The sequence below is a fragment of the Adiantum capillus-veneris genome, chromosome 22, assembly GCF_014529385.1.
Source record: "Adiantum capillus-veneris isolate H3 chromosome 22, ASM1452938v2, whole genome shotgun sequence".
NCBI classification, from domain to species: domain Eukaryota; kingdom Viridiplantae; phylum Streptophyta; class Polypodiopsida; order Polypodiales; family Pteridaceae; genus Adiantum; species Adiantum capillus-veneris.
Window position 1 is genome coordinate 12,736,279 of NC_140952.1, and position 72,089 is coordinate 12,808,367.

General features: G+C 42.3%; 2 protein-coding genes and 1 pseudogene across 3 annotated transcripts; 1 reads left to right on the top strand and 2 right to left on the bottom strand.

Annotated features, from left to right (window-relative positions):
* Nucleotides 1-13,813: 13,813 nt before the first annotated feature.
* Nucleotides 13,814-30,974, top strand: LOC147428924 (uncharacterized). Its single transcript, XM_086494952.1, has 4 exons — nucleotides 13,814-14,177; nucleotides 14,355-14,422; nucleotides 14,535-14,710; nucleotides 30,321-30,974. The coding sequence occupies exons 1-4, from the start codon at nucleotides 13,817-13,819 to the stop codon at nucleotides 30,529-30,531; spliced, it is 816 nt and encodes a 271-aa protein (XP_086351078.1). The 5' UTR covers nucleotides 13,814-13,816; the 3' UTR covers nucleotides 30,532-30,974.
* On the bottom strand, nucleotides 16,288-17,788 carry LOC147428925 (uncharacterized). The gene is made up of 3 exons (XM_086494953.1): nucleotides 17,731-17,788; nucleotides 17,532-17,550; nucleotides 16,288-16,945 (listed from the first exon to the last, which is right to left on the bottom strand). Exons 1-3 carry the CDS (start codon nucleotides 17,786-17,788, stop codon nucleotides 16,774-16,776), a joined length of 249 nt encoding a protein of 82 aa, XP_086351079.1. The 3' UTR covers nucleotides 16,288-16,773.
* Nucleotides 18,063-19,780, bottom strand: LOC147428926 (uncharacterized; annotated as a pseudogene). The gene is made up of 2 exons (XR_015185794.1): nucleotides 18,899-19,780; nucleotides 18,063-18,804 (listed from the first exon to the last, which is right to left on the bottom strand). The product of XR_015185794.1 is annotated as an uncharacterized LOC147428926 (transcript).
* Nucleotides 30,975-72,089: the final 41,115 nt, after the last annotated feature.

Consider the following 72,089-nt stretch of genomic DNA (forward strand, 5'->3'; position numbering starts at 1 on the left):
ACCAATATCAACTTGTCAAATGAACCAAGAAAGCTTCAGATTCTGCATAAATTTCGGCAGAGTCTCCTTTGTAAAATGGCTCTGGTGTACTAAAAACAAACCAAAAAACAGCTCAAAAAACACTGTCTCTCTCACACTGTAAGCTGCGGGTAAACCTGTCCTGCACCTGTACTGTCTCTCACTGTCCTGTCACGGTCCTATAAGCATAGACTGTGACAATGCCTCAACGGCAGTAAAGCAAAGATGCAATCCCAACTGTCTAACTCACAGTCAATACATCCTAGCTACCTATCTAAGGGTGCTCGAGGGATCGCTCCAAGACTTGTATCACCGAAAGGATCTCAACATTCGAGAATCCCCTAGCTCAATAAAACCTCACTCGACCCTCAACAAAGGCTGCAGTAAATCTGACAGTACATAGACTTCCCACAAAGTCATACATCCACAAATTTCCCACTGTATGCTGTAACCGCTGCGGCGGTTGTTTGCTGCGTGACTCACAGCCAGTAAACCCTCAACAAACATACATCATCTCTGACAATACATCCCATGTGGAAGTACCTGCAATGTCAGGATGAAATCTGGAATATCAAGCAGCAAACACAAGCTACCTGATGAACTAGTGGATGTCGCCTACAGTCTGTGTGTAGATGCGCCCGTGTCGTATGTTACACGCCTCCAAGAACTGTGAGCCGTCCTTCGATGTGTAGACAGCCACAAATCAACACTCTGGGAGTGTCGATATCCTCAGCACCTGCAGTCGTAGGCCGAAAACCCCAAATTTGCAGAGTCGGATCTGCACCCGTCGAGACCACGTAGTCGAAAATGGCGTGCGCAGACCTTTGTCGAAGCCGAACGGTGGCCGAGATGACCTCAGAATGAAATTCTGAGAACACCAAGCCCTTCGAGCTCTCCCACAGGATTTGGGGCCGTGTCTTCGCCCGTCGAATTTCACTCCAATCTGAGCTGGTGACTCTAGCCTCCTGCAGTGCTGTTCCGAGCCTCGATCTGAGCTCTGATACCAGTTGAAGGAGTACGAGCGGAAGTGCGACGCGAGAGAGAGTGCGAGAAGAAGAGCACGACGATATGGTGAACTCGCTCTACTATAATGTGTAGAGCATAGTGAGTTCTTATTAGGTTTTTACAAAAGAACATGTGTACATACCTGGCGGCCCGCCCACTTACCTGGGCGACCACATTGGGCTTTATACCCCAACACATCCGAGAGGACTCAGACTAGGAGGGGGGGAGGTATATAGGTATACAGGAACTACAAGCAATAAGGACAAAAAGAAAAAGAAAATGATATTACAAGGGCAGTGTCTTACATGATTTCAAATTTTTATGTTTGATTGCGGATATTGATAATATTTATGCCCTTATATACTTTGTTTTGTAATAATAAGAGATCAAATGATGAATTTGAGTCTCTAAGTTTGTAAATAAGTAATATACATATACACAGGGTTACCACAAATACACTTATATACATATACACAGGGTTACCAGCTAATTATTATGGTATATAAGGGTTACCAGCTAAGTCAAACACAGTGTATATACATATACACAGGGTTACCACAAATGCCGAGAAACCACAAATAAGTGTATATACATATACAAGAGTTACCAACAGCTAATTATTATGTATTTTTGAAATTTTTTGGCTTCAATTTGCTATTTTCATTTATTTTTAAGGATTTTCTTAATAAAAGTAAAAGAAAAATAAAAAAGCAGGTGAAACGAGATCAAAAAAAAGAAAAGAATAGATGGTGATGATCCTAATGACAAGGGCAACCCATGGTAAAAATTGGGTACAATTCGGGAAAAGTTACGGAAAGCCCGAAATGGCATAATTTTGGCAAAGTGGACAGATTTCTCAGAAACGGGTCAAACGGAGTCCAAATTGAGAAATTTCAAATCCTAAAGTGCATTTCACGACAAGATAGGAGCACATGTCAAATTTGGTAACAAGTGAGCCGGGAAGTCCAAAGTTAAGTATTTTTGACTTCACTTACAAGCTCATTTGCACTATTACCCACTTGGAGAGAGCAAAGAGCACACAGGAGCATCCGACCTTCTACAGCCTTCTACGACTGCTACGAGAGCTCAGAGGACTCCAGATATGAGAGGTAGACTCGTTGCCATAAGCTTTTGATGCTTACCACTAACTTTTGTCGCGAAAACTAACCAAAACAAAGAAACAAGAGCAGACGGGGAAATGGGTAGAATGCTAGGTAGAGGCACAACCGCCTAACCAAACCATGCAAGAACCAATAGGTGGCTTACCCTAGTGTAGAAGATGAGTTCCTAACTCTCAAAGTACGAGAAAGACCAACTGAAAAAACCCTAGGTCAATAGAGCCTGCAAGCGGCAAACAGGAAAAAGTTGTCGAAACGACACAAAACTTCACAAGAAGCTTAACAACATCGAGGACAATGCAACCATGGAGTATCTCCAGGTTTGGAACACCAAAAGTGGGTCGAAACAACCGATTCGACGGCAGACACACAAAGCGTCATTTTGGCGTAACGGCCAAAATGGACGACCGATTGCCAGGAAACTTCACAAGTAGCTTCAAATAGCCATCAATGACACATGTGTACAAGCAAAACCCAAGAGAAAGCCGTTTCACTTACCAATGGTGAAAGAGACGCTTTCGGGCAACCAAAGGGCTAAAGGTGGAAAAGAAGGAACCAAAGTCAAGTCCAACCACATAGACGACTTCCCAACACCTCAAATGAGCTCGGGATGCAACTCTCGAGGGGAAAGATCGAGGAAAATCAACTTCAACACCAAAAGACGACTTCGGAGACTGAAATGCCTACAAAGGGGGGCTTTTAACTAAACTGATGATTTTTAAGGTTGAAAACTAGTTAGCAGGGCTTAGGGCACTAGCACAAACCATGATTTGCACAAAAAAAACACTTTTTATCAAGAATAGACATCATTCGCGTATGATGTCTCATAGCATGATTTTCACATCATCTTGAACACGTGAATGCAGAGCCTCTTTCTATCTTCTAACAACATCAAATGTACAAAGTATCATGAGATTTGGAGTTGAAAAACCAATTGGAAACTAAAAAGACGCAAAGTAGGGCATAAAATCGACTTATGGCCCTAAATTTGCCAAAATAGCTCTAAACTCAATGAAAATTTGTAGGATTGTTGTTCAACACATGCACAAGCTATCTGGAACCAAAAAGTACCATTTTGGCCAAAAACGCGTATGATGTCACTTTGCACATACAGAGCCAAAATTGATCATTTCTCATCATATATCCATTATATATATCAAATACATGCCACATATGAAGTTTGGTACCATTTGGTCAAGGGGATCACTCCATTAGCCCAATTAGCAGAAAATCCTCTATTTAAAGCCTAATCTTGCCAAAATTCATCATACTCAACTTCAAGTCAAGATTTGAATACACACAGTCCTTTGCTATCATATGAGGAGCCCACAGAATCAATCTCATGCAAAAATGACACAAAAGACATCATACACGTATGATGTCTCCAGAGCCAATTTTGGTCCAAACTATACCCAAATTTCATAAAATCATTGTCTAAGCCTATACAAAGCCAAATCCAAGCTTACAATGCAAAATGGTTCAATTTTACCCAAAAAGACATCATACTCGTATGATGTCTCCCTACTTGATTTTTGCATTTCAGAGTTGCAACTACCACACAGAAGTGATCTACATGCCATTTGAGAGCAAACCATCAAGTTTCATCCAATTTGGATCACAAAATCCAATTCCCTCTCAATATCTTGCAAAGAGCCTGACCAGGACTAAAATGGCCATAGCTTGACCAAATGGGACCCAAATTCAAATCCAGGCATATAGAATGGATGTATGCACTATCAGCTACAAGCACAACCAATATCAAGCCATTTTGACACATGGGATCAAGGTTACTAGCTCCTTAGTCGATCTTTGTTTGCAGATGTCTGTAGATGATATTAATGCACTATGTAATGTAGACCAAGACTCTGTAGATTCTTGTCTAGAATGATTGAACTTATTATGTGTACCAAGTGGCTTTCAGATAAACCATCACAAAACTGGCTTCAAAGCCTCTAATGGTGTTACGCCAGCAAGTATTGTTGCAGCTGGATGCAGGGTGATCTCTGATGGGTAGGTGTTTAGACTGATTGGTATTCCTATGGGATTTAAAGTGTCTTTTACTCAAAGATGGGAATGGGTTATAGAAAAATTCAAGAGGAAAGTCTACATGTGGCAGTCATTTCAACCCTCTCTCACTAGAAGAACTTTTGTCTTGAATCATTACTTGTTGTCTGCACTAATTTACTTCATCCCTTGCTAGAAACCTTCTAATGTACAATTAAAGCATGTCATCACTTTGGCAAGGAAATTCCTTTGGGGAGGAGATCAGGATGTTCAAAAAATTCTTAAAGTAGCATGGAATATTTGCTATGTGCATAAAGCCAAAGGTGGATTGAGCATCCTTAACATACAAAATATGGAAAAAGACTTGGAAAGATGTGCAGATCAATGGCCAGTGGATGTCCCCATCTCAAATTAAACTCTACTTTAATCTAAATGTTGGTTGTTTGAATGAGATTGTGTGTAGGTTGGAGGCTCTAGATTAAATGCAGGCGGCTTCTAGGATTATTCACTGCAAGCAGTGGACTCTTCAAGACTCATCTTGAAAGGTCTAACTTGGGAAACCAATAAGCTTGCAAATTTTGACAATGCCCTTAGTCAAGATCAACACTAAGTGAAATTGCTGTTAAAACTCCAAATAGTGGGAGTATAGACTCTTCAAATGCATATGGAGTTTTGTTATCCCAATCAAACACAGCTTTCTTGCCTGGCGAATCCTTCACAAAAAGGCATTTGGACTGCACAGAGAGCTCTCAAAAACAATTTGGGAGATGGCAAATGTAAAAGGTGTTCAAGTTCTAAAGATGTTAACCATATTTTTGTGGATTACCCTGCTAACAAAAGAAAGTTGTTGCTTCTTCACCATTGTTGTACTCTGTTACACCCCCAACAATTCACCATTAAGGAACTTCTTATTGGAGAGTGCTACAAGCTGGATATCCCCTTGTGGAATGCCTAGAGACTTGCATTTCTATGGGCATGTTGGTTACAAAGAAATGAAGTTGTATTCTATAACAATTGGTCTAGAAACTGTATCCCGTTTCTTTTCTAGCTCAGGAAATTGGCTTCTCTTTGTATTAGCCAAACTTTTTATGTTTCAACCATTTCCCCTAGTGATATTCAGAAATCTACTAGTCGGCAAGTGTGGAGGAATCTAATGCTCAAGCAATATTCCCAAGCCCGTTTCACCATGGCTTTTGCCTGTTTTGAGATTTATCCTTTTATTTTAAAATGTATGATCCCTCTTTTTCTTGGGGTGCCTCTCCCCCCACCTGTGAGACATAGTTGTAATTCTTCTCCTTTTTAATACAATTTCATGTTTCTTCCACACAAAAAAAATGAAGTACAATCTGAATTAAAAGGAGGAGGAAAAACATACGCACCCCTGAAGAAGGATATGGGTAATCCTGTCTGCCAAAGTACATAATAAAGTAAGGGATATTCATCAAAATGAGAATGAAGAGAAATATCTTAAGATCAAATACATTCTTGATGGGTCATAGAAGGAGAGGATGATTGCTCTCCATCTTTGCCATCTAAGGGTTCTTTGTAGATCTTTAACTTCCATCGCTATAGCTTCAACGATCCAACCATAGATTTTATTCATAGCTCCAATAAAATTGATAGACAATGGGACTTTAAAGGGCTTGGTTCCTTTCCAACCAGATATGACACAAGCTGAGGCAAGTCCAAAGGGTTACATCAATAAAACTGCCTTCTCCCATCAGAAGGGATCTCCAACTGAGCATAGGCTTCAACACTAAAAAAAATTGAAGCTATGATTTGAACAAGATGTTGAATTTGAAGTGAACAAATAGATGGACCAATGATAAGTTCATGGCACTTGCACATTTGGAAAATATCATATGCAATCCCCAACTTCTTTACTTTTGCACCAATCCAGACACCTTGATGTAGGATAAGCCACATGAGATAGTTATGCTTTATGGCAAGAGGGTAAGCCCATTTCTTGGCATTACAAGATAACCCCCATTTGTGGTTGAGCTTGCTAACAAGGGTTGGCTCCATAATGTCCTCAAAGGTTTTAGACAAATATATGTGAGTATAGATCTGGGAGAGAGAGGTTGAATGGCCTTTGGCACATCTTGCACAAGCAAAAGTTACCAAGGAGATTGTGTTTTCCAAACTTCCGCACATTTGGAAAGATTTAAAAAGTGATCATGCATGCCCCAGTAAGAGTTTGCCAAAAATCGAGGTTTATTATATTCCTAACCTGCTAAAATTGTGAAATTCCAGCTAGATTTCAAGCTTGCCTTGAAGAAAACCGACAAAATCTAACAAGTTTTAGTGCAACTGCTAGCAAATGCTTCAATTTTGTCATAAACACCGAAAGATTTTTAAGTGTGCCATTATTTTCTTCATTTAGAAAAAATATTTTTGGCAACCCCTACCCAGTAATCACTATTATGGTATTGATTCAACTATGCCAAGCGGCATACTTACAAAAAAGGCTTGCGTAGTTGCATATAAGACAAATAAATTTGGCGCACATGTGACCATGCATGAGGCACAATTAATGCAAAAAGTAACTCATAGCTAGGTATCGTGTGACCACTATCTTATTAGAATATTTGGCACTGTCTCGTAATGGAAGGGCATTTCCTCATTTAGAAAAAGTGAACTCAACTTTCTTTACCTAAAATAGTAACTTTAGGGTGAGGAAGCAACACCGATACTATGCATTGAGTTTGCCTAAGATCCTACTAGCAAGCAATGATATCATTCTTTATGACATTGATATAGTGGCTTCTACCAGCATTTAAGAGTGCATAGGATAGACATCACAACAAAATTTGCACTTAGAAATCCTCTCTCCCCCCCTCTCTCTTATATCCTACCTTCTTCTTCAAAAACAAAAACAAAAATGATATACAAGAAAAGATTAGGATAAAAAATTATATTACAGATTTTGATGCAAATTAACAAGATGCAATTGTTGAAGAAGGGCTAAAAATGAGCATGCTAAATGAGTGATTTCGGACATGATTTTTTGGCAAGCATTTCATGACAAGTTCAACAAACAAATTCTCAAAGATTTCAAAGATTCCCTTTCCTTGGGAGGGATCACCATCCACTTTGCAACACACATCGTAAATGATACTTCATGCTAAGATAAGTTATAATCATGTGTTAATTTAAGAAGAAAAATTTTATGACCTTCAAAACATGGTAGAATATGTAAACAACATCAGCTTAACTTAACTTGAGTGAAACAAACCCATAAAGTAATGTCAAAAGGATTTAGGGTTTACATTTTTATTTAAGCAACATTAGTACAAGATGAGTTTTGAGTCAAAAGGCTTTAGGGTTTACATTTTTATTTAAGCAACATTAGTACAAAGATGAGTTTTGAGTGAAGCCATCTTTTTGAGTGAAGCCAACCAGTACAATAATGCCAAAAGGCTTTAAGTTTTACATCCTTATTTAAACAACATTAGCATAAGGTGGTGAAATTTGGTTCATCGCTAGTGTAGTTGTCATTGTCATTTCCATTGTTGGCTCCACCAACCTATCACTATGAAGAAAAGTAGTAAGAGCTCCACACTTGTGTCCAAACCTCCACATGCCTCTATAAGGTTGCACTCTCTTGCACTATGATATCCAAGCTCTCCCCAATTCATTACTACATTGTGAGAAAGAGAGGCACAATGCTCGACATCCTCTGCGATTGGATTCCTAGCATGATCTAGCTCATAGAATGTCTTAAACAAGGATGTCATGGTTTTGTAGATTTCAAGGAAAGCTTCTGTCAGTGCGTGCACTTTTTGCTCTCCAAAAGTCAAGTATTATATACAATGCACTCATTGGGAAAAATCGATTTCACATACACACAAGATTCCCTTTAGGAAAAAGTCAAATAGAAAATTTTGCAAATAACCAACATTTTTGCAATTTAGCTCTATTTTCTTACATTTTTCAAGCGGATTTTCTCCTTCTCCCCCTCTCTTCAACCGGCTAATTTGGTTTTTCAATTGGCTCAAGGCTAGGCTAGGGCACTCTTTTCTCGAACACTGATATAGTGTATCAAGAATATACTCAACATGAGGATTGTTGATAGGGTCGATGCATAGGGTAGATCGACCATTCACGATCAAAAGCTTGTCCACTTTGGCAGCTGGCTATGCTCATCATTGCTTTGTCCACGGTTTTTTCTTGGCATAGTGTATGTATAGAAGAAAGGAGAATAGAAAAAAACTCAAGAGGAGTAGCTCGTAAAGTACATAGAGAAACTATCAATGAATGAAATGTGTAGTTGGATTTTCATTTTGAAGAAAACCAAAGTCACTTCATTATTAAAGGCCATTCGCACCATCACTTTGGGTTGTGGTATAATTTTATATACTGCATTTTGAGAAAAAATCACATTATCCAAAATTTTGCTTTCCAAATTAAACATTATCAATTAAACCATCACAAACGAAGTGACTACTAGACACTTATATGCACTAAATAGACATATTGTGAAATTGACAACAATCGTTTACATGCACTAAACAAACATATCGTGGAATTGACAACAATCATTTATAAAATTAAAGTCTATCAAAAAAATAATTAGATTACCTAATTCCACTTGCCAAATAAAACGATCTCATAAGAAGTACATAATAAAAAGTATACATCATGATTCAGGTGGAGGCCATGATATCTGTGTAGGGGCAGATGGAGGTCCCATGGGTAGCGAGGAAAAGAGTGGCATGTGGAGTGATGATTGTCGAGACTGCAAAGTCATGATCAGTAGTGGGGGGCTCATAAAGAAGGAAAAGACTATTGAGATGGGCCATACTAGTCAACCTGGCTCTATAGATAGAAATGTGCCTCGGAGTGGATAAAATGGCAGCATAGGGAGATAGAGGTGTGGTGACTCCAATGTGGATGCTTTGTCTTCATGGATTATGACACATCATTGAAAAGAAAAGTTGACCAAAGCTCTCTTGGAAGATATTGTTGTGGAAACACAGATGCTCAAAACACATTGTTCTCTCCCTTGATGTTGATGCAATGACGTAGTAGACTTTCACACTCCATTGCTAAGCCATCGCAATCAGCAAGACAATCAAGGACTACATTGCCAATCCTTGTAAATGTTACTAAAAGCCACCTAAAATATGATGCTTACATCATTGTTCACTTCACCAAAAACTATAATTTGTAGCTTAAATCACTTAATAACTTACCAAGCAAAGAACTTGCTCTTCTCCACACCGAGCAAAAAGGGTGATCCACAATGGTCAACAGTCCATGGTGCTTTTTTAGTTGTGCTTGTGTATAGAGGTAGAAACTGGCTAGGCGGTCTCCTAAGCTAAGACCCCTCTATTAGAACCATGGGGAAATTTGGCAATTCCACTTCAAGGGGAGGGAAAATCGACAACATGCTAGCATCTACATCAACAGTTCTTTTACATCAGTATTTTTGCATTGCACTTTTTTTTCAATAAAGCTCAAGACAAAGCTATGGCGACATCGAATCATTGGCACCAATAAGGTGCAGCTAGAAAATTCCAAGAATGGAATGAAGAAAAGGGTGGAGGACAGACGTGTTTCAAGAATCAAGGATGAAGATTGTAGCCTCTCAACTTTAAGGGGAGTATTTTTTGTCATCCTTTGTGGATATGTCATCCTTAGTGGATATGTATTGACATCATGTGTGGATATTGTGTCATCCTTAGTGGATAAAGAATTTTCAATGTATTGTCCTAGTCTAAACCTGAAGGGGAGGATAGTAAGGTGTGAGCTTTGGCCTAGAATCACTATAGTATGAGTCAAAGAGAGAAAAGGTGGAGTTATCCCACATGTAGTGGTGCAAGGCTCTAGAGCTACTTAAAGCTCATTTCATAAATAAACAAATCCAATCAAGCTTGCATCACATCTCTCTTGTTTATGGTGAGCTTGTGATGGGTTAGCAACTACTCAAGATCGTGTTTATGAGTCCAAGTTAATTGATCTTGGAACCTAATTCGCTTGAGTGATAATCTACCCTACACACACTCACTTTTGTGCACGATGTTCGTCTTTCATCCACCCTAGCTAGCATGATCTCATTCTCATCAGGAGGAAGCCGTGTTGATAACTCAAGGAAAATTCAAATTTCTTATAAAGGTGTAAAAGCACTTGCTGCTTCAGATTCCAGAAAGAAGACCAAGAACCGTTGTTACAATTGTGGAAAGCGTGGTCATTTGGCTAAAGATTGCAAATATAAAGGCAAAGACAGAGATTCTACAAAGGACAAAGGTAAAAGCAAGCATCAAGAGGAAAATAGTGATAGTGAGTGTCATGGAAGGACATCAAAGAGGCTACTGATTTGGTGGTGATTACACTGGCAAGGACTCTAGCCTACTAGTAACATGGAGATCGGTGCCGCCACCAACTTCAGCCAAAAAGTGAGAGGGGCAAGAAGTGCTTCGTATAATTAATTTAGACACTTGTGTGGAGTTCAAGTTATCGATGTTTGAACGCGTGGGTCGGAGTTCAAGGCACATGCATCTGTTCCCGAACCAATTAGACATATCTAAAACACTATGGACGAGTTCACCAATCCATTGTTGTTGGTCGAATCATGGACATGATGTGTTCCACAATCATTGTCTTGGAAGTATTTTATGGACGTTATGTGTTCACAGGTCACAAATGGAGATCCTTAGATGTCGTGTGGCTACTCGGCTTGGAGAGTGAGGAAGAAAGGGAAGGATGGGACAGGCAGCTCCAAAGAAAGAGTGCTCATTACACTTTCCTACTTGAGAGGCTAGGAAGGAGTTTTTGAAGAAAAGACCAACACGCAAGAAGACCGGGATTTTCTTGGGGGGTGATCTCACTCTAGCACAAATAGCACACATGCAAGAGAAGATGCTAGAGTTCAAGGCAGCCAGAGAGAAGGGAAAAATCACTTTTTCTAGAGGAGGGAGAGTAGTGATTCTAGAAAAAAAGCACCGTATGATGGTGCGAGACCTATGGGACAAGCCTAAAACTAGCAGCATGGAATTGTAATGGGTCATTGAAGCTAGATGTGGGCGCCTTTGTGGCTAGCTTCAGAGGAAGAAACATTATTTTTTACTCAGAGACGCACCAGACTCCCGGTGGCACATTACCTAGAGTGTCGGCGTATCGTTGGGAGACTACTTGTAGACGAGAGGCGAGATTAGAGTATAGACGACGTGGGTCAAGAGGATTGAGAATATGGCATGCAACGGAAATGTGTGCACTCTATGCACTGAAAGCACATAGACACGGCTTGTGACATTTATCATAAGCATCAAATCTTGTTAAAAACATTGTTTGCAAAGGCCAAAGGTTGGTTTGATGACCACATTCAAGCACGGCTTGAGTACGAAACATTCTGGATCAAAATCATGGCTTCTCCTCAATACATCGATAGGACATGCTCATCACGGAGTTTAAGTTTTGATGCAAAGGCAAGGCCAAACAACAATGCTTTAAATTCTCAAGGAGATCGGCATGGCCTGCTGCTGCTAGAATTCATGAAGGGTGCAAAGTTACTCGGCATGGCCCACTATTTGACACCGCTCCTAGAAGCTGTTGATGAATCAACATCAATTACAAATACTTTTATAATTCTCAATATGATGTGCTATTCGACATGGTCATTTAGCTGGAAATGTTTGACAAGTCGATTCTCTTTCGCTATGATAAATGTATATTGTTGACAACAACATTTGTTGGTTATAAACACAAAACAAAAATACTTATGTGAAGCAAGGCTTCAATTTTAGGCATCTTGCATCGAGGCTTCCAAGAGGGGAGACTTCGCAACGGGCCTGAGTGAGAGTGTTAATACAACACAAGCCAAGATGACATACATGGTACACACGCCAACTCTCAATTTATTTGCATAAATGGCTATGAGCCATATTCCAACACATCCAACAAAATCGGGCTAAACTTCACTCTCAAAATGAGTTTTTTCTTCAAAATTTCAAGACAATTGGCCACATCAAGGCGACCAAATTAGACAATTGCAAGTTTTGCTTTGTTTTTCCATGTTTCAACCTTTACTTTGGAAAAGATTGTTTGTTGTGCAAGGCAACGTGCTTTGAAGGAATTCACGAGAAGCAAGGCTTCTAACACATGCATTTCCCATTCATTTGAGATCAAGGGCAATGGCACGCAGGTTTTGGGTTTTGGCAATCGGCATATGAGTTCACATTTTACGTAGAATACCGTTGTATTGTGATGTATAAAGCCACTCCAGATTGTGCATGTCACTCACTGTTTCGGCTCACTCTATTGAGACCATCATTCTAGCCAAGCGCTTACCAATTTATTTCTCTGCTTTGTATGCATGGTGTACCAGTATGGTGGACTCAATTCCACCTCATCATTATTTACGCTTTTGCTATAATACTAGCTACTCTGTCAAGGACACAACAAGCTATTGAATGCTTGCAATGGTTTAATCTAATGAACTTCTTTCCAGGGTGAAGCACCGAAAGTAAGTCAATCTGATACAGTCACGATCACTGCCAAGGGTAGGTGGGTCAAACTGTGCCTTATGTTTTTTCTTGCATCTCTATGAGAGAGCATTGTACAAGCACATTGTTCTATGCCTATCGGATAAGCTACAACACTGACATCATTTGCACAACAACATACGTAGGGGGCATACACCACAATAGCATAAGGGATTTTCCTCAGCCCAGCATTCGCTGTCTCTCTCTCTCTCTCTCTCTCTCTCCTAATTCTCTGCTGGGATAGTGAAATTAGGCATGTTTTCACTAAAATCTTTCTATGGCGGTATGGTAAAAGAAAGAGCTAGAGCCATCTATTTTCGACGGTCTAAGAGCCATGCATTTTGGAATGGCTAAGAGCCATCTGTTGTAATCCATCAATGATTGTTATCAAGATCGAACAATTCTGTTCAATTGAGTACCCATCGAATCTAGTGGACACATGTGGAGAATATGAGTCTCTGGGATTGGCACTAGCGCCCATTGTATCAATTATGTGTCGCGACAAAGTCCACAGGTGCTGGTCAAATCTGTTTGCTAGACCATTTGAGCACACTATATCAGGAACAATTTCATTGGCCAAAAATTGTCGGATACTTAGAACGACTTGTTAAGGTTACAAGTGCTGTTAAACAACATTAACGGATGGTTGTTTATGCATCTAGCAAGGCTATGTGTTGTTAATGAAATTGTTTCATTGTCTATACCTAGAAGTGATTAGTAAACCATGTTTTGGGCACCCATTTGTGTGCATATTGTAGTGTGTAGGGGGTATCGTCTAGAGTAAGTTAAAAAAACAACAAGAATCTCATTGAGATATCCGTCTGGAAAGCAGGCGACATGTCATGTGGGCAAAGGCAGCTAGCTGGTAACAGGTGGGCACAGGTCGTTGACGTGGCGGGGGGGTTCAACGGTCATATTTTTTTTTAAAAATGAAATTGCTACGAGCAGCATCGTGGGCACTCGTATTCGTGGTGTTGATTGTCGCTGCTTGGGTTCGACACCTTCGCTGTCTGGGTTCGAATCCTGTGAGCCCGCTATTTTGTGTAGGCTTCAATAGAAGGCCTCAAGGTAATGGAATCTAGTAGAATCTCAGAATAAAATGAATAAAATAACCATATGGCAGTGTATAAAGACCCAACAATTGTAATGTGACGTGGCCAAAAAACAAACCTTCTAAACCTCAGAGCTATGGCGATGGCAGCGACGAGGTCAGGGCATGGATTGCTAGCGAGGTTATCATGGACTTTGCCGGGGAGGCTAGTGGGCCCCTCACTACCATGCAACACCCACAGGGCCTCAGGCGTAGTGTTTCTTTCTCTAAGACCGCGAGCTTTCCCCCGCATATTTGTAAGCTCTTTTCCAAGCCCTTCTGAACCATCATCATTATTAACATCATCATCAGCATCGGCTGCATCAGCATCATCGCCGTTTGCACCATCTTCGGGAGGCGTAGGGGCTACTATTCTTGATCCAAAGGATCGTCCCCGCATGCCTGCTGTGCCAGAGGAGCGTCCTAAGCCTACCACTGCTGTTGCTGTTGTTGAAGCCTGTAAGTATTGGCGAAGTTGTTTGCTAGTTTGTTTGGCCTCTGTGTTGCATTCGCAGAACTCACAGATTGCTGCCAAAATGAAGTCCTAAATGAAAATGGACTTCTTAATTAATGCTGATGCTACTGTTTGTTGTCAATCAGCCCTATCCATGTAAGTGCTTGGTTCCTTTTTTGCAGACTTGGACAAGCTTTGGAGGGACTTCTTCACAAATCCGCACAATTGGTTTGACAATAGGTTGAGAAGGGTGAGGGGATAAAAAGTTAATTCTGGTGAATGCGGCTTCTTGTGTTAGCTTAAAATTATATAGTGCTTCTTTAGTTGCTGCTTAACAGTGTATCTCATGTCTTGTTTAACAGAGAGCACCAAAATATGCTGATTATAAAAATAAGCTGACCAAAGAAGGGCTTTGGATCACAGCCAAGTGGAACCCACCATGGGTCCGGACAGAGCTTTCATTGATGACACATTTTCGTGCAGTTCCCTATGATGATCCTATGTGGGCTAAGAAAGCTGCAGAGGAAGAGGAAGAGAAGTAAATATTTTGGCCTTTTTTTGCTTCATTTGCAAATTCATGGAAACATTAGTAAGCCTGTTTCTATTTCATTTGCAACTTATGATATCAGTAGTAAACCTGGTACTTTTCTTTGTTAGTGGGGTATGGATGCTATTTATTCCTAGAAACAAAGCCTTTTTGGTCACTGCCGAATCCCATGAGCTGAATGGTTAAATTTATGTTTTGAATGGTTGTCTATGTATCACTGTGTTCGTGTATTGATGCATACACATATACACACACTCGCCTGTGAATGCATTACCAATAAAGGGGAGAGGAATTTTGGCAGCTACATGGAAGACTTTGCCACTTCTAACTGCTGGATTCCTCTCTCCTTTCTTCGTCCCTGGCCCTCTCCACTCTCCTTTGCTCTCTAGCTTTCTGTGAAGGAAAAGGAGCTGTATTCTGTGTACACAGACCTCTGGGGATGCTTGTGTCACGTGTGAGCTGATCAAGTACCTGTCTATAAGAAAATCCTTAGTGTGGGAGCTACCTTACATCATGGGGGGCATGTTTGCGGAATGCAAAGGACAGAGATGGTGCAAAATGCCAATCCTTAAGAACACTAAAGTGCAAGACCATGGTCTGAGGAATGAGCTCCAATGCTTTTCTGTCGACGAGGAGTCTGCTGATCCATCCCACTGGCTGTGCAGAGTATGCTTAAGTTCTGACCATATGTCTACCAATTTACCAAAGTATCATACATAGTTGGAAGGCGTTGCACTCAAGACATGTATGCAACAGATGACAACAAACCTTGTTTCTTCCTTTGGAATGTTCAAGATAATCAGTAGTAAATTCAATAAAAGTGAGGAGCTTAAAAGCCCACTTGTTGTTTGACTTAGTGTGTCACAAGATAGGCACCACGTGCCAATAGAAAAGAACAGACTGAACAGATTTTTAGCACTTCAATAACAACTGAATTGAAAGAGAGAGACGACACGCGACACGAAGTGGCGAAATTCCACCCCAGAGAGTATTGGCCTCAAACCTTGGCGCCCCTTTCGGTATTTCTTTATATTGCATCAACACAGTACAAGCCGGTTCTCCAGACTCTGCACCTTCTCCGGGAAGCATGCCAGAGAATGAGCCCTAACCTCATATTTAAAGGCCAAAAAGCAATTACAGTGAAAAAGCCTTCAAACTTAAAAGCATCTGGTCCAAAAGCAAAGCCAAAAAGCTGTCAGCGTAAATCACGGAAATTCGTACAGCTTGCCACGTCATCAGCCAGTGCAATTTTCGAAAATCTCCTTGCTGGGTTAGGGTTTTTGTAGTTTTAGGGTTAGGGTTTTCAGAATTAGGATTTTAGCAATTAGGGTTTCTGGCAAAAATTAGGGTTAGGGTTTCTGCTCTCGGGCAACCACGTCATCACTTTGTGACACTTCTTCTGTTACTTGTTCTTCTTAGGGTTTAGGCCCCTTGGCCGACATCTGCAAGTTGGCTCCCTTCTTCAGGGCTTTGACACGTCAGCAGTTTCTTACATAGTGACACACTATTTTGATGTTTTGATCTCTAGCGCTTCTAGTATTTTTGCTCTAGCTTGACAAATGCTAGCCTTTATCATGGCTGAGTATGGCCACCATCTCCGGGGTGATAGAAACTGAGCTGTTGGTTTTATAGAGTACGTTCAAAGCATAGTTGACACGTACGGTCACGTACGATGGTTACACGTACGAAGACGTGCGGTACTAATCAAACTAAAAAAATTTAGACGTACGTTGACGTAACGTACGATGCAAAAAAATAAATCATATATTTTTCAGAGCTTTTACTCTATTATGAGTAACTACTTAGTATTAAGTACATACAACTCAAAGGAGATGTCTTACAAGTAAGAACATTAAAGATTTGGCCATGGACATTGGAAACGGCAATGTTCGAAAAAAGATGATCATGATTGCATTTGATTTCATAATTCATTACATAAGTAGAGAGTCGAGGCTCGAGAGATACAAGTGACAAAAAGTAGTACAAAAAAGTAGTGACACAACTCATAGTCTCATGGCCCATGGGTACAAACTTTAAAGCATAAAGAGAGAGTTCTAAGTGCTCATATCGCTCTCATCACCGGAGTTGTGGTCCGAGCTTGAGCTAGAGGTAGCTGCATCATCCTCATCACTACTTGCATCAGATGCACTAGATGCAAGACCATAATCTCCCTCACTAAGGATGTTGCCCTCATCATCAAACTCTGGCTCTCTAGGATCCGCAGGTCTAGAAATGGACACATTCTCCAAAGTGGTGTCCGCCATAGTAGATCCGCTACCCGAGCCTCGCCGCACATAGGTCCTGGGTGTCCGTGCCGACGCTCTTCCACTCCCACGAGCAACCGAAGTGGAAGCTCCTCTACCTGTAGTTGCCAAAGCTCGCACAACCACCTTCTTGCGGGACCGTGTGCGAGAGACACGGCGATCAATCTCCTCCAACTCCAAGTAGAGGTCTCGAAATATTTGCTCCTCCTCTGGATCACGATCTTTGTTGAGACTCTTAAGAGTCTCAATGGAGAGCTTGCATTCATCTACATTCACCTATTTGTCATTTACAACATGCAAGAAGATTAATGGAGTTAGCAATTTGGTATGCCAAAAATATGAGCACATGATACATCATACATGTGAAAGCATAAATAAAGAGTATGATGTAGCCAACTCAATTACCTGCCTAGCCATTGGCATCTCGTGCATGAACCTCAACATGCGTAAATTGGAGCGACAATAGATAAGCCGCTCCAATTGCTTCGTAGAAAGCTTGTTGCGGATCTTGGTGTGTATAAGAGAATACGCCGACCAATTCCGCTCACATGCACCCGATGAGCAATCCTAGAGCACATAGATGATAGAAGAGAGGCATGAGATTTGAATTGTGGGAATTTTCAATTGAGAGGTGACTTATGTGATATGTCACATGAATGATGAATGTCAAATGATGACATGATTGAGATTATAAATTTATAATTTATGGTATGGTATTATGTATAATTATTAATATATATGATATACCTGTCCAAGAACCCTCAATGCCACCCTTTGAAGGTGAGGCAATTGATAGCCAAAACATTCCCACCAAAAGAGAGGCTTCACTAACGAATCCCTCTTCCAACACACCGAGGAAGCGAATGCCGTGCCTCTTTGGTCTCCATAGTTGATGAGCTCTTGGAGAAACTCTCCATGGTGTTCTTCATTGAGTATCTTTGGAAGGTACTTGTCGCGCTCCTCTTGAAGTGCTTGATCCGCAAAGATTGATGGCTTTTTGAAAGCCGGATGCAAGAGGGTGGCAAAGCCATGGATTGGTCGCCTCATCCAATCCCACCGCTTTTTAACAAGGAAGAGAATGTCATCTCTCTTTGGAGAGTCCTCCAACACATCACTACAAAGAGAGAGAAAGATAGTCAAGCATGGAAGGGTAGAACCGTAGATAGAAAAAGACAACTTACAATGTACATAAATCATAAGGTGATATGTTTACCGTGAACCATCGGGTGCTCCATCAAGAATGGTGGATCTCTCAATCTCCTTGTAAGCCTCCTCCATGAAGTGGTAAAGGAGACCTATGGTAGACCCTTCCATGTCGGTCATCCGAAGCACCTTATACAATGGCAATACCACCATGACAAGACCCTTGACCTCTTGCCAAAACTCCTCCTTCAAGCAAAGCCGTTGGATGGCCTTTGCATCTTGTTGGGATGATTGGGTCTCTTCTTCAATCCATGCTTTGAACTCATCCGAGACCATTGTCTTTTGCAAGTTGGCTTGCACATCATAGAGGCGCTCAAGGAGGAGCCACATAGCGGCAAAGCGTGTTGCGGAAGGCTTCTTCAACTCCAAGCCGGAGTAAGTGCGATATATCGCAAGTACTCTCACCTTTTTGTTGATGAAGTTGACGATGGAGAGGGCTTGGGATAGAATGTCCTTTACCCAAGGTAGGTCGCCAATGTCCTCCAAGAGGAGGTCAATGCAATGTGATGCACATGGAGTCCATACTATGTGTGGATACTCCGCCTCTAGCTTTTTGGCCATGGAAGCACAATTGGAGGCATTGTCAGTGATTACTTGAATGACGTTGCTTGGACCGATCTACATATGGAGAAAGAAGGGAAAGTGAGAAGAGCCAAGGCAAAAGACAAAATTGAAAATAGTAGATACTTGAGAGTGGAATCAAAAATTTTACCTCTTTTATGGCTTGACGAATGTGGCGGTAAATGAAGGCACCCGTGACCTTTTTCCCCCTTGCTCCCGCATCAACCGCTCGCAAGAAGTAGGTGCCAAGAGGGCATGAGACAAGGATATTAATGATTCCCCTCTTCTTGCGGTCACTCCATCCATCGGTGAGAATAGAGCAACCATACTTTACCCATCCGGCACGCACGGGGTCAAGAGACTTGTCGATTCGTGCCCTCTCTTCATCAAGCTTTTTGGTGCGCATGTCATGGTATGACACTCCCGTCCACCCTTCACATGGACCAACCGCGGCAATAGCCTTCACCATGCGTTTCCAACGATCCGTGCGAAGAATATGAAAAGAGAGATTGCACTCAATGATGGTGCGTGCAATCTCTATCTCCGCTTGTCGTTGCCTCTCTTTGAGGAAAGACAATGGACCGGAAGTTCCACCCACCGTTTGTGCAAGAGTAGGTTGCTTTGGAGGCCGCCCACCATGACTTCTTTTGCTCTTCTTTGAGACGCTACCACCCTCGGTGGAGGCCATGGTAGCGCCGCCGGATGCAACGGACATTGATGGAGAAGCATCCTCTCCCGAATTGGAGAGATCATGGTCGGGCGGAACCACCTCCTCCGATGCCTTTGCAACCGCCTTGCGCGTCTTCAAGGGGAGATACTTTGCTTTGCACTCTTGGAGAATGTCGTCGGGGATATTCGGACAAGGACCCGCTTCCCCTCCCACCTTGGTCAAGTGGATGATAAGGCGGGTGGAGCTTGAGGTCATAGTCTTCGGGCAATATTTGCAATACCATTTGCAAACATTTTACTTGTTCTTCACCCTTTCAAAGTAGCGGCAATGCTTGTTGAAGGCTTCATGAAGAGCGGGCGGCATTATGGAGAGCTTGAGGGATGGGGAGTGATGAGAGAACTTTAGAGTAATGGAGAGCTTGAAGGAGATGGATGGAGATGAAGGGAGCTTAAGGAATAATGGAGAGCTTGAAGGAGATGAAGAAAGCTTGAGCCTTGAAGGAACAATGGAAAGCTTGAAGGAGATGAAGGGAGCTGGAAGGAGTAATGGAGAGCTTGAAGACTTGATGGAGTGCCAAAGCTTGAAGCCTTGGCCCTTGATGAATGGAGAGAGCTTGAGGGAGCTTGAGTAGGGAAGGAGATGAATGAGAGAGCTTGAGGGATATATGGAGAAGAAGAGAGGGTGGGCAACCTTATATAGGTTTTGAGGAGAGAGGGAGAAGAGGGTTAAAGAGAGAGCATGCTTCAAAATTCAAATTCCATGTGCCATGGCCATAGCCCATGTGGCTTTGTGTGTGTGTGGATGTTGGGGGGGGGGGGGGGGGGGGGGGGGGGGGGGGGGGGGGGGGGGGGGGGGGGGGGGGGGGGGGGGGGGGGGGGGGGGGGGGGGGGGGGGGGGGGGGGGGGGGGGGGGGGGGGGGGGGGGGGGGGGGAACAGTCAAAAAAGTCCGCCAACGGTCACTTTTTTTTGATCGGACGGAACCCGGACGGAACGGACGGGACGTTCTGTTCGACGGACGTGGACAACCCTGGTTCAAAGCATGAATGACCTCTATACAAACCTGCACCTAGTCTTGCGCACTGACGATGCGAGTAGGGATGTCATAACTGCTGTCCAAGCTATGCATGATAAAGGTGATAATCTTATTCTTCTTGGTTGGACAAGCAGCGAAGTTGAGGTCACATATTGTCATGTTTGGATCTTTGTACCTCTTTGGTTATTTTCAGCCTCTTCTTCGTAGGTTTGTAACTTTGTAGCAGTAATCATTTCTAGTATTTAGCTTACATTAAGACTTAGGAATTTGTTCCTTTAGAGGTTGTTGTGTGGAGTCTGATTTCTAGGATTAAGTCTTTGAGATGTCTTATCCTTTTTAGTTTAAAGTTGAGTACTTGTTTCAAGTTTTAGCCAAGTAAGCTGCTTCAACTTAGTTTGCGTATGTCTTTTTTAAAAACATTTTTAAGGAATAATGGTTTGTTTTATCTACTTTTGTTTAGTAGCAGATAAAGTGATTTTTTTTTCTTTCGTGTCCCTTGCTTTTGTAGTTTTGTGAGTGCTTTATCCCCTCTTATAATTCGTGAGTTCAGACTATTCTGAACTTATGAGGTTTATATATATCAACAATCGGACAACAAAGGAAAAGTGCCTAGGGATGGCTGAGATGGGAGGGCAACCGGCTGCAGATGGGGCTGGGTTTAGGCTGCAAAAAATGCCAGCACTGAGTACAGCTAAGGGGGGGAGCTCTTCATAGAAAATGCCAGGGGTTCTGTGGGCTTAAGAAGGCTGAAAATGTCCTCCAGATCTGGGCGCTAGAGATGAGACACAGCTTGCTTTTATAGGGGTTTTGGAGTCACACTGTTCATAGGTCAGCAAGCGCACCAAGTGTGTACATGAGCTCACACTTACTTATAGGGTACTGTGAGGCTCATATCGCCCAACCTAGTAATCCATTCTACCTGGACCATGAGCTTTCACTCTGCCTAGGTTACATGCTGGTGTGCGGGATTCCCACGTGTGTACAAAGCATAAACGCATAGAGTTTCCATCATCCTTTGGAATGCTGGCGGTGCATTGGTCAAGCCGAAGGGCATGACTCTATAGGCAAAAACTCTCCATTCTGTAGCAAAGGCTGTTTTATGTTGGTCCTTGGGATCTATTGTCAATTGGTTGTACCCAAAGAAGCCGTTTAAATAACTATAAGCTTCCTTGCTAGCTACCCATTCTAGCACGTGATTAGTGATGGAAAGAGGATAGCTATCTCGGATAGTGGCAGAGTTCACTTTTTTGAGATTTATACACACTCTGAGGAGTTTACCATTTTGTTTTTGGCACCACAACAATTGGTGATACCCAATCTGTGTGTTCTATCTCATAGATAAACTTTGCTTCTTTGAATTTTTCTATCTCTTCTTTGATTTTTTTGTCAAAGGTCTCATTTTTTGTCAATCATTATAGTGTATGAGATATTGGATCCACTCCTTTGAGATCTCTATATGACCATTCAAAAACATATCTATATTCCTTCAACGTCCTTATGAGAATCTCTTCTTCTTCTTGCGACAGATCTATAGCTATGTATGCAGGTCTCGGCTCTTCTCTAGGCTTTGCTAGGTTGATTTGTTTCGCATTATCTGGCCCTTTATAGGATTTCCCCGATTCTGTTAATTGTTGTAATGGTTGCTCGACAACAATCCTGCGATCTTGCAAAGTGTATTTTTTACAGTGAGATGGAACATTGATTTCTCCATGTTTATCACTATCTGATTTGTAACAAACTGCTGAAGTGTCAAAGCCTAAAGAATGGAGCCAACTTACAAATGTGGTCGAGGGGCCTAAACCCTAAGAAGAACAAGTAACAGAAGAAGTCCTACCAACTTATGGGGACCCCGTCAAGTGACATAAAGGATTAAAATAAAGCAAGATCCAGACACACGCAAAAACTGATGACGTGGCAGATTTTCGAAAATTGCGCTGGCATGATGACGTGGCAGGCTGTACAGATTTCCCCGTTTTGCGCTGGTTGATGACGTGGTAGGCTGTACGGATTTCCGTAAATTACGCTCGGAGCTTTTGGCATTGCTTTTTAGACCATAAGCTTTTGAGTTTTGAAGGCTTTTCACTATAACTGCTATTCAGGCCAAGGGCCTCTAAATATGAGGTTAGGGCTCATTCTCTGGCATGCTTCCTCGAGAAGGTGCAAAGTCTGGAGTACCGGCTTGTACTGTGTTGATGCAATATAAAGAAATACCGAAAGGGATGCCTAGGTCTTTGGCAACAATTTTAAAAATTATGTTCTGCTTGAAAACATCCAGCACATCGGCCTTCTTGTAATAGAGTTTCTCGTTGTTGTAGCGTCAAATGAGGCCTTTTCACGAGAATCTTGGGAATTTGTTCGTTGTGGCAGAGGATTGTGATTATTTGCCAGCTGGTCTGTTGTAGTAAACTCTAGTCTTCCTTTCATCAGCTAAGAGCTTGTATCTGACCGCAGCATGGTTAATGAATTCTTGCATAGTAGAGATTTGTTTAGAGAGACAATATTCTTGTAATGGTGATGGTAGTCCAATTGTTTAGCGCTCGCATTGGTCCTTCAAGGTAATCAACCTGAAGAAAGACACCGGAAGGTAAACATCGAGGAACCTTTGGTTGTAGTCAAGCATTTTCAAGTTTTCCCATTCTGACAGAATCTATACCTCCAAGTTTGTGTAGCTTCGTGCGAAAATAGTCTCGAAAGCTTGCTAAGTCCTTGGAGCATGCGGCTGGGTAGCAATTTAGCTCCACCATTGTATAGCATTATCTTTGAGAAATCTTGTGTCTCGAGAGATCTTTGATTCTTCTGTGTAGTTCCCCAAGGCATAAATGTTGTCAAACTGTTGTAGGGCTTTTTTCCCATCTTTCACTCCAAAAGAAATTGAAATTTTACAATAGTCTCCCCGTCCTTGAAGTCCTTTGGTTGATGTGGCGCAAACTCCGGATGTGGATAATAGGGATATTCGTATGGGCTCCAACCATTGTACCCAGGAGGTGGTGCTGGTGGGGGAGGTGGTGGCAACAACGGTGGCAGATGTCACCAGCATGTGACTACTATCTATCCTTTTTGTTGATTTCTTTCTTATTATTTATTTATTTTCACTTTTTGGAAACACCCCTCGGGAAATCTAACTGCCCTGCATTGCATAGCTAGTGTGGAACTGTTCAGAGGGAGTCCAAGCCTGAGGGCAAGAGAGAGAGAGCACTAAGGTTGGACAAGGACTATGGTTAGCCAAAGTGGGGTCATTGACTAGCCAAAGTGGAATCCTTTGCTACAGAGGCTACATTTCAGTTCTTGGTGTGGCTGCAGTGTACAAAGAGGGTCAGATGACCTAGAAAGATACAATGGCAGCATCTCCTAAAATTTAGGGAACTGCTATTTTGGGCCGAGAAATGTGTTGCGTCATTACCTCCAGTATGACTAGGGGAACATTTTATTACTCTGCAGTGAAGTCAATTGGGCAACCGGTTGGGAGATTTTTAGGCGGCAACCCCGAAACGGGAAATGGCCTGTAAATGTGCCAAGTGGCACATTTCTGTGCACTTTCCTCATGCATGAAGAGGGGGCGCTGATTTTAGAGAGGGGAGGGGCTCATTTTCTCTCTGTCCTCACAGGTGAGAGCTTCAATGGAGTGCTTGCTTACCTCTTATGTACAGTGCGGTGCCAGGAGTGATGCCTTGCACGCTACACATTGCCCTCTCTCTCCCCTATGGCAGTATGTTATGCCCCTCTAGTGGGCTTTTCATTTGACCAATGTATAGTTGTGTGGGTTCATGCGCGATTGCCGAGGCAAGAGCCTCTTGCACAGGTACTGGATTAGCTAGCGGCTAATCCCCCGTAGGTACAGGTGAATTCGGAGAGGTTTCACGTGCGAAATCTCGTCCGATTCAAAGGGCAAGTAGCCCTACAGGTGCGGGAGCTCGAGGACTTGCTACGGATGCGACCGGCACGCAAAACGGAGCCCGAAACAGTGAATTACAGCCTGCTGTGTATTTTTGCAGGTTTAGGGTTTTGGCCCTAAACGGACCCTAATACCCCCAGGAGGTTCGAGGACGCAAGGGGACCGCTGTACAGGTGATCTGGCGCATTTTTGGGGCAGAAAACAGAGCATTCAGCGTGCTGCAGATTCTCGCGAGGTTGTGCAAAGTGTCCGTATGCGTCGAGAAAGTCATCCAATGCGTGGGAATACTAACTGTGAAGGGTCCTAGTACAGTTATGCTACCGAAATCGGGCCAGAACAGTTGAAATTCAGCCAAGGTTGTGCAGGGCAGCTTGTAGGGATCCACAGCTTTTATTCCCTCTTTTAAAGAATAAAGAAATATCGAAAGGGGCGCCTAATTTAGGGGCCAGTCTGGTGTCGGTCTTCTCATACAGGTGCAATCTAGCAGCCTGTATCCCTTTCCCCTTTGTTGTGTCCTGAAAGTATAGGTAAAGTGGGCGACAAATTAAATGGGTGAAAGCAAATAAGGTTTAAGTCTAAGGTCTACCGCCGTTTTTGGATTAAACAGGCCGGTTTCATGGTTCCAGAGGTGGTTGCATTGGCGGATCAAGGTGAGACGGTTGTACCATGTTCTTGAAAACTCCCTCAATTGGAATAGAAAACTGAGTAGGTTGTCGATTAGAGGCTCTTTGCAGAACCGGGAGATTCTACCAAGGCTCAAAGTGGCGTAGCTCCATCCCTAGAGTGTATTGGCCCTAAATTGTGGCGCCCCTTTCAATATTTCTTTATATTGCTTCAACGAGGTACAACACTGGCAGCTTTGCTCTGCATCTTCACGTAGTAGAGTGCTAGAGAGTTAGCCCTTGTACATATTTAAAGACCCTTGGCTATCCAGAAGCAATTACATGGAAAACAACAAGTTCTAGAAGCATCTGGTCCCCAAAAGCTAGCGCCATCAGGGGTTGTCCGTACAGCAGCGCCACATTATCAGCCTTCCGTACAGCTGCCATATTAGCATGTCAATGCAAATCCTGGGCGTCTGTTTGGTAGGCCATGTCATCAAACGTTTCTACGCAATTTTAATGTGTGTGTGTGTGTGTGTGTGTGCGCTTTAGGCCCCATCGGCTGGGGTTCCATACGTTGTTGGGGGTTAGGATTAATATCCTAACCCATTTTAATAATTGGGCCACTCGACGAGGATCTATAAGTTGGTGAGGACTTCTTCGGTTTAGGCCCCTCGGCCAAGAGACACAGGTTGGCAAGGGTCTTTAGTGGCTTGACACGTCAGTAGTTTGTGACACCTCTTCTAGGGAGGTATGTAGTAGTATTCAATTCTAGTCTTAGCTTACATCATGTAAGGTGCAACAACTTTGCTCAAGATGAGTGCTCCGAACTGTGCTCAAGGTTCCTTTTACTTACGGAAGGGAGAGTCTTCCGTTCCTTTAGTGAGAGAGTGCAATGGACACAAACAAAGTGAATGAACACAGTGAATGGAAGTGCATGAGACTGAGAGATAGAGAAGAGAATACGACACCAGAGACGTAAAACCCTCCTCCGAAGGCCCCACTCTCTATGGCGAGAGCGGTCTGCTTATGATTGCACAAATCTCTACAATGCTTGGACTTGCCGACGATGTCGACGACGATGAGGACGACGACGAGACGGGCTGAAATCTGTAAGGGCTAATGGCAGAAATCTGCAAATCTTGTATCTGCTGAATTCCGACTCTATGTCAATGACGACGGCGATGACGACGATGCAACGACGACGCGCTGAAAACGCAGATGCTGAAATCTGCGTTTTCCGGGCTGAAACTGTAAACCTTGCGGAAACTGACCGTGCGGCGAGGATCTGCTGCGGGAAGGTGAGATTTGCGAGGTTTGGGACTTGATTTGCGGTGTCTAAGGGCTGAAAACTTAAAACGCTGATGCTTCTTGGTGTTCCGTCGCGTGAATCTGCAAAACGCTGGGGCTGATCTGCAAATAAAAAACGCTAGGGCTGAAAATGGTTCTACTGTCGCCGGATGTTCTGCAAATGCAAAACGCTAGGCTGATCTACTGTGTCGTGATGACGCCGGGCTGATCTGCTGTGCACAAATCGCCAAGGCTGGTCTTGTAGATGAAAAATGCTAGGGTTGCCCTGCTGATGCAGAAAACGCTAGGCCTCTTGGGTTCTGCTGAGAAGTTACCCGTTGAGCGAGTGCTCCTGCTGCCTCTTCTGCCAGAAAGTGCTAACTGTGGTTTGCTTATATATTAACTTAGCAAAATTGCCCTACCTACTCTCCAACAAAAGTCACTTAATAAATAATAAGTGAAAAATAATAAAAATAGGAAAATTAGGCCTATGCACTGTAAAAATGCTATTGATGGGATCTTACTAGAATTTGATGGTTACGCTGTGTGCAACCAGAGGACATGCATCTAATCTAAGTGTCTGGACATGCACGGTCTGCGAACAGACTCACAAAAGTGCCAGAACACTTTCTATTCTAGACTGACTTGACTGAATTGAACCCTGATCATGTTGTAGCTTGTCCACGGACACATAGGGTTGGATGTGTCACGTGACATTCCCTCCTTTTCAAAGTGAGGTATTGATACCGAACTGTATGGCATCGAGGAAGATCGCCAATAGCATCCACTCTGATGTGTGGTCGTGCGGTACTTGAACTTCATAAGGGTCTGCAATGCTTGCTTCTTTGGGCCGCGCCGAAAGCGATACAAAGTCTTCTGTGGCTCCTTCAATGCTTCAACTTCGTCGAGAGTCATGCTTCTTTCTTGTTCAAAAATCTCCATGGATAAAAATTCCTGAAACCATTTCCAACACAAAACCATGAACATACCTATTCCATGTAAAGTGACTGGAAAAAATCTTGTCTTCCTCAAAGACTGTGCATGTGATGTAGATGAACAAAGAGACGAAATGCCAAACCGTTCACCACACACATGCAAACAATGAGATAGAATCTTTCTCGTCTGATTTAAAGCAATCAACTGTGGCAATTCACCACAGAAATGCCCATGCTTGGTGCTCATACGTCCTTGTGCTTGTTCTACGAATGTATCATGCCAAGGAAGAGACATGGAATGTGACTTTCTTACATACATACTTTTCAGCTTTTCATGAGAAATCCGCATACATCTGTGCTCATTCATGAGTGAAACGTGCTCAACGTACAATATGTCATGCCTAGGAAAAGGGATCACATAAAGACGCTAACGAAAATACAGGAAACGATCACGAATGAAACACTCGAACAATGCGTGTTGACGAATTATTTGAACACATAGTACTTCCTGTGAGGGTTCTTCGGACCTAGGCTCGAGAGCCAAGATCGGTCCTTCGTGATTGATCAAATCTGCAACGAGGTTAGCTTCGCTAGAAAAAGCATCAACTAACTCATCATCCTTGTGAACAATCACGTCATCTTTATGTAAATCATCATGTTTGTGAGAAATCACATCTTTATCATGCAAATCATCATGCTTGTCATTGCCATCCAAATCATCATGCTCATCATTATCATTCAAATCATCATGCAAATCATTGTCATTCAAATCATCATGCAAATCATGTGTGTCTTGCTTTGGACTGAGAGAAGTAGAGACTGAGAGAGTCTCCCTTTCCTGATTCTGTGCAAAGTGCGCCTGCACTTGAGAAAAAAGTCGCCACAACTCTTTCATGTGTTGATCGCTCTTCTCTTGTCTTGCTTTGTTCTCGCGGTCATATTCTGCTTGTCTTTCGTTGTTTTTGCGATCAAATTTGGCTTGTCTTTCTTTGGCTTCCAAGCGTGCTTGCTCTCAAGCGCTGTGGCTGCCATTCTTTCTTGGTATTTGCGCTCTATGGTTGCTATTCTTTCTTCGCTTTCTAACTTCCTGTCGATCATCCTCTTGTCGAAAGCCTCCATAGGAGTTAGTGCAATCCTTAGTGTAGATGGAGAAGGGTGAGGGTCGGAAAAACCTCCTGGTGGGGAAAATTCTTCTTCGCCTCTCTCATGCTCATCACCTCCAAGCGAAGTATCCATTCTGCTTCGAGTGATGACCATCCACTGAAGTCTTGGGTTCTTGTGGGTTCTTGTGGTCTTGGGTTCTTAAGTTCACGAGGAACTTGGGTTCTTGTGGGTCTTGGGTTCTTGAGGGTCTTGAGTGCTTGAGGTTCTTGAGGGTCTTGAGGTTCTTGAGGTTCTTCTTTCGCTTGCAATCTGTGTTAGAGAAGGATCTTCTCTTCACCCGAGTTCTGCTCTTTTCCGCGGGCGCACCCCTTGGCGGCCTTGCGCTCACACCAAGGTTTCTTTTTTCCACCTCACGTCGATTGGCCGGCTGCTAAGTGCACGGTCCGCTCTCGATTAGTGAAAAGAGGCACAAGGGGAGGTTGGACAAGCCCTTCTTTCTTGGATTTCCTGTCACTCTTCAAACAAACATGATTAGGAATCAACACGCCCAAGTGAATTTGGGTTCGTGCGACCTCAACAAGCAAAATTTTTTTTGTGGTTCTTGTGGTTCTTTCCTTGAGTGATACAGAATACTGTCAAAGCTCTGATACCAATGTAAGGTGGAGTGGAATGAATGTTTGAACTTTGCTCAAGATGAGTCGTAAGGTGGAGCGGAATGAATGTTTGAACTTTGCTCAAGATGAGTGCGCTCAAGGTTCCTTTTACTTACGGAAGGGAGAGCCTTCCGTTCCTTTAGTGAGAGAGTGCAACGGACATAAACAAAGTGAATGGACATAGTGAATGGAAGTGCATGAGACTGAGAGATAGAGAAGAGAATACGACACCAGAGACGTAAAACCCTCCTCCGAAGGCCCCACTCTCTATGGCGAGAGCGGTCTACTTATGATTGCACAAATCTCTACAATGCTTGGACTTGCCGACGATGAGGACGACGACAAGACGGGCTGAAACCTGTAAGGGCTAATGGCTGAAATCTGCAAGTATTCTATGGCTGAAATCGCTGATTCAATGAGGCTGAAAAACGCTGCTGCAGGGCTGAGGTTTTCAAGGGGTTGAAAATGCTATCTGCAAAGGCTTCGTCTTGCTGAATTTCGCCAAGGCTGAAAACTCTACACTAAAATCTCTGGGCGATGTTGCTTGCTTGAGAAATCGCTAGGTACTGAAGTGTATGGCGATGGGTTGCTGATGCAAAAACGCCAGAGCAGGTGAGTCTTAGCGATGATTCTCAAAAACGCTAGGGAGGCTTGTTGGAGAAAAACGCTAGGTGTGGGGATGTCTTTGCTTGGAGGAAAGTCCACCAAGGGTCTTGCTGAGAAGTTGTCTGTTGAGCTTGGGCTCCTGCTGCCTCTTTTGCCAATTAGTGCTAGTCTAGGTTTGCTTATATATTAACTTAGCAAAATTGCCCTACCTACTTTCCAACAAAAGTCACTTAAAAATAATAAGTGAAAGATGTCAAAAATAGGGAAAATAGGCTAGATGCACTGGAAAATTCCCCTGAAGGATTTTGATGGATTTTGATGGGAATGCTTATGATCATGCTGTGTGCAACCAGAGGATATGCATCTAATCTAAGTGTCTGGACATGCACGGTCTGCGAACAGACTCATAAAAGTGCCAGAACACTTCCTATTCTAGACTGACTTGACTGAACTGAACCCTGATCATGCTGTAGCTTGTCCACGGACACATAGGGTTGGATGTGTCACGTGACACATCAGGATTTAAGAATTTGTTATATCAGTTGTCGTGTGGAGTTTTCTAGGATTAAGCCTTTGTGATGCTTTATTCTTGTTTGCTTAAAGTTGAGTTCTTGTTTCAAGTTTTCCTTCTCAAAAGAATTTTTAAGTGATTAATGATTTGTTTTTATCTAGATTTGTATAGTAACAAATTAATTGGCGGACAAGCAGACAATATAAACTTATGAAAAAGTAGCATTAGCAGTGCAGGTTCATGTGTTTTCTCTAATTTGGAATGTATGATGTTGCAGGAGAGAGAAGCCACCTCTAGTGCCTCCAGGAGCCTGGCTACAGGAGGAACTTAAGGCAAAGAGGGCCGCAGCGGCAGCGGCAGCGGCAGCAGCAGCAGCAGCTGTAGGAACAGTCTCTAGCACAGCTACGGTTGAGACTTGGCGTCGGAGTGATACACCCAGTCCCACTTCATCAGCTCCTGCATCTGACTTCAGACAAGAGCAGCAATAACACTTGGTTTCAACCCATGTCGTTTATGTCTCAAAGCACAGGTGAATGTGCTGGGCCTGTTCATCCATCCAAGTCAGTGGGTCAATCTTGAATGAAATCACGCTTTTATGCCGATCAAATCTCCATTCCTCTCATGCTGTTGGAATTCTTATCTAGGAGTTGAATGTACTCCTATGCATACGCTTGAACTGTGGTTGATACAGATGTGCTCTCGACTTCTGTTTACCCTCATGTGTAAAGCTTGGGCTGGTCAAGTCGTTCAGATGTACTTGAGCTGGTTCTAAATGTTGTGTATCGAAGTTTCTACAAGGAACTGTGAGCGGACATGAGATTCCTTTTTCTTTTTCAAGGACCTGGAACATTCTGATTTCGTTTAGTAAAATGTGGCTGTGTTAAGAAACTGTTGCAACTATTCAGCTAAAGGTCTTGCTTTGTTGAACACTTCCGATGCTTTCCTCTATGTGATTATTCATGTGGAAGATTAGTGTTCCTACAGGTTACCTGATGTTGGTGGAGAGGTATGCCTTCAAATCCAGTAATTTAGATGTCTTGGGGATGCAAAACTATGATGTACGAGTCGATTTCTCTTTTCAATCTTGAGCCGAAAGATCTGTACACTTGCGAGAGTGCTTTGGTTCATTTGTGCTAATATGTGGACAAGCCTCTAAGAAAGCCACGTCTATGGTACTAGGCTTTGGAAGGCTAGTAGATACGGAGGTTCAATCTTATGAGGTTTGTGTTGCAGAGAGAAGCCAGATACCGTGGCTGTGTTGGGAGAATGCATTTGTTGGTGTTGGAGACGTGCACTGTGCATATTTCATTCCAGGTTCACAAACTCGAATGTCCTCCATCTATCGGGAAAGGACGAAAGTGCTCAGTAACAAAATGTGGTCATGTGGTAAGGGGAGGGGGTGATCCATGGAAGGCTAGGATTCAAGTGACATGGTATATGAGGAAGGGGTGGAGCTATATCTCTAGGAGGTATGGGTGCACATCTATATGCTTAGGGAAGTACAATCATGAAGTGCATCAAGCTAACTAGCTCCATTCTAAATCAAACTGGGGGTGTAAGATCTGGTACATGGGCAGGTGTGGTGTAAAGGTTGTGCATATAATCGCGGCTAGGTCTGTGATGAACCTAAACTAACTGCATTTACTAGACTGGCTGCGAATGGTTATGACAATGCAGCTTATTATGAAGCTACAGCCAGTCAAATAATCATTGATATACAGCTAAATGGAAGACTGGTGTGGGCTGTTCTAGGAAAAACTGTTTGTTTAAAGAGGCCGATCAGTTAAAAGGTGTAGTTGGCAAGATGACTCTTGAGGTATAGCTTTTGATGATATCAGTGGAAGAGAGAGAGAGAGAGAGAGAGAGAGAGAGAGAGAGAGATTATTATTGTTTTTGGAGGGTCAAAGATGAGCCATGGGACCAAAGATACCTCTAGTGTATTGTGTGGGGTCGATAAGTGATTCTATATGTTTAAGAATCGTGGTGAGCGAATCGGAAGCATGTTCGGATAAAAGTTGAGCAGCAGTGTATGGTACTTGAGACTCTTGAAGTGCAATGAGCATAATGTGCATAGACGATGTGACTCTTCTCCATTGCTTGAATGCCCCGTCTCGCATTGCGATAGTGCCATTGTCGAGAAGGGGATATGCTCAAGCATACAAGGGTGAGTATGGTTTCCTCTTTTGGTGAAGAACTTGGATGGTGTAATGTATGATCCTCTTTTGGTAAAGAACATGGTTTTGTAGTAGGGGGCAATATGGATGGTGTAATGTATGAAGCATGACCCATTGGATTGCTTCCAAGCCATAATACATTGGTGTTATAGAGACGCTTCATTCGCTCAGGAGTCTATTGAGGCATCATGTAGCAAGTGTAATGTATCCCATTTGCCAAACCACTTCTTTATGTCTCGCAGACATCCCGTGCTCAAGATCTTGTTTTTATGCGTCTTTTGAACTTTTTTGTTTGCTTTTTGTGCAATAGTATGAAGTTGATGTGTGGTTTTGGCGCATCTTGATCATGTACTCCACAAGCTCCATAGATTGAATTTGGAAGATATCCCGACTCAAGAAGTAGGAGCATACACGGTGTTTGTATCTTAACTTGGAGAAATTTTATAAGAAAGCACTTTTGGACATTTTCGAACACTTTCCAAGTGGACTTTGAGATGCTCTCACTCCACACTGCCAACTCCATAATGAAGAACCGGTGTCACCTAACACTCGACATTCCTCGCATTACACATGTTCTCAAATGCATAATATGCTCTCTTCCTAGCCTTCCAAAAGCGCATAGCACATTCATGTCACCATGCCACTTGTAATTGGCCGGAACCTTAACGCTAGGTACTTAAAGCTCTCAACCGCATCAAGTGGAGAGAGAGAGAGAGAGAGAGAGAGAGAGAGAGAGAGATAGATGGGTTAGTATGGGTCACGTGCACCTTTGACTTGCCATCCACCGACACGGTTGAGAAATGGTAGGTTGCATTCAGCTTGCCCTTGTGTACCAATGAGAGGAGAGGTGAGATTGGAGCTACCTGTAGAAGGTTGTAATCAACAAACAAATAATTCAAAGAGCCTATAGAAATGAGCGAGGAGGTAGCTGCACGTTGGCGAGCATGTATTGGATGAGCGAAAAGGCAAACATGGCCATGCATTCTTGTCAGGTGGCTGGGCATACCCCCTCAACTAGGTTTTCAAGCACTCTGACCATATGCAAGAAGCGTTGCGGGAAGAAGCTTGGTAGGCTTTGGGTCTCATATCTTTTATTAGTTTGCCTCTTTTCTTTAGTTATGTTGGAGTGTCAATTGGTGCTTAGCTAGGGTAAGCGGTAACATCCTTTTTTAAGATGCCATCCCCCTTGTTAATCGATGTATCACCTCTCCATAGATAGCCTTAAGAGACATTGTGGTTGAAGATTTTTCTTTGTCACCCTTTAGGAACATTACTATGACCAAAGATCCAGGTGGACCATGCATTGCCTTTCATAGCCATCCTTCCTAGGAAACCTTTGTTTTAAGAGCCACTCAAAATGAATGGTTAATATAGCTTAACTTCCTTTCTACTGGCTACACTCTCCTCTTGGATATGTCAATCGAAAATGTCCTATGGCCAAGCTCCATCCCCATGACACACTTCTACATCAAATCGAAAAGATCATATGGCTAGGCTTTACAAGATATGTTTATAAAGTTTAAAGGTCCCATGGGTAGATATCTACACGCACATGCTAGAAGGGGGGAAAGGGAAAAATACACCCGATAAACACACACGCCTCTCTATAGCTTAGGTGGAATCATAACACCCCGATTCTCTAAAAAAACACACATCGAACAACAAAACTTCGTTGCAAACACTCATCTGTACATACCCAAGCCCACAATCACACATAAAAGCTCAACGTACGGCGTTCCAATTGACTTAATCGCTTCACGATCCCCCGCCTCCCCCCCCCTCCCCCCCCTCCCCTTTCTCTCTCTCTCTCTCTACACACACACACACACACACACACACACACACACACACACACACACACACACACACACACACACATTGGCTCGAGGGACTCACATACAACCTACACGTGCCGATGCCGTTGCATACGAGAAGAGAAGAACGGATGGGAGAAATGACACCATAGATGATGCAATCAAAGATTGTTTCTTTTTCAAGTGATTGGCTATGGTGAAACATGAACAAAAAGACTCTCTCAGAGCTCTCCTTCTTTGTTATGCTCACATCCTAAAAAAACAACAAATACCAAAAACTAAAAAATCTCTCAATTGGTGTGAAATTAGCCTATATGCGCGAGATACAAAAATGTCCAAAACAGCCTTTTACTTCTTCAAGTGTTGTATCTTGCCATGGTTAATCTATAGAAACAAGAAGAGAAAAGAGATGCTCGATGAAACATTTCGAAAGGGCTCCTTAAAAGTACCAACTTAATATTCCTATCACCAAACGTCAATAACAATTTATAAGCAAAAGATCTACTAGGTCTCTTTTTGTGGACAAAAATCAAAATAGAAATTTACTTTTCCACATTAACATAGTATACTTTCTTTCAACAATGTCTTTGATGCTAGCTAGTATTCTTGAGCCAAATCAATTGGAATTTTTAGCAATAAGTAGGAGTTTGGAGAAAGCTTTTTGAGCCAAATCAATAAGGAATCTTTAACAATAAGTAGGAGTTTGGAGCAAGCTTTTGGAGGGAGCTATTTTGTTTTTTGAAGTGAGTTTTTTTTCTCTTTTTGCGTAAGTTTCACATTTAACCAAAAAAGCTCGTTCAAAATCGTTTTAGAGCAAGCTTTTCTCTCTCTCTCTCTCCCCCCCCCCCCCCAAACATACACACACAAAAAAGGAAGACAATAAAATCTATCTCTCTCTATCTCTATATCTCCTCCCCCTTTATATTTACCTCCCCCCCCCCCCCCCCCCCCTTCTCTCTCTCCCTCCCTCCCTCCCTCCAATTGAGGTTATGGGCATGGAAAGAGTGCTCAGTTGTTGGTCACATCCGAACTTGCTTCCCTCACATTTTTAGCATGACTTAAACCTACAGACTTTTTTGTCCCAACCAAGTGTGGGCTCTCCATTGTGACTCTCATCACCACAATTTCGAAGCATCAAGAATCACTCATCAGTCCCACATACTATGTTCCATGGAACTTTGGTCCCATAGATCATATTTGACCTTTGAGGCAGACAATAAAATCTCTCTCTCTCTCTCTCTCTCTCTCTCTCTCTCTCTCTCTCTCTCGCTCGCGCTCGCGGACTAGTTTACAAATACAGCAAAGATCTTTTACAAGGGGACATTTCCCGAAATGGGACTAGCGTGAGATGACGGACGAGGTGGTGATGGGGTCATATATGTCAAATGCAGGAGGCGATTACCGGCAACTGGAAAGCGGGGCAGGCCTGGAGCGCTGGAACGTGACCGTCGCAAACATGGGAGAGATCTAGAATGGTTTTGACTTGTTGCAGCGTCTCCTTCTCAATTAGCAGACAGTCTACAAGAATGAAGAGGCCTTCTCACTAGCTTCCTCTAATGCCAACCAAGCTTGTCATACATGGCTCAGGAAAGGAAAATTTGTGCCCTAGAAAAGGAGCTTGATGCCTTAGCTGGGCTCGCACGCGCAGAGAAGAGACTGGTTGAAATAGCGCAACGTACTATAGAAACTTGTGCTCAGGAAGTGCTTCTAGAGCTTGATAACACCACGCACGTTTTTAAGTTGCACATGGAAGAGCTGCGAGCTAAGCAAGAAGAGATGAGCTCGCACTGGTTTTTCAACAGAGTGGACCGCTGCTAGTAAGCTTGCAGGCAGGTTTTGGGAGAAATAGTGCCTATAAAGAGAAAGCGGATCCTGCCCAACAACGTCAATGTACATTGAAAGAGATATGAAAGTTAACCTCTCTGTTAATGTCTTACAAGAATGCAAAACAACAACATGCTCTCTCACTACCCGTGGGCACTTAGCACCCACTTGGGCTATGTGTGTGTGTGTGTGTGTGTGTGTGTGTGTGTGTGTGTGAGAGAGAGAGAGAGAGAGAGAGAGAGAGAGAGAGAGTAGGAGGAGGAAAAGGAGAAGAAGAATTTGTTTCTCTTTTTTGAAGGAGACAAAGGCCCAAGCCTTTTGCTATTTCATCAACAACGAAGGCTTCATGTGTCGTCTTTGCACAACGAACATGGTAACTTACATTGAGATTAAAAATATACACAAGCTGAAGCTTGGAGAAGATTAAGGCCACATATAGATGCATATGGCCCTTGATAGGCGAACTTGAACTATTTTGTTAATGTTAGATGCATCTCTCTCTCTCTCTCATTTGGCTAACCATTGCTATCTTTTTCGCATGTTGCATTTAAGAAAAGAAGAGTTTTTTCACATCTTGGTGTTCCTAATCATTGCAATCCCGTTGTTATCTAACAATGGACAAAAATAGGAGATGTTGAATCCTTTCACTGTGGGTAAACATACTACAGAGGGAGGAGATAAGTGTTGTGGGACATCTACAGAGGCATAGTATGGGTTCACCGAGCTTGCAAGGACCACATGGCACCGATATGAGAATTGTAACAGAATGCCCTTCTTCTCCCTTTCGCTTCTTCTAACTATGGCTTGATGGGCAAGGGGATAATAAGGAATACGATGCATGCATGCTATTTAGATGGTGAGTTTCAAGAATGTGAAATGGGGTTTGTTAATACAATGAGAGTCCTTATTAAGCGCGCCCCCCCCCCCCCCCCCAAAACAAAAAAATAAATAAAAATAAAATGATACAATAATGGTTCCAACTTTCACATTCTTCAATTATTTTTCAATATGTGCATGTATATTCTTTATAAGTGCACGTAATTTCATTATAGTCTCTTTCTTTTTGTTGTGTATAGATGGAGGTCATTTGTGGAGCAAGTAAGCACATTAATCGGATTAATGCATATGCAACCTTTTTCACCTTTTAAAAAAAAACTTATTTTTAGATCTGTACCAAGTACCTATGTATATTTTGAAAGTAAGGTTAGTCAATCTTAATCTCAATCTAAATGCAAAGTCAAGCATTTAGATCTTAAATCCAAAGAACACTATATGTTGTTGCTTGATGTGCTCTATATAAATGCAAAATATTGGCACATATGTTTCTAGGTTAAGGAAAAATTGATGTATATTCTAACACCTTATACAACTACAAATCTTTATTTTTGATGTCACATTATCCTTAAGCATTCCTTTTCCTTACATGTCTTTGAGAGGTGACAATTCTCCACATTGGTTGCTAGATGAGGATGCAATCTTCCACGTCACACCACATCGTGACTGGTTTAGCACCTTCTCTAGCGAGAGCTTTGGTTGTGTACACTTGACCGAACAACACGTCTTCTCTCAACACCAATCAATCGAGTGTCATCACCAGAACACCATTTCAGACCAGCACCATAGTCTTCTAATAGCGACAATAAAACTTAGTGACACCAAGAATAGGTATTGGGTTAAGAAGAAAGCATCTAGAGAAGAGCACCTCTAGATAGAAAAATTGAGAAGATCTCTCCCCTTTGCTAAGATGTTTTGAGCTAGGACCACCCCATGAGGGTGGTCTCCAGGCTTATAATATCTTAACTTAAACCAAGCAAGTTTGGGATTGGTACCTATTAGCAAGCATGGAGGCTCGATCTTCAGGTCGAGCCTCCATGCTTGTTCATGCTCATTGTGTATGTAAATGAGGGGGCGTGTTGGATCTAAGCCTATTCGAAAGCATGGAGACCTATGGGATCTAAACCTATTAGCAAGCATGAAGGCTCGAACTTAAGTTCGAGCCTACATGCATGTTCCTGCTCATTATGTATGTAAATGAGGGGAAAGCATGGAGCTTCCATGCTTGTTCCTGCTCGTTATATATGTAAATGAGAGGGAAACATGGAGGCTTGCGGGATATGTGCCTATCAATAAACATGGAGGCTTGAACTTAAGTTCGAACCTCATGCTCATTATGTATGTAAATGAGGGGGCAACTTGCCTCGTGCCCATCGTATACTTGAATGAAGGGGAGGCTTTTTCTTAGGGCTTTAGATGATTCTTTAAATAATAGCTTTCTATTAAGGCTCAAAATTCATACCAGTTTGCAAGAAAAATGGAGCTCATTTGCAAACTTCTAAAAGTCAAGGACTTGCATTTTCCATATTTTGACCCCTAAAATAGGAGAATGATATCCTTTGTTCTTCCAAAAGACCCCTTCCTTGTGAGTAGTCAAACTTTAGCTTGTCAAGTTTTGAATGAATTAAAGGTATTTTTCATGTAGCAATGAACAATATTAGTAAAATGATTCCAAAATGTACTAGAAGTTTCTTTCTATGCATAAAAAGAGGATAATTCAATTACACTAAGTAGAGGATCCTATTACATGGTTGGCTCTTGTATATTGCCAAAATACCTCCAATTACATGAACCATTTCAAAAAATGGGACTTGAATTTTTCCCATTATTCCTAAATTGGTCTTCCAAGTAAAATAATCTAAATTGTGTGCCTTGAGTTTCCTTCATCTTCTCCAAGCTGTGTGTGTTTTTTTGCAACCCTAATTCCAACAATTGGTATCAAAGCTGGTTGCATCCTCCCGGGCTTAGTCGCCAGCAGCTCCAACATACGCCTGCTCACTTTCTACATTTTCAGTGAGCTTTGGCGAGCGTCCGGGCTCATTTTGATCACCGTTTTTAATACAGGCAGTATTGCACAAGCTATTTTGTCATTTTGTGCAAAATTTTTGTGACTGCCATTTTTTGCATAACAGGTCCCCTTCAGCCTTCTACGGTTTGTGCTATATAGCACGTGTTGTTCCCGCTTCAATTCTCCTCTTTTCGGACAGTTTTCACATCTGGTGCAACATTTACCATGGCTGACAACAACACAGATGTGTTCAAGATGTTTGCTATTGAGGACATATTGGATGGGGACAATTACCCTATGTGGGCTTACATGATGCAACATGCTTTTGTGTCAAAGGGTGTCTGGAATATTGTGCAGGGCATTGATGTACGTCATGGTTCTGAGGATGTAGGCGATATTGAGGATGTTGCAGGTCTTGCTGCAAGGATTGCTGATGTTAGAGTTGTTTTGCCTACGAAAGAACAAGCTCGTTGGGATGTAAAGGATGCACAAGCTCATGCATTGATTGCGTTGTCTGTGAAGCACACCATTACTCCTCACATTCGTTCAATGAAATCTGCAAAACAGACTTGGGATATTCTGACTGGTCTTTATGCAAGCTGCAATGAGGCAAAAACTGCATTGCTGCGTAAAGAGCTGGAGTCGAAGATTATGCATGAGGAAGATGATATGGACACTTTCCTTGCTGGTGTCAAGGATATCAATGAGCAACTATTTCTACAGGTGAAGTTATTTTAGACAGTTCCCTTGTGCAAACTGTTCTTGATGCCTTGCCAGACTCTTACTAGACTTTTGCTAGCACTTGGAGACTTATGACCCAAGGAAATTCTGAAGTTGTCAAGTTTGATGCATTGTGCACATTGCTGCTGCAAGAGTCACTTTCCAAAAAAAAGAGGACTAGACAACGTGCAATTGAACATGATTTTATTGCTGCTCAAAGAAAGGGTGGTAACAGAAATGCAGCCACTTTCTTATAGTTCTTCTGCAAGTGGAAAATCACTTGTTCCTAATGCTTCTACTGGTAGCAATTTGTCTGGAAATTTGGGTTATAAGGGCAAAAAGAAGATGCTTTGCCATTATTATAAAGCTAATGATCACTCAGTCAAGCAGTGTCCTAAGTTGAAGGCCAAAGAGGCTAAGAAGAAACTTGGGTGGTTCCACTGCAAATGCTAGTTCCACTACAAATGTAGCTATTGTTGAGTCCTTTGTGAAAGGAGATTGTGATCCTGATGTTGATGCAAAATGGGCATTTAGTACAGAATGTACTTACAACCTGTTGTCCATGATGCATGCATATCAGTTGCTGCAGAGTCACATGTGCGGTATTTCGACAGTGGTGCTACAAAGCACATTACCTCACATCGTGAATTGTTCACCTCTCTCAGGTCTATCCCTCATGGGAATTCAATCACTTGTGCCAACAATGCCTCTTATCCATTTCAGGGAGTTGGAAAGATTGTGCTTACTGCTACAAATGGGAGTTCTTTCACACTTATTGATGCACTTTATGTACCTGGGATCACAAAGAATCTTTTGTTTGTATCTGTACTTGCTAGACTTGGACTTGTAGTCAAATTTGTAGATGACAGGTGTACAGTTCATGATCTCAGTTTTGGTGATGAAATTGTTACATCTGGCCTTTTGTGTCGTGGGCTGTATAAGCTCACATTGTATGATAAGTGTGGACAAAATTTTGCCAATGCAGTTGCAGATTCAAGGGTTGTTTCAGATGAAAGACTGTGGCATGCACGTTTTGGGCATCTGAATTTTGCTAGTTTATTGCGTTTGCAGAAATCTGATATGGTTGCTTCTTTGCCGCCTCTTGAAGCACCTATCAAACATGTTTGTGAAGGCTGTATTTTGGGTAAAATGCAGCGTGCTAAGTTTTCAAAGGATGGGTCAATTCGTGCTTCATGTAGATTGCAACTTGTGCATAGTAATGTTTGTGGGCCCATCCAAATTCCGTCCTTGGGAAATTACTTGTAGTTCGTAACTTTCATTGATGACTACTCCAGGCATGCATGGGTATATCCGTTGAAAGCTGGAAGATTCTGTTCAGCCTTTGCTGTCATGTACTAGAGATAGTAATGGAAGCTCACAGGACATTTATGACACTCTGTTGCGTCTTTTCAGTGGTAGAAGTACGAATGTAAATTCCAATGAGAAAAATGTACAGCCTATGGGGGTTTCTGAAAATGTTGCAGATCAGCCTATTATTGATGCAGATGTACATGATGTACTTGATGAGGAGAGGGCTGAAAATGAGCAGGCTAGAGGTATGCCAAAATGGCTGGTGCACACTTTGCATGACAGTAAATTGGATGCACCTTTGTCTAGTCGTACTCGTTTAGGTTCTCACCATGCATCTTATGCATCAGATTGTTATGCTTTGGCTCTATCTAGCCTACATGATGTTGAGGAACCTTTGTCTTTTGATGAAGCATAGATTAAAAAAATTGGATGGCTGCCATGCAATTAGAATATGATGCACTTATAGAAAGTGACACATGGATTTTATGCGATTTGCCTCCTGGCAAAAAGGCCATTGATACAAAGTGGGTTTACAAGTTGAAACGCAAGCCAGATGGTGAGGTTGATCGCCATAAGGCTCGATTTGTTGCAAAAGGCTATGCGCAACAAAAAGGCATAGATTATGAAGAAACTTTTACTCCCACTTGTCGTATGACTATTGTTTATTTTTTGTGTGCATTGGCAGCTCATTTGGTTAGGATGTACATCAGTTAGACATTGTTACTGCTTTCTTGAATGGTGACATATTTGAGGAAGTTTATGTAATGCAGCCTCGCGGTTTTGTCAAAAAAGGACAAGAGGACAAAGTGTGCAGATGTAAGAAGGCTTTGTATGGGTTGAAGCAATCTCCTCATGCTTGGTATGAGAAAGCTGACACTCATTTGGTCAAACAAGGCTTTCGTAACAGTCCAACAAAAAGCACATTGTATGTCAAGCGTGAGGGCGATGTACTTCTCAATTTAAGCAGTGTGATGGTGGTATTGCCTTGTGTCAGAAAAGTTACATAGAGACATTGCTTTGTAAGTTTGCACTTGAGGATTGCAAACCTATTGCCACTCCCATGGAAACAGGTTTGAAGTTAAGTCTACATGATGCTGGTGATCCTGCTGATATCACTCTTTACCAAACTGCTGTTGGCTGCCTCATTTATGTATGCAACATGAGGCCGAATATTCAGTTTGCAGTCTCACAAACCAACAGATTTATGCATAGCCCAGGGTCTAAGCATTGGTAGGCTGTCAAGAGGATTTTCTGCTACTTGAGTGGCACTTCACATATTGGCTTGTTTTATCACAAGGGGGGATCATTGCCGCCAGACTTACATGCTTTTTCATACTCAAATTGGGTTGGTTGTGTTGACACGCGAGTGTCCACAAGTGGTTTGTGTTTCATGCTCGGCAGCTCATGTGTATCAAGGTTGAGCAAGAAGCAACCTATTATGGCCACTTCGAGTTGTGAGGCTGAGTACAGGGCAATCTTCACAGGTACAATTGAGTGTGTATGGCTCAGACGCCTTATGGCTGATATGGGTGTTGGACGGAACACTACCAACATTATCTACACTGACAATTAGAGCGCATTGGCAATTGCAAGGAACCCAATTTTTTATGCTCGCAAAAAGCACATTGAGGTGCATTACCATTATGTCAGGGAGAGGATTTCAGAAGGAGAGATCAACTTGTCTTATGTGCCAACATAGGACAACCTTGCAGATCTTTTCACAAAGGCATTGTCTCGTGAGAAGTTTGAAGCTTTCCGCAAAGCTTTGGGCTTACTCCCCTTTATGGACTGATCATGTCCTCAAGGCATGGCACTTCCCTTTACTCATGTGCCATCTCTCGTTCACCGCATCGCTTCAAGGGGAAATTGTTACCATATACATGTGGTAGTGATGTGTGTGAACACACTTAGGACCACTGGGGCATTTTTGTCCTCTTTAGGAGGATTTTTCCCTCGTGCATTGTATATACGCCCATCACTCTAGGGCTATCCATCTTTCCATTTCACACTAAGTAAAACACTCTAAATCGTGTGCCTTGAGCTTCCTTTGTCTTCTCCAAGCTGTGTGTGTTTTCTTGCAACCCTAATTCCAACAAAGAGACATGGAGTTCTTTGATATGCTCATGCTAGAGGCTGATGAGTTGGTGCTAGGACATATAGTTCCACCTATGGGTGAGAGGGACACAGCCATCCCAATGTCAGCATTGAAACATCCATACGTGATGAGTAGTTCTGATGATGGAATTCATGCAAATAGCACAGGGGAGGCTAGGAAAGCCAGGATTGTGCAGATTTTATCATCGTTCGTGCGTCTCATGTACGACCTAATAGTGTCGATGCTTGACCTACTAGCTGTAGTGGGAGAATTTGGAGCAAAGATTGTGAGTCATACAATTGACACTAGCATGGTGCATAGTGAAGTTTTGCAGACCATACAGATCTCTCTGTGGGATTTACATGCATGCTCTAGCATGGATATGTAAGCTCGTCTATCACTAGAGCTGATACGACTGCATGTAGATTGTGGACATAGGTTGAGAGAGTCTCTCGCCTATTTTCTTGTACATATCATCGCATTGTATTTAAGTGGGAGATTGTTGGGGTAAAGGCATTGCACCTTTGCCTGGGGCTAGAAGCCCGGTGTTTGGCTGGCAACTGTATGCACATACATATTCCTTATTCTTCATATACACAAAGAATAAGGAGCTCCTAGTTTCGTACCTAGCGCTCTCACAAAAAATTTGCATGGATAGGGGCGAGAAGCCTTCTCCCACCTGCACCAGTTTTGATGGCCATTAAATATGGTTTTGGGAGGCCAAGGACCATATTATACGCTAAATTGGGTCGTATGAACCGTACAACCCAATTTAGCATGTAGTATGGGTCAAGAATGTCAAAATTCATGGGTGGGGATAAGCACCATTCCTCCACCCATGAAAAGTTTCACAGCCATCCAATATGGTATGGGTGGTCAAGGCCCATACTGTGCGCTAAAATGGGCTGCACGAACCATACAACCCATTTTAGCCCATAGTATGGATCGAGACTGCCCAAATCATATCAGAAGGCCACGATATTTTGGACAGGTAGGGATGAGCACCATTGTCCCACTTGTGCAAAGACACACCCATCCAATATGGCTTGGGCGGTCAAGGCCCGCCGTACAGTGCGCTAAAATGGGCCGTATGAGCTATACGACTCATTTTAGCACATAGTATGGGTTGGGACCACCCAAAATATATTGGATGGCTATGAAAATTTTCATGGGTGGGGGTGATCCATTCTCCCCAGCCGTGAAAAGTTTCACAGACATCCTAATTGGTATGGGTCTTCAAGGCCAAACTATGCGTAAAATGGGTCATAAGAGCAAGGCCTATACCAATTCCGATGGCTGTGCAACTTTGCATGAGTGAGAAAATAGTGCTCACTTCCACTCGTGAAAGTATTTTGGCCATTGGATACAGTTTGGGTGGTCAAGTCGCATACTATGCGCCAAAATGGGCCGTATGAGCCGTAGTCCCAACCCATACTATGCGCTGAAATGGGTCGTATATGGTTCATACGACCCATTTTAGCGCATAGTTTGGCCTTGAAGACCCATAACAATTAGGATGTCTGTGAGAATTTGCATGGGTAGGGGAATAGTACTCACCCCCACCCGTGCAAAGTCTCGTGGCTATCCGATATGGTTTGGGTGGTCCTGACCCATACTATGCGCTACAATGGATGTATGAGCCATATGTCCCATTTTTGCACATAGTATGGCCCTTGATAGCTCAAACCATATTGGATGGTTGTGTGAATTTGCAAGAAAGGGTGAGTGGTGCTCGCTCCCACTCGTGCAAAGTCTCACGACCATCTATGTGCTAAAATGGGTTGTATGAGCCATATGTCCCATTTTAGCACATAGTATGGGCCTTAGCTACCCATACCATATTGGATGGCTATTTAACTTTGTAGGGATGAAAAAATGGTTCTCAGCTCCACCCATGCAAAGTCTCATGGCCATCCGTTATGGTTTGGGTGGTCCCGAATCATACTATACGCTAAAATAGGTCGTATTGCTCATATGACCCATTTTAGCACATTTATGGGCCTAGACAACCCATACCATATTGGATGGCTGTGAAAATTTGCAAGGGTGGGGTAATGGTACTCACCCTCACCCCTAAAAATTGTTATGGCCATTCGATATGGTTTAGATGGTCCCGAACCATACTATGCGCTCAAATGTGCCGTATGGTTCATATTACCCATTTTAGCACATAGTATGGGTCTTGGCCACCCATACCAATTTGGATGGCTTTGAAAATTTGCAAGGTGTTGGAATTAGGATTGCACGGAAAGACACACAGTGCCTTTGTGAAAAGATCTGCAAGGTTGTCCTGTGTTGGCACATAAGCCAAGCTAATCTCTCTTGTTGAGAGCCTCTCCCTACCATAATGTACTTTGTGCGAGCTTGAAAAATTGGGTTCCTTGCAACTGCCAATGTTCTTTAAGTGTCGTAGATAGTGTTGGCAGTGTCCTGTCCAACATCCAAATCAGCCATAAGGCATATGAGCCATATACACTCAACCGTAGATGTGAAGACTGCCATGTACTCAGTCTCACAACTAGAAGTGGACACAATATGTTTCTTCTTGCTCAACAATGATAGGCATGAATTGTCAAACATGAAACAAACACCACTCATGGACACTCACGTGTCAAAACAATAAGCCCAATCTTAGTCCAAAAAAGCATGTAAGTCTGGCGGCAATGGTCCCCCCTTGGTATAAATCAAGCCAAGATGTTATGTTCCACTCAAGTAGCAAAAAATCCTCTTGAAAGCCTGCCAATGTTTAGACCCTGGGTTATTCATAAATCTGCTAACCCGTGAGACTGCAAACTAACTTTTTGATCTCGTGTTGTATACATAAATAAGGCAACCAACAAAAGTTTGATAAAGAGTGACAATGGGAGGATCATCAGCATCATGAAGACTGAATTTCAAACCTGTTTCCATGGGAGTGGAAATAATTTTGCAATCCTCAAGCCCAAACTTACATAACAATATGTCTATGTAACTTGTTTGACACAAGGCAATACCACCATCACACTACTTAAACTGTATTTTCAAGTGATCATGCAACAACTCCAAATCCTTCATCTTGAAGGTAGCATTCAAATTGGCCTTAAATTCAGAAATATGTCTCTCATTTGGTCTAGTGATCAACAAATCATCCACATAGAGAACCACAATAAGAAGTACATCACCCTCACACTTTACATACAATGTGATTTCTATTCGACGTCAATGAAGGAAGTTTGGTCTTGCGTACAAAAAGTTGCCCAACTCTAAACAACTGATTAGGTTGCCAGGTCAAAACCAAGACTTGAGGTAGCCCACGATGAAGACATTGTGATTAGAGAGCTTTCAAAAGTCAAGGAGTTGTGTTGCTATGATGGTTGCTCTCAACAGTTGCAACCATCACCCAAGGGAGCAAAGCAAAGAAGCAAGATGCTAATCTCAACAAGTTCATCGCCAATCTGAGCATCAAGGCTAGCTCACTTGTCCAACCATTTTGGCAGTTAAGAGGTTTCTTTCTTCTCTTGCACAAATGGCCTTTGCACTTGATACTGGGTAGAAGTGACGTTCACAGAACAACTCTAGCTAGTGGAGAAAGCTCCTACCAAAGCCACTCGCTCTCCTGGGCTTCTAGCCTTAATTGCTTGATTGTCCGTGTGCTCTACCACTGCCCGCCGAGCCTCGCTTGTTGGGCCCTCTTACTTCTTTTGCTACTTCAAACACAACTAGGGTCAGTCTGTGTGGCTCTTAGCCTTTTACCCTATCTTTGTTGTACTACATTAGTGTATGTTACTCTTGTTGTTGCATCCTCTCTTACCCATCACATAACTCAACCAAAAGCCAAGGATGCAGGCATGTCATCCTCCAAACACACTATTCGCGGTCGGTAGGGTAGCGTCATCATCTTTGTTCGTGCCCAAATTGAGGACCTTCATCACAACAAAACACTAAATCAGCTCATGGCTCCTATAGAAGGAGTTGAGATCATTCAACACCTAGTTTTGAGGTTTCACAAGAAGTTTACGAGCCTTCAAATAATTCAGATGCCTTTGAAGCTGCTAAATGGAGAAACATGAGTTGATGTAGCAATGCTGCAAAGGTGCCTAGTCTTTTCATTTTGGAGTCAAGCTCCTTGATTTAGTTCAAGATTTTAAGTCTCTTTTTCTCCGTAGTAGTTTCTTCTTAGTCTTTGTCTTATTGGATCACACGAATACCCTTATGGATGTTGGAATTAGGGTTGCAAGTAAACACACATAGCTTGGAGAAGACAAAGGAAGCTCAAATCACACAGCAGAGAGTGTATTACTTAGTGTGCCATGAAAAGATAAGATAGCCCTAGAGTGATGGGCGTATATACAATACATGTGGAAAAAACCTCCTACTGAGGGAAAAAATGCCCTGGTGGTCCTAAGTGTGTTCACACACATCACTACCACATGTATATGGTAACAAATCCCCCCTGGGAGTGATGCGGTGAACAAGAGCTGGTACATAGATCATTGGGAAGTGCCATGCCCTGAGGACATGATCATTCCACAAAGGGGAGTAAGCCCAAAGATTTACAGAAAGCTTCAAACTTCTCACGAGACAATGCCTTTGTGAAAAGATCTGCAAGGTTGTCTTGTGTTGGCACATAATCCAAGTTGATCTCTCCTGCTGGCAGCCTCTCCCTGACATAGTATAATGCACTTGAATGTGCTTTGTGCGAGTATGAAAAATTGGGAACCTTGCAACTACCAATGCACTCTGATTGTCAGTGTAGTTAGTGTTGGCAGTGTCCAGTCCAACACCCAAATTAGCCATAGGTGTCAGGGCCATACACACTCAACCGTAGCTGTGAAGACTACCCTGTACTCAGCCTCACAACTGGAAGTGTCCATAGTAGGTTGCTTCTTGCTCAACCATGATATGCATGAATTTCTGAGCATGAAACAAAAACCACTTGTGGAAACTCGCGTGTCAAACAACCAACCCAATGTAAGTCCAAAAAAGCATGTATATTTGGCCGCAATGATCCCCCTTCTTGGGATAAAAAAAGCCAAGATGTAATGTGCCACTCAAGTAGACAAAAATCCTCTTGACAACCCACCAATGCTTAGACCCTAGAATATGCATAAATTTGCTGAACCATGAGATTGCAAACGGAATATCCGGCCTCGTATTGCGTACATAAATAAGGTAGCCAACAACAGTTCGGTAAAGATTGACATTGGCAAGATCACCAGCATCATGAAGACTCAATTTCAAACCTGGTTCCATGGGAATGGAAATAGGTTTGCAATACTTGAGTCCAAACTTACATTGCAATGTCTCTATGCAACTTGTTTGACGCAAGGCAACAACCCCAAATCTTTAATCTTGAAAGTAGCATTCAAATTAGCCTTAAATTCAGCAGTATGTCTCTCATTTGGTCAAGTGATCATCAAATAATCCACATAGAGAACCACAATGAGAAGTACACACCCTCACGCTTTACATACAATGTGCTTTCTATTGGACTGTCACGAAAGCCTCGTTTGACCAAATGAGTGTCATACTTCTCATATCAAGCACGAGGAGATTGCTTCAACCCATACAGAGCTTTCTTACATTTTCACACTTTATCTTCTGCCCTTAAATGAAAAAACCAGGAGGCTGTGTTACATAAACTTTCTGAAATATGTCACCAGTCAAGGAAGCAATAACAATGTCTGACTGATGTACATCCCAACCAAAATGAGCTGCCAATGCACATAGAAAGCACACAGTAGTCATACAATAAGTGGAAACAAAAGTGTCTTCATAATCTATGCCTTTTTGTTGTGCATAACCCTTTGCAACAAGTCAAGCCTTATAGCGATCAATCTCACCATCTAATTTTCATTTCAACTTGTAAACCCGCTTCGTACCAATGGCCTTTTTTCTAGGAGGAAAATCACATAAAGTCCATGTGTTATTTTCTATAAGTGCATGATATTCTGATTGCATGACAGCCATTCAATTTTTTGAATTTTGTGCTTCATCAAAAGGCATAGATTCCTCAACATCACGCATACCAATCTGATGCATAAGATGCATGGTTAGAACCTGAATGAGTATATTAGACAAAGGTGCATCCAATTTACTATCATGCAAAGTATGCACCAGCCATTTAGGAATACCTCTAGCCTGCTCATCTCAGCCCTTTCCTCATCAAGTACATCTGCATCAGTAATAGCATTTTTAGAAACCCCCATAGGCTATACATTTGCCTCATTGGAATTTACATTCAAACTTCCACCAGTTAAAAGAGGCAACAAAGTGTCATACATGTCTTGTGAGCTTACATTACTGTCTCTAGTACATGACAGCAAGGGCTGAACATGATCTTCCATAAACACAACATCCCGTGAAACCAAGATACACTTTGTTTGCGGATGATACAACATGTAACCTTTTCTTTCAGCACTTTAACCGACAAAAATACATTTGACAGCCTTATCATCCAATTTTTTGTGCTGCGTTTGTGTCACAAAAGCATATGCCAAACAACCAAAAACACGCATGTGCTCAATAGAAGGCTTTCTATCATGCCATGCTTCTTATGGAGTCATAGACTACAAAGCTTTTGTAGGACACCTGTTAAGTACATAAGTAGCACACATGATGGCCTCAAGCCAAAATGAATGCGGCAAAGCTTGACTTTTGACCATACATCCTGCCATTTCCATAAGAGACTTGTTTTTCCTCTCAGGAACACTATTTTGTTGAGGTGTATACGAAATTGTAAATTGGTGTTTTATCGCATGATGACTAGCCAAAAATGCATTAAATTCATGAGACATATACTCCCCCCCTCGGTTTGAACGGAGGGTGTCCATAATACATTTCAAGACATTTTCAACCATAGCCAAAAATTTCTTGAAGCACATAAATACTTTGTACTTTGCTTTAAGCAGATACATTGATGCATGCCTCGAGTAATAATAAATGAAACTCACAAAGTAGAGGTAATTGCCCAAGGACAAAGTTTGCATGGGCCCACAAACATTGCTATGCACAAGCTGCAATCTGCATGTGGCCCTTTCTGAATCATGCTTTGGAAACTTTGAACGATACATCTTACCCAAAATATAGCCTTCACAAACATGTTTGACAGGTGCTTCAAGAGGTGGCAAATAAGAAACCATATCAGATTTTTGCAAACACAACAAACTGGCAAAATTCAAATGCCCAAACATGCATGCCAAAGTTTTGCATCTGAAACAGCCTTAGAATCCACAACAACAGTCGCAAAATTCTACCCACACTTGTCAAACAATGTGATCTTACATATGCCACATCATAAAATGCCAGATGCAACAATTTCATTGCCCATGCAAAGTTGCACAACCATCCAGCTCATACGGCCTATTTTAGCGCATAGTATGGGTTGGGACCACCCAAACCATATCGGATGGTCTTGAAACTTTTCACGGGTGGGGGTGAGCACCATTCTTCTACATGTGCAAAGTTGTACTTCCATTTAAATTGGTATAGGTGGTCAAGGCCCATGCTATGCGCTAAAATGGGCCGTATGAGCCATACGGCCCATTTTAGCGCATAGTATAGGTCGAGACCGCCCAAACCATATGGGATGGCCACAAGATTTTGCATGAGCGGGGGTGAGCACCAATTTTCCACATGTGCAAAGTTACACAACCATTTAAATTGGTGTGGGCGCCCAAACCATATGGGATGGCCACAAGACTTTGCACGAGTGGGAGTGAGCACCAATTTTCCACCTGTACAAAGTTACACAACCATTTACATTGGTGAGGGCGGTCAAGGCCCATACTGTGCGCTAAAATGGGACGTAGCTACACAACCCATTTTAGCACATAGCATGGATCGAGACTGTCAAAACCATATCGGATGGCTGTGAAACTTTACACGGGTAGTGTTGACTACCGTTCTCTCCACCTATGTAAATTTTCCTAGTCATCCAATATAGTATGGGCGGCTAGGCCCATACTAAGCGCAAAAATGGGCCGTATGGCTCATACGGCCTATTTTAGTGCATAGCATGGGCCTTGACCGCCCATACCAGTTTGGATGGATGTGAAAATTTACATAGGTGGAGGGAATGGTACTCAACACCACCCACAAAATGTAAGACAAGGGGAACTAGAACCTAGGAGTCCACCTCCCAACCACCCACTACATAGCATGGCTCCTAGCCCTTTGCCCTAGTTGGACTCCCTTTCCACACTGCCTAGCCCGGCCTTGCCCTTTTCTAGTCCGGCCTTGCCCTTGTCCCGACACAAAAAGTTTCACAGTGATGTGATATGGCTTGGAAAATCCCGATCCATACTATGCGCTAAAATGGGCCAATATGGCTCATACTTCCCATTTTAGCGCATAGTATGGGCCTTGACCATCCATACCAGTTTGGATGGTTGTGTAACATTACACATGTGGAAAATTGGTGCTCATGCCCACTCGTGAAAAGTCTTGTGGCCATCTGATATGGTTTGGGCTATCCTGACCCATAGTATGCAATAAAATGGTTGTATGGCTCATACGACACATTTTAGCGTATAGAAATACCAGTTTGGATGGGTGTGAAACTTTGCACAAGTAGGGAAACAATGCTCATCCCCACCCGTTCAAAGTTTCGTGTCCTTATGATATGGTTTGGGTGGTCTCGACCCATACTATGCGCTAAAATGGGTTGCATGAGCCGTATGTCCCATTTTAGCACATAGTATGGCCCTTAACTATGCAAACTATATTTTTTGGATGCTCAAATTTTCAAGAATACACTCATACAAATTATCATAGCTATCCAATATGGTTTGGGTCATCCCGACCCAAACTATGCGCTAAAATGGATTGTATGAGCCATATGTCTAATTTTAGCACATAGTATGGGCCTTGATTGCCCATACCATATTGGATGGTTGCCAAATTTGTAGAGATGGGAGAATAGTCGTACTCGTGTAAAGTTTCATGGTCATCCGATATGGTTTGGGTGATTTCGAACCATACTATGCACTAAAATCGGCCGTTTTAGCCATACAAACCATTCTAGCACATATAGTATGGGCCTTGATCGCCTAAACTCTATCGGATGGTTGTGAAACTTTGCATGGATGGGGTTGAGCACCAATCCCCCACCCATGGAAATTTGCATAGCCATCCAATATAGTATGGGAGGTCAAGGCCCAAATTATGCGCTAAAATGGGATGTATAACTCATCAACCCATTTTAGTGCATAGTATAGGTCGGGACCGCCCAAACCATATGAATGCGAAACTTTGCATGGGTAGGGATGACCATCATTACCCCTTCCTTGCAAATTTGTACAACCATTCAACTTGGTATGGACATTCAAGGCCTATAGTATGTGCTAAAATAGGCCGTATGAGCCATATAATCTATTTTAGTGCATAGTATGGTTCGAGACCACCCAAATCGTATCGGATGGCTATGTTATGAGTGGAGGTGAGTGCCATTCCCTCCCCCTCTCCCTCTCGTGTAAAGTTACACAACCATCCAAACTGGTAGGGGTGGTCAAGGCACATACTATTACGCTAAAATGAACTGTATGAGCCATATAACCCATATTTTTGCGCATAGTATGGGTTGGGACTGCCCAAACCATATCAAATGGTCATGAGACTTTACACGGGTAAATTGAGTACCATTATTCCACCCGTGAAAAGTTACATAGTCATTTGAACTAGTATGGACGGGCAAGGCCCATACTATGTGCTAAAATGGGACGTATGAGCCATGACCCATTTTAGCGCATAGTATGGATTGGGACTGTCCACGGATGGCTATGGAACTTTGCATGGGTGGAGGTGAGCACCATTACCTCACCCATGCAAAGTTGCACAATCATCCAATATGGTATGAGCTGTTCAAGGCCCAAACTAAGCGCTAAAATGGGCCATATGAGCCATACAATCCATTTTAGCGCATAGGTCAAAACCACCCAAACCATATCGGATGGCTTTGAAACTTTGCATGTGTGGGAGTGAGTGCCATTTTTCACCCGTAAAAAGTTGCACAATTATTTGAGTTTAGGGTTGAAGGGTTTGGATTTAGGGTATAGGATAGCCATATGGCCCATTTAGCGCATAGTATGGGTCGGGATTGCCCAAACCATATCGGATGGCTGTGAAACACCATTTCCCACCCGTGGAAAGTTGCATAGCCATCCCAATTTAAGATTTATGGGTTAGGGTATTGAGTACATGGTTTAGGGCTTATGGTTTAGGATTTAGGGTTTATGGTTCAAGGTTTAAGGTTTATGTTTTAGGGTCTAGAGTTTAGAATTTAGGGTTTACGGGCTAGAATTTAGAGTTTAGGGTGTAGGGTTTGTGGTTCAAGGTTTAAGGTTTAAGCTTTAGTGTTTATGGCTTAGGCTTTAGGATTTAGGATATACGGTATAGGGTTAGAGTTTAGGGTTTACAGTTCAATGTTCAAGGCTTAAGGTTTTGGGTTTATGGTTTAGAGATTCGAGTTCAAGGTTAAGGGTTTAGGACTTATAATGCATAGTATGGATGGGCACCGCCCAAACCGTCTCCGATGGCCACGAGACTTTGCACAAGTGGGGATGAGAACCATTTTCCCACTCATGCAAAGTTACACAGCCATGTGCTAAAATAGACCGTATGGCTCATACGATGCATTTTAGCGCATAGTATGGGCCTTGACTGCCCAAACCATATTGGATGGCTATCAGACTATGCATGGGTGGGGGTGAGCACCAGTCTCCCACCCTTGCAAAGCTTCACAACCATCCAAACTGGTATGGGCGGTGAAGGCTCATACTATGTTTCTTATGAGCCATACGGCCCATTTTAGCGCATAGTGGTTTGGGACCGCCCAAACCATATTGAATGGCCACAAGAATTTGTATAGGTGGGAGTGATCCCCATTCTACAATCCCTACAAGGTTTTCTAGCCATCTGATATGGTATGAGCGATCAAGGCCCATACTATGTGCTAAAATGGGCCGTATGAGCCATACGGCCCATTTTAGCACGTAATATGACTTGTGACCATCCAAACTATAGTGGATGGCCACAAGACTTTGTACAAGTGGGGGTGACCACCATTACTATACCCATGCAAAGTTGCACAACCATCCAATATGATATAGGCAGTCAAGGCCCATACTATGTGCTAAAATGGACCGTATGAGATATACGACCCATTTTAGAGCATAGTATGGGTCGACACTACCCAAACCATATTGGATGGCTCTAAAACTTAGCCATCCGATATGGTAAGGGTGGTCAAGGCTCATACTATGTGTCAAAATGAGACATATGGCTCATACAACTCATTTTAGCACATAGTATGGGTCAGGACCACCCAACCATATGAGATGGTTGTGAGAATTTGTAGGGTAGGGTCCAACATCATTCCCCCCCCCCCTGCAAAGTTACACAACCATCCAGTATGGTTTGGCGGTCAAGGCCCATACTATGAACTAAAATGGTCTGCAAGGCACCCACTGTGGGAGGCATGAGCTCGCCAATGGGTGTCGCATGTGCTGGTGGTAGTATGGATGCTCAGGTCAATAATGTGGGGAACTGATGTAGAGGATGCAAGAGGAAAGGTAGGAAAAAGCGGGAGAGAAGAAGTGTCAAACGCTCAAAAGGTAATGCATGCGTATGAACAACCTCACAATCCTCAATCGAAGGGAGGGTAATGGTCTCTTGTGACACATCCATGCGTAGTCTTGCTCTTGAGCATTTCTTGTGCTCTTGAGCTATTTTTCTTTTTTCTTCCGCAAGGACAGTTTCCTCCAAGGTTCGAACTTTGTGGATGGGATCCGTGTGTTGTCGATCGTGCTTTCAAGACCTTCGCGACTGTGAACCCATGCTTAGTCATAAAAATGAAAGTTAGAATAGTTAGTGATTGAATCAATAAGACATGGAGGGCTCCAAAACTAACTCACGCACAAATGAAGTGCTTTACAAAAAAAGGGTTTTTATACTTTTGCTTCATAGTGTAATTTAAAAAGGGTAAATCTTGATAAGATTACACTAATCCTATTTTAGAAAATTGATTTAAATAAACTCCTAATTATCTTATAAGATTTATGACATAAGTAAACCAAAAGATATTAAAAAAATCATTTTTTGTGATCCAATGATATTTCAAATAAATAGAATTTTATTATTAATTTGTACTTTTAAAAAAGTAAAAATTATATAAAAATATAATTTTTAAAAAATGACATGGCACTTAAGATGAAGTGGAATGCAAGGTGGCAATGGAAGGTGGTGGATGAGTTGGCAATGAGAGTGACATGACAAGCCAAATGTTAAGGTCAAATTATTGACTGTGGTAATGTGGAAGGTTAGATGGGGTGATGGCATGGACCTTTGGTGATGTGGCGGTCTCCTTGTATAAGGTGGACTAGCTAGCTAGGATTAGGAGAGTAGGACCAATCCATGGTTGGTGGACAAGTGTCAAAATTTCTAGGCTTGGTATTTTACCAAACCTAAGGAAGCACACCTCAAGTGAATGATGCAAGCAAAAAAATTTAAAACAATGGAAAAGTGTCTTTCCCTTACTCAAATTGACTCAATTTTGTTCTATGAGGACCTTACACTAAGAGTTTTGACATATATGAAAATAAAAATAAGTGGTAATGTACATTATTTATTAGAGTTAAAAAAAAACTATATCAGGGTCCTCTAAACAGTTTTTGTTATTTTCTAAGGTAGATCTTTAAAAAATGAACCTTTGAAGTTTAACTTTTTTTGCGTGGTCACATTTCTTGGGTCATAATCTATCAAAGGATCTTGAAAAATAAGTTCTACATCATTAGATATCTGGTGTAAAACAATGAGGTTTTTGTAAATAGAAATTCTAACAAAGAAAAATGAATAATAATTATGCAAAGATCTGAAAAATTATCAATAAATCAAGTTAAGTTGCTTGCCAAGTGAACATTTGATGTGCAAAAGGGCAAGTAAATAAGAAAATCCCATATAAAGTTATGCAATTAAAATATGATGCACTTGTAGAGAATGACACATGGGATTTATGTGATTTTCCTCTTGGCAAAGGCCATTGATACGTAGTGGGTTTACATGTTGAAACTTAAGAGGAAGGGTGAGATTGATTGCTACAAGGATAGACTTGTTGCAAAAGGTTATGCACAAGAGAAACACATTGACTATAAATAGACTTTTACTCCCACTTGTCGTATGGCTATTATTCATTTTTTGTGTGCATTGGCAGCTCATTTTTTATGGAATGTATATCAATCAAGCATTGTTACTGCTTTCTTGAATGGTGATATATTTGTGGGAATGTATGTAAATAAGCCTTACACTTTTGTCAAGAAAGGACAAGAAACAAAAGTGTGCAAATGAAAGGAAGCTTTGTATGGGTTGAAGCAGTCTCCTCATGCTTGGTATGAGAAAGCTAACACTCATTCTATTAAACAAGGATTTTCTAACAGTCCAACTGAAAGCACTTTGTATTTCAAACATGAGGGTGATGTCAATTTCAAGCAGAACGACGGTTGCAATTTGTTCAATTATTACAACGGCTATCATTATCAACGCAATCGCACTTTAGAAGCTGATGACTTCTAATATCTATTCCGAATGGTTATTTTGGTCGCAATTTTAAAGAGATAAAGGCTGTCACTTTCAAGACATTCAACATGGCTTTCATTTTGGAATTGGTAGATTAATTTGAACTTGTGGCTTTGATTTGGAACGACCAATTGACATCTCCACTATGGTTTCTCTTCTACAATTTTTCTTTAGCTTTGCTAGACGGTTATTGAACAAGATATTCAATTTTCTTTATTGCTCACACTGCACTGTTGCACCATGGATTCATACATAGATATGCATCATTAATTTGAATTTGATCATCTTGCACTGTCGGTTACTCTCACACTCGGGGGATTCACTGTGTTTTTCCATATGATACCACACGAGTGTACAAGAGGGTTTCTTTTTTCTTTTGTACATAGGCGTATACAATAGGGGTATCCCCTCATTATTTCATACTCATATCATATACATAAGGAAGGGGGCATCAGAGGAGGGGGGGGGGGGGGGGGGGGGCTACATACAACTACCTGAGCCACCTTAAATACAATGGTTGTTTCCACAGAGAGAGAAAGGGGGGGTGGGGTGAGAGAGAGAGAGAGAGAGAGAGAAAGGGAGGGAGGAAGAGGAGGGGAAGAGAGCATTAACTCCTATTACTTCTAGAAGAACATATTTAAACTTCAACTCCTACTCTCTTCAACAAAGGCGTGGGGGGGGGGGGGGGGGGGGAGAGAGAGAGAGAGAGAGAGAGAGAGAGAGAGAGAGAGAGAGAGAGAGAGAGAGAGAGAGAGATTTTATTATCGTCCTTGAAGGTCAAATATGACCTATGGGACCAAAGTTACATGTGATGTAGTATGTGTATGTCTGATGAGTGACTCTTGATGCTCCAAAATTGTGGTGATGAGAGTCACAATGGAGAGCCCACACTATGGCTGGGAGAGGAAAGTGTGTAGGTCTAAGTCATGACTGAAAATGTGAGAGAAGCAAGTTTGGATGTGACCAAAAGCTGAGCATTCTAGTAGTGTATGTACTTAGACTCTCGAACTTGCAGTGAGCTTAATGTGCACAATTGATTTGACTCTTCTCCATTGCCCCAACGCTTTGTCTTGCATCGAAGGAAATGGGAGCTAAGCCGAATGGCTGCGATAGTGCGTATCGTCGACAAGGGGATAGGCTCAAGCATGTAAGTGTGAGTACGGTTTCCTCTTTCAGCGAAGAACATGGTTTTGTAGTTGGGGGTAATATGGGTGGTGTAATGTATGAAGCGTGACCCATCGGATTTCTCCCAAGCCGTAATACATTGGCGTTGTAGAAAAGCTTCATTCACTTGGGAGTCAATTGAAGCATCATTTGGTAAGTGTAATGCATCCAATCTCCCAAACCACTTCTTTATGTCTTGCATCCATCCCGTGCTCAAGATCTTGCTTTTATGCGTCTTTTGAACTTTTTTTCTTGCTTCCCATGCAATTGTAGGAAGTCACTGTGAGGGGTTTTGATGCAACTTTATCATGTACTCCACAACCCTTTCCATGCCCATAACCTCAATTGGAAGAGATCTCGACTCAAGAAGTAGTGGCATATATGGTGTTTGTGTCTTAACTTGGAGAAAGTTTGTAAGAAAATGCTCTTGGACATTCTCAAACTCTTTCCAAGTAGACTTTGAGATGCTCCCGCCCCACACTTCAACTTCATAAAGAAGAACCGGTGTCACCAATGCATCAAAAAGGTACTTCTTGAGAGCCCAACACTTGATGTTTCTCACATTACACATGTTCTCAAATGCACAATATGCTCTCTTTCCCGCTTCCAAACGACGCATAGCACATTCATGCAACTTGTGATTGGACGGAACCTCAAGGACAAGGTACTTAAAGCTCTCAACAAGGTCAAGTGTCTCAATTGAGAGAGAGAGAGAGAGAGAGAGAGAGAGAGAGAGAGAGAGAGAGAGAGAGAGAGAGAGATAGATTTTATTATCGTCCTCGGAGGTCAAATATGACCTATGGGACCAAAGTTACATGTGATGTAGTATGTGTATGGCTGATGAGTGACTCTCGATGCTCCAAAATTGTAGTGATGAGAGTCGCAATGGAGAGCCCACACTTTGGCTGGGAGAGGAAAGTGTGTAGGTCTAAGTTATGGCTGAAAATGTGAGAGAAGCAAGTTCGGATGTGATCAAAAGCTGAGCATTCTAGTAGTGTGTGGTACTCAGACTCTCGAACTTGCATTGAGCATAATGTGCACAATCGATTTTACTCTTCTCCATTGCCCCAACACCCTATCTCGCATTGAAGGAAATGGGAGCTAAGCCGAATTGCTGCGATAGTGCGTATCGCGGACAAGGGAATAGGATCAAGCATGTAAGTGTGAGTATGGTTTCCTCTCTCAGCGAAGAACATGGTTTTGTAGTTGGGGGCAATATAGGTGGTGTAATGTATGAAGCGTGACCCACCGGATTTCTCCCAAGCCGTAATACATTGGCGTTGAAGAAAAGCTTCATTCACTTGAGAGTCAATTGAAGCATCATGTAGCAAGTGTAATGCATCCCATCTCCCAAACCACTTCTTTATGTCTTACATCCATCCCGTGCTCAAGATCTTGCTCTTATGCGTCTTTTGAACTTTTTTGCTTGCTTCCCATGCAATTGTAGGAAGTCGATGTGAGGGGTTTTGACACATCTTTATCATGTACTCCACAACCCTTTCCATGCCCATAACCTCAATTGGAAGAGATCCCGACTCAAGAAGTAGGAGCATATATGGTGTTTGTGTCTTAACTTGGAGAAAGTTTGTAAGAAAACGCTTTTGGACATTCTCAAACTCTTTCCAAGTAGACTTTCAGATGCTCCCGCCCCACACTTCAACTCCATAAAGAAGAACCGGTGTCACCAATGCATCAAAAAGATACTTCTTGAGAACCCAACACTTGATGTTTCCCGCATTACACATGTTCTCAAATGCATAATATGCTCTCTTTCCCGCTTCCAAACAACGCATAGCACATTCATGCCACTTGTGATTGGATGGAACCTCAAGGCCAAGGTACTTAAAGCTCTCAACAACTTCAAGTGTCTCGTTGTTGTACACAATGCATGGCTTCTCCTTATGGTTGGTTTTCACAAGCATAACCTTTGTTTTGGATTCATTTACAATCAGCCCACTATGCAAGCAAAAGTTCTCAAGGACAACCATAAGCTTTTGTGCATCTTCTAAAGTGTGTGCTAGAAGCACTACATCATCCGCATACAACAAAAGCATGATTACCGCATTGCAAATAGTGACCTCTTCAATGCCTTCTTCTTGCATAAAGTCAAGTACCATTTGTTCCAATTGATCGATGCATAGACCAAAGAGAGTTGGTGACAATGGACATCCTTGTTTAACCCCAATAGTGCTTACAAAAATTTCTGAAATTTCTCTTCCCATGCGCAATTGACAAATCACCTTCTCATAGATTCGAGAAACCGCAAGCATAAACTCACTTGGCACTTGGAGTTCTTCCATCCTTCTCCACAAATTGTTACGTGGAATCATATCAAAGGCTTTCTTAAAGTCCACAAAACAACAATACAATCGCTTGCCTTTCAACCGACTTTCCTCCATGAGAACACGAAGAGTGACAAGATGATCAATGGTTCTATGGCATCGACGAAAACCCGCTTGTCCCTTTGCACGCTTGTCATTCTCTTCAGCCCAATCACTCAATTTCATCTCCATTATGCACCCAAACAACTTTGCCATAAGAGACCCAATCATTATAGTCCGGTAGTTGCTTACATTCTTTACATCCCCTCCTTTATGCAAAGGCTTAACCCAATTAGTACTCCAATCATAAGGCATACCATGTTGAAGTGCAAGGTTGAACATATCACACATCCACTCATCGGTAAAATCTCCCGTCCATTTGATCATCTCCGGCTTGATACCTTGAAGATCTCCCGCTTTGCGAGTGGCCAACTTTTCAAGCCCACCGCATACATCCTCAATAGTAAAAAAAGATGGCATACATGGGAGTGAACCATAAAATGGTATTTTTTCAGTATTTGCTTGCTCATATAATTGCCTACAATGTGTGTACATATCCACTAGACTCAAGTTACCAAAATTCTCAACCCGCTTGCCTCTCAAGTTTCTCCAAAATCTTCCACATGCATGTGCCTTTTCTTGGACTTGAAATTCTTGTTGCTTTACTTTCCATCTTCTTCTCTTCTTTTGAATCAATGCCTTGTATGTATGCAAATGACTTTGATAGTTGTCTTTGTCCATAGTTGCATCAAGCTTTATCAAGGACTTTCGAGCATCTTGACATTCTTTATCAAACCACCTTTTGCGTGATCTATCTTTGTTGATACCATGGAGATGCTTTATGGCAAAGCATTCTTCCGCACAAGAACAAATAGCTTTCTTGAAAGCTTCCCATTTAGTTTCCAATGGTGCATCACATTGAAGCTTTGTCATCCATAATTTTTGCTCAACCATTTCAATGTACATTGGTGCCCATTTGAAATCCATACATAGTGATAACTTCTCTTTCCTTTGGCTGAGATTATCATGCTTAGTTGCTTCTCCACATGAAAGGTCAATACATAAGGTGCGATGGTCGGATTTCGGGGTCCATTGACCAAACATAAAACTCTTTATGCGATACATGATGGCTTCAGAGAGTAGCATATAGTCAATCACACTATCCCCATTATGTCTCCTACATGTAAATCCATTGGTTCCACTCCACAAAGATACACCATTGGCAATGAGCATACCCGTGCTATTACACATGTGTAAAAGTAACTTTCCATAGTGATCCGGCTCTTTCTCATCCATTGAGGTACGATCATACAAGTGAACTTCCTCCAACTCCCTTGAAATGTATGGCATATCAAATTGTTGAGTATCATGTTGCAATGTTTTTGTGCGAGCATTCATATCCCCAAATACAATAACATCACCTTCACCTTTGAAATAAGCAATGTCCTCTTCCAAATCAGAAAATGGTTGATCTCTATCCATGCAAGCATAAAAGAGAGAATCATGATGAGGAATGTAGCAACCGGCTACAAAAATGGGTGCTCTTTTTGGTGTCATAATTTTCAGCCATACATTACGTGTATACTTGTCATCTTTCACAATTGATACAAAATCTTCCAATCCTTTCTTAACCATACATGCTAACCCTCCTTGTCCTCTTCGTTGCTTGAGATTCTTTGACCACATCAATGAATGTACATTGTAATCCTCCAAGCCGTTAATCCTTTGTGTATCATGCTCCCAAGTTTCAACAAGAAGTACAACATCGGCTTTGCTTGTTAGTTCATCAATGCCAACCCCCGCATTCCATGGGTATCCATTACAATTCCAAAAGCATATTTTCAATTGTAACTCGGTCTCATAGGTCACGCATCCCTATTTGCTTGAGAGAGAGAGAGAGAGAGAGAGAGAGAGAGAGAGAGAATCTCAAGGCTCATATTTGAAGGCTTCGGTTCCCTTTGGAGGCTTTGTAACCCTTCAGAGACGGTTTTTCAAAATAATCCCTTAAGTGAAGGTCATTTTTGGAAATCTCCCTTCGTGTGTGAAGGGTGCCCTTAACAATATCCTTCAAGCTTATGTATGTATTGTAGGCTGCTTTGCCAACTGAAATTTAATGAAAGGTTGAAACTTGAAGCCTCAAACTTGAGTGAGTCCGAAAGATTTAAGGACCTGGATCCTGTAGCAAACTTAAGACTCAGTCTCTAGATTAAGAGTCTCGAGACTCGACTCTCGATAGTACTCGACTCTCCCATGCGCTCCTCTGAGCTCCAAGCCTCCAACTATGGCTTTAGAAGTTCAACCTTCATATGCAATTTACAAAGCAAAATCAAAACATGCAGGTGCTCGCAAAACAGAGATAAAAAATCATTACCATTGGTTTTAAAAATTGAGAAATTTGAGTTAAGTCAAAGTAAATCAATGCCTTGTAGCCAATAAGATATATTGAGTTAAAGTCAGTTGAATGAAAATGGTACAAAACTTGGGGTTTTTTTTCCCAGCAGCGAGGGCTTCTCTCTCTCTCTCTCTCTCTCTCTCTCTCTCTCTCTCTCTCTCTCTCTCTCTCTCTCTCTCTCTCTCTCTCTCTCTCTCTCTCTCTCTCTCTCTCTCTCTCTCTCTCTCTCTCTCTCTCTCTCTCGGGCAGTAGAGCCATGAACATTTGCTTGGTGGATATGGCCCGCTAGCTCTTGAAGCATCTTGCCACACTTGCCTTCAACTGGGAATACCAAAATTCCCGTGGAGAGGGCATTCGGAATGTAAAAGGCCCGCTTTTGCATTATCTTAAAGAGATGCGACATGGAATTGTGGAATGTCTAAATGCCAATAAGTACAACTTGTATTTCATGATGATATGGAGGAAGGTTCTTGTAGTGTTTCCAAAATAGGCTCTGATGAAAGCCAATCGGGTGACGACAATGTGTAACTACTCCCTTTCACTAACCTTTTGTAATGTAAGTTTTAACAATTGAACAGAACATCTAAAATATTGTTCCTCCCTTATTCTCTCTCTCTCTCTCTCTCTCTCTCTACAATTTTAGATGATAATTTTGATAATTCATTGACGTTCTGTTGCTTGCATGTGGGAAAAGACCTTATGATGCTTTTGACTCGGTGAGGTCTGGCGGGGGTGAGTGTACCCAAGGCGGAAAGGTGGAAAACCAAAGATGATGGGCAGGGATACATCTTGCATATTCTGACACTGAAGCAACCATGGTGAGAGGACCTCCAAAGAAAGCACATTGTGGGGCTTCATCTCCAAGCAAGAAGAGTGGAGGTCACCGTGGTTCCCAGGTATGTTTTAGCCCTCTCTGTGTGCACTCGCTCACCGATAATACGTTATTGAGGAATAGTGCCACATCCCCTATTTGACCTAAGCATTTACCCCCTACCAATGATAGGCTACTCACAGAGAGAGAGAGAGAGAGAGAGAGAGAGAGAGAGAGAGAGAGAGAGAGAGAGAGAGAGAGAGAGAGAGAGAGAGAGAGAGAGAGAGAGAGAGAGAGAGAGAGAGAGAGAGAGAGAGAGAGAGATTTGATGAGGCATGAATGCACAAAACTGAGGGTTCTGCTAAATGTCCAAGATATTTTTATGAATGTGCAAGAATGAGTGTATTGTTGAATGTTAAAGACATCTTGTTTGGATGCACGCGCTGTTGGGGTATAAAGCCCAATGTGGTCGCCCAGGTAAGTGGGCGGGCCGCCAGGTATGTACACATATTCTTTTGTAAAAACCTAATAAGAACTCACTATGCTCTACACATTACAGTAGAGTGAGTTCACCATATCGTCGTGCTCTTCTTCTCGCACTCTCTCTCACGTCGCACTTCCGCTCGTACTCCTTCAACTGGTATCAGAGCTCAGATCAAGGCTCGGGGCAGCACTGCAGGAGGCTAGAGTCACCAGCTCAGATTGGAGTGAAATTCGACAGGCGAAGACACGGCCCCAAATCCTGTGGGAAAGCCCGAAGGACTTGGTGTTCTCAGAATTTCATTCTGAGGTCATCTCGGCCACCGTTCAGCTTCGACAAAGTTCTGCGTAGGCCATTTTCGACTACGTAGTCTCGGCGGGTGCAGATCCGACTCTACAAATTTGGGGTTTTTAGCCTACGACTACCGGTGCTGAGGATATCGACACTCCCAGAGTGTTGATTTGTGGCTGTCTACACATCGAAGGACGGCTCATAGTTCTTGGAGGCGTGTCACATACGACACGGGCGCATCTACACACAGACTGTAGGCGACATCCACTAGTTCATCAGGTAGCTTGTGTTTGCTGCTTGATATTCCAGATTTCATCTTGACATTGTAGGTACTTCCACATGTGATGTATTGTCAGAGATGATGTATGTCTGTTGAGGGTTTGCTGGCTGTGAGTCACGCAGCAAACAACCGCCGCAGCGGTTACAGCATACAGTGCGAAATTTGTGGATGTATGACTTTGTGGGAAGTCTATGTACTGTCAGATTTACTGCAGCGTTTGTTGAGGGTCGAGTGAGGTTTTATTGAGCTAGGGGATTCTCGAATGTTGAGATCCTTTCGGTGATACAGGTCTTGGAGCGATCCCTCGAGCACCCTTAGATAGGCAGCTAGGATGTATTGACTGTGAGTTAGACAGTTGGGATTGCATCTTTGCTTTACTGCCGTTGAGGCATTGTCGCGGTCTATGCTTACAGGACAGTCAGAGACAGTACAGGTGCAGGACAGGTTTACCCGCAGCTTACAGTGTCAGAGAGACAATGTCTTTGAGCTGTTTTTTGGTCTGTTTTTTGAGTACACCAGAGCCATTTCACAAAGGAGACTCTGCCGAAATTTATGCAGAATCTGAAGCTTTTTTGGTTCATTTGACAGGTTGATATTGGTTCAGAGGTCAGTTTACAGGGGAAACTTTGCCGAATTTTTTCCAGGAAAGTAAACCACTGTGAAGCGTAGCTATGGGTGGATCACAGGACACTGCTCTTTACAATATCAAGAAGCTGGATGGAACCAATTTCCCATTGTGGAAGAAGCAGATTTGGCACGTGTTGGTACAAAAGCAGCAGATAAAACCTATAAAGCTCAAAGGGATAAAACCAGAAGATATGGACGAAGATGAATGGAGCGAAATGGATGAATTGGCACTTTCTACCATTATGCTGACTTTGGCAGAAAGCGTTTACTTCAATGTAGCAGACGAGATGTCGGCTTATCAAGCATGGTTAAAGCTGAGTGATCTTTATGAGAAGCAGAGTGCAGCTTCACAGGTATACTGGCTTAAGAAGCTTGTTGACTTGAAGATGAAAGAAGGGACACCTATGTCCAATCATCTGAATGAATTCAACACAATCTATAGTCAGTTGTCAGCTCAAGGTGTCAAGTTTGATGAACCTGTTAGAGCTATGTTCGTGTTGATCACATTGCTGGAAAGTTGGGACACTTTTCGCACAGCTTTGAGTAATTCTGCACCTCCAGATGGTTTGAACATAGCAGGTGTAGAAGGAAGTCTGCTTACTGAAGAAACCAATAGAAAGACAAGGGACAAAGGCAAAGGAACAGCCTTAGTTGTCAGGGGAAGGACCAAAGAAAAGTACAAAGGTGGAAAGAGGAATCAGTCTCGTAGCAAGTCCCGCAGTGCTAAACACAAGAGTGACATAGAATGCTACAATTGTGGCAAGAAGGGTCACATGAAAAGAGACTGTAGAGAATGGAAAGCAGAAAAAGGCAAAGAGAAAGCTGAAGACCATGGTGAGAAGAACAAGTCCTCAGTGAAGATTCAAGAAATAAATGTGATACAACATCAAATGACATCCAAACGTAATGAAAATTCTAGGAAAAGTTTATAAGACCTAAGCACACATGCTTATGGTCTCAAACTCCACTTTAGGTCTAAGTTCCAAAATTGCAATTATTAACAGCAATGGATTTTTGACCTAGTCGTTTTTGACCCATAATGCATCTAAATGCTTAGCAATGATGTCCCAATACCCCACCTATGCTTATTTTCAATTTAAAAGTGTAAATTCCTAGTTATGATGAAATTAGGCCGCGGGTCGACGATGCCAAAAGCTACGAAATACTGTGAAGAACTGCTTACGTCAATGCGTAGAGCTCTTACTTGCGGTTGCAATGCAACAAACGCAATCGCAATGTGACAACTGGGGAGGAAGTAGGAAGCGCGACAAGGAGAGAAGTGAGCGTTGTTAGCTCACGCTGTGTATTTTTTATCCAAAAACTTACAAAAAACTTACTTATCCAAAAACTTATAAAAAACTTACAAAAATTGGCTTTTATACCTTAGCCAAGGTTTTTGGGTGGGATCAAAACTAACAATCTGGAGCTCTACCAAAGCTGGGAAATGACTAGCTGATACAATCTGGAAGCTTGTAGCCTCGGCCCATTAATTACAAAGTTTATCCGAGAAAATACGAGTTACAATATTCTCAATTTATCAAAATAATAAATGTTTTACAAAGAGAACTCTGAAAAATGATGTCCATGTTAGCTTGCTACTAACATTCCCCCCCTCCTCGCCTGTGTTGTCCCTTGACACAACTTTGTGAGCTGAAATAGTCTTCGGGTTGACGGATGGCGAGGCGGTCTTGCACGTCCAGTGCCTTCTGGTCTGTGATTCTTCTTTCTTTGTCGGGCACTTGCAAAAATTGCATTGTTACTTTATTCTTCATCTCCACCGTTGAGTAGCCTACAAACCTGGATGTTAGGTTGCTGATCACCGGTGCAAATATCTTCATTCAGTAGGTGAAGAATCAAGTGTAGAATGCTTCTTCAAAGGCTAGCATATTATTCGATGGCAAGAATATACATCTGACATAGAATCCGTAATGGACTTCTTCTGAAGGCTTCCCACTCAGATCGTAGCATAATCCTTTGTTTCCTTCCAAGATTGATAGCCATGGGGCTCCTGTTTTCTCAGGCTCATTAAAAACTTGTATACATGTGAACGGCATCCTGCAGATCTTATATAACATGGCACAGGAGAGATCTGGCAGACTCTTGAAGAAGGACATAACGCCCGTTAGAGTTTTCACCATGTATTCCTCTGTCACTTGGCCTCTCTTTGGAGCTGGTAGCCTAGGGAAGTTAAGCCAAGTTGGCCTCTTCTTTTGCAGTGCTTTATGTGCTTGCCGTGCCCTTACTCTGGGTACATGACAAAAGGTTGGATCACTTTGAAGGGCTGCATGTGCTCTTGTGAACATAATCAGGTATCTTGGATTCTTGTTCAGCCAGCTTAACCTCCAATTTTGGTGGTCTTTATCTGCGCCATCTTCTTGCATATCTTTGTACAACCTTTCTTTCACCTGTAATTGTTCCACTTTGATGAGAGGGTACGGCAGGGATTGTTGGTGCCATTGAGCGTTGATCTGATTGGGAGTGAGTTGAGTGACTTTTGAAGAGTGTAAACTCTCAACTCCCAATCCATTGTGGCTTTTCACTGCTCATCCACCTCTAGGGTGATCTTCTCCTTCAGTGCGTCTTCTTCAGCTTTTGACAGTTGGACCATTGGCACTGTGTCTTCATCCGTGATGTTAATCTGAAAATCTTCATCACCACTCGGCTCTACTGTAGACTGTGTCTCAAACTTAGCAAACGAGATCGAGGGTATGTCTATCTGTGGCTGCTCTGAAGTGCCTGCCTCTTCCTGCATGTCTGGTTTCCCATCTTTGAGGAGTTGATTAATTCGCTTTAGTTCTGCTATCTCCTTTAGAAGCTCCTCCTCTCTTTGAACCCGCATCAGTGCCACGTCCCTGCGCTGTGATTGTTCTAGATTTAATTCCATCTAGGTCTTTGTTTTTCTTTTCAAGTTCCTTTGATCGAGGCCACGGCTGGATTTTCTCGGATTCACCATGAGAAAATTGCATGATCATCGATCCACTGTTCAAAATACTGCAGAGAAGCATTGGCAACATCTAATTGCACCTGGATTTTTTGAGCTGATAGAGATGTCGTAAGAAGTTCATTCGTAACTTCTTTCAGTTGCTCGTCTTTTGCTTTGTAGGCATCAGATAATTTGGTGAGTAGATCACCTAACTCCTCCATTTCTTTTTGTTGCCTATCTCTGGCTAACTAATGCTGTTCTGCTTCTTCCTTCAGCTCTTGCACTTGCCTTTGAAGATCGGTGATGACAGTCATCCTCTCTTCTAACTCTCCTTGGAGAGCGTCGATCACCATCTCAAGTTCTTTGGTCTTCGTGCTACAGTTTAGTGCTGTTGAGTGGAGTCTCTCTTCCATTTCCTACATCTGCTGTGCATATTCATTGACTTGGACAATTACCTCGTCGTTTGATTGCCACTCCTCCTGTCTTGCTAGATGGGATGTGCCTACAGCCTCATGTGTGGCTTCTTGCCGCGTCGTAACTGTTGGTGGTTCTTGTGTAGAGGTAGATGGTCGGTCTTCTTCTTGAGTGTCCTGAGGCTTTGATGCCTTGGCAGTTTCTGGCTGAGTAGAAGTGGATGGTGTTGGATCAGACCTTGCTGTCTCTTCAGGTGCCTGCCTTTCTTCCTTCTCTGGCTCAGGTTCTGTCTCATGTGCAGTGGTAGACTCTTTTTCCACATCTTCTTCTTTATCAATCTCTTGTTCAGATCCACTTGCATTTTCCTCTTCTCGCTTTTGAGTATCTTCTACTGCCTTCTCTGGTTCTGGCTCGGCTTATTTTTCTTTTTGTCCATGAGGGTGGTCAGCATCTTGTGCAGATTCTGTTGGTTTGGTAGACTCAAAATCTTTGTCTTTCTCAGGCTCCGCTTCTTCATTGGTGTGCCCGCCGGTGATGGTGGTGGGCTAGGCATGGGATGGTCTTGTTGTTCTGTATGCGGTGAGGTTGGTGGAGGAGATCCATAACTTTGTTCTTGTCTAGCCGTTTCCTTGGCTTGTCTTTGGTCTTCTGCCTCCTTGGCTTTCTTAGCAGCTTCTTCTGCCTCCTTTAGCTTTAGAGCTTCATCCTCTTGATACATTCTTTCTAAAATGCTCTGTTGGATCATCCGCCTCTTTTCTTGTATGATGCTTTGTTCGAGGGCCTTTAAATCCTGTAGATACCCATTTTTCTGGGTCCTTCCCTTGTGCTTGCCTACTGTGCTGGTATGCCTGTTTCTCTCTTTCAAAGCGTATTTGTTTTTGAGCTGTCTCTTCTTGGTGTGCGGCCACAACTTTTCTTTTCGTCTCTTCTCTCCGAGCTCTCTTTTCTTCGTTGTCAGAACTTTCGTTACTGTGCCTCTCCGACGAGCTGTCAGCTGACTCTTCATCAGATTTATATGATCTTTTACCTGACCTTGTAGCTCTCGAAGAGGGTTGTGCTGCCAATATCCATGTGTTCTGATCAGGGGCAGGCGGTAGGTTGTCGGCCATGCCGATGGCATGATATGCTATTCTAGTCAAGACCTCTGGTGCACCCAAGTACGTGATTTTGCCTTCCTTCTTGGTGCCCTTCAAGGTTGTCAAGACATACTGCACGTGGTCCCTGGTTGTCTTGTTGTCGACTTGAGAACCTGAGTGAATGTGGTGGCCACGGCGTGATTTGGTGTAGTGTACCTTGGTGGCGTTTTTGCCAAGAAATGGAAGTGCTGGTGGTACAAACGGGCTGGCTCTTCCACTTGTTTGTGAATGAGGTCTGCGAATGTAGCCGCGATTGTCTCTTTGGTACATGTGCCTACGGTTTTCCTATCTCTTGCTCGCATGGTCATTCCCTCTATGGGCAGTCCGAGTGCCTCTACCACTATCTTTTTAATGAATACTACTTCGACCTTGTTCCCTTGGGTGTCGGATATCTGCGCGGTTCCGTCTTCTTTGATTGTGGATAGAAGCTCATAAGCCTTCTAAAAATCTACTCCGCAAGGCTCTTGTTTGTAGAAATGCCTGAGCCCGAACTTGCGGTTAGCTTCTTTGGTTTCTGGTTTGGCAGCTACATCATAGACTTCTTTGGGTAGGAGTTACAACTCCACTTGATGCCCCTCTTTACTTTTGAACCTACGAGTGAAAACTGAAGTGTGGTGCTCTTCCAACTATTCTCTAGAGAGGTAGGATGCCTTTGCTGCTTTGGCTGACTCCGGGTCTAGTTGATACGCGGGCAGTTCCTGTAGTTTCTCTTTTTGGTTGAGCTTCTTTTTAGCCCTCTCCACTGCTTGCATGGCTCCTGTTCAGTGAATAGGGTGCAAAGTTAGCAGATTTGTCGGAATTTTCTCTGAAATGTCCTGTTAGACTGAAATGCTAACAATTTGGTCCACTTTGCTTCAAATCAATTTTTGAACAAGCAAAAATGCATAAAAACATGCAAGGAATAAAACTGTGTGGTCAAAACAAAAATTTGCAACCAAAGTAAATAATCACGATTATTTACAGTTGAGAAAAATTTTCAACTTTTTGCAAACTTGGCTTTATAGGCTTGAAGTATATACCAAATACATGCTTTGAGTGAATTATGGGTTCATTTGGATGCATAGGGTGAAAATGGTACCAGATTTTGGCTTTAGGTCTCTGAAACAGTAGAGATAATTTTTTTTTGAGATTTTGAATTCCAAATTGATTCAAAATTGGCTAGTGGGCTCAACACATCATGTACTTTGGATGTATGATGGCAAAATATCAAAATTTCCCAATTTCGACCAGAAAGTAAATAATCGTGGTTATTAACTTTTCTTCCAAAATTGACATTTTTTGGTAGAAATTGGTTCTAGGTATTGTATAGACCGTGGGTATGAGATATGAAGTGATTTGGATCAAGAAATGTTGTCCATAACCCAAATTTTGGCTTGCAAAGACTTCTTTGCGTTTTTTTGGCAATTTTACAAGTAATGGGTGGTTATTTTGGCTCATACTTGATTTTTGGCATGTAATAGGTGTGTACACATGATAGGTGAGATGATCCAAGCAAAACTGATGCAAAAGTAAATAATCGCGATTATTTACAACACTGACAAAAACTTTGCAAAACCTACAAATTCTGACCTAGACATGTTTCATTCACCTAATACAAGTCCTAAATTGAATTTGGTCAAGTTTGGTCATGCCGGCATCACTTTGTGCTTTGTCGACTCTGAAATCACCGCTTTTTGTGACTACACTTCATGTTGGGTTGGTCGGTCAACTTTGAGGGTTTGGACTTATCCGCAACATAGTTGTGAAGCAACTTGTCCAATTCTGGCTCATTTGGAGTTAGTTTGACCCCGTATGTCGAATTTGACGCTTTGTAACCCTCGAGCCATTTTCTGCTTTTCGAGGGCTTTGCTTGATGGATTTCACCAAACCAATCATATACATTGTATATGGACCTCATAAGCAAGCCATCTGTGGAGTCATGTCGGAATTCTGGCATTTGCCAAAAACCTAACTTTTCTACTGGGGACCCCCTCGACCCAAGCCGAATGGTCATCTGATGGTATAGAAAGGTTCTATTATGTTAGGGCATGCTATGGTTCAAATCCCATCTGATTTGGTCAAGCTGACAGGCCGATATGGTCAGTTTTAGGTCGTAGGTCTTCGTGCACTGCTCGATTTCTAGGGTTTTTGCTAGGGCTTTAGACTAGCTATCGGCCGTACAAAATGGATCATTGTCAAGTAAAGAACGTAATTACCCCTCATGTCTCGTGTGACACGACCCTGAAAATTGTCAACTGTGGGCTGCAGAAAAGTCACGCGAAAGAGGCCGAAATCTCTCTCTGCAAAGGCTCCAAGTGGAAATGAGGTGGTTTTAGCCTACCTTGGATATCTATACCCGGACTTCCCGAACCAAATTTCCCCAAATTCCCCCGTTAGTCCTACTAGGCCGTGAAATCTATGTTAGACTCAAAAATTTCCCTGATCGAATTCCTGTAGCTCATTCTGCAAGAATTTTGCAAAAGTAGGCCTGGCCGCCTAATTTAGGCTTCCCGCTTCCGTCTTTTGATTTCATTTAAATTTTTTTTGTGCTTGTCCACCTTGTCTTTCTGATCACCATCGTGTCTTCCATTTTTCCATCTGAGCTTCCCTCTTATTTATTATTAATTTTTGACCCGTTTATTTGAAAAAATCAAAGAAAATAGCAAAATGCTTTAAAAAAGTAAAGTAAAAATCCAATAACTAAGAAAATACCTTGAAAAACACAGCTATATTGTTTTTTGTTCGATTCTTTTTATTTTTAAGCCTCATTATCAATAAAAATGATGAAAAATATCCAAAAAAGGACTATTTTTGATGATTTTTTGATAGTATATACACTATTTACACTCATCAAGAAGATATTATCTGTGAATTTTTCCTTGATGGTGAATTATAAGGG

What these genes read in the sequence shown, in the direction of transcription:
- LOC147428925 (XM_086494953.1), bottom strand. Translation starts at nt 17,788, where the DNA reads ATGTTTTGGCTATCAATTGCCTCACCTTCAAAGGGTGGCATTGAGGGT.
- LOC147428924 (XM_086494952.1), top strand. Translation starts at nt 13,817, where the DNA reads ATGGCGATGGCAGCGACGAGGTCAGGGCATGGATTGCTAGCGAGGTTA. An exon ending in TTGACAATAGGTTGAGAAGG is followed by an intron (nt 14,423 to 14,534) that starts GTGAGGGGATAA and finishes CTTGTTTAACAG; the next exon opens with AGAGCACCAAAATATGCTGA. An exon ending in GCAGAGGAAGAGGAAGAGAA is followed by an intron (nt 14,711 to 30,320) that starts GTAAATATTTTG and finishes ATGATGTTGCAG; the next exon opens with GAGAGAGAAGCCACCTCTAG.